Raw genomic sequence first — 72,089 nt, 5'->3', positions numbered from 1 at the left:
ATAAGAGCTTGTAAGGCAAACCCACATACTCAATCATCTCTTTTGTTTTCCACAATTGTTACAACTCACGTGGTACTCATGGTGTCAAAGTTTCAGCTGGACACAGAGGAAGATAGGGGCTTATAGTTTTGCCTCCCAATGATTTACCTCAAGGGTAAAGTCAACAACAATAAAGCATAAGTACTCAACTCCAAGTTGATATATGAATATAGATCTTTCCCAAGCATGTGATGGTAGCCAAGACAAAGGAAAAATAGGGAATTGGTGAAGATCACCATGACTCTTACAAGGGTAAAAAGTAAAGGTACAAGAAAGGCCCTTCACAGAGGGAAGCAGAGGTTGTCATGCGCTTTTGAGGTTTGAATGCGTGTCCTCTTAGTGCGGAGGAACGGCACTTTATATTGCCTCCTGTGATAAAGAACTTTATTATGTAGTCTGTCGCTTTTATGTCTTCCTCATCACAGGTTAGTATAAAGCTTATTTTCCACACACTAATAGATCATACATATTAGAGAGAAATTTTTATTGCTTGCACCGATGACAACTTACTTGAAGGATCTTATTCAATCCATAGGTAGGTATGGTGGACTCTCATGGAAAAATTGGGTTGGAGGTTTATGGATGCACAAGTAGTATCTCTACTTGGTGCGGGAGTTTTGGCTAACATGAGGTGGAAGCAATCGTCACATGCTAAGGGATCTCTAATCGTATAACATTGTTTGGAGACAAGCAAACACAATTCATTATGTTGTTTTCCTTGTCCAACATCTACTCCTAAGCATGTAATAGTTTGGTGAGTGCACACAATTATAAAAAGTGTCTAAGATGGTATATTTATATGTGAACTTCTCTTTCCTTATTACTTCTTATTAATTGAAACAATGACTGAGGTCTATATTGTTTTATTCTCAACAAGTTTCAATCATCATACGTGTCATATGTGGAGTTATCACTTTCCATAAGATCGTCTCATGATCTTTCATGCTATCGTTCTTTTCATACTTTTGATCATGGCACAAAGCAAAGCCCTTGACTAAGATACTCTTTATTATATAGCTCGCGAGCTCGAATACATCAGGGGAGAGACAAAGAAAAAGACTCAAACTAAACACTAAAGACTTATTCCTCTAAAAGAAGAAATAAAAACTGAAAAGGAAGGAACTAAAACAAAGATAAAAGCAAAAGATATAAAGGTGATACGATACCAGGGCAACTCCCCCATGCTTGGAAGAAGCCAAGGGGATTGCCCATACCAATGCTTAGTTGTCTTCCTTTGGTGGTGATGGTGGTGGAGTTGTTGGAGTAGTCTGATCCTCCGTTTTCCAAGGCATATGTGCTCCATCATGGCAGGATGAACGAGTCGCCGGAATCCTCAAATCTGCAGCCAACCTTATTGATTTAAATCTGTACTCATACTCACAGTTTTGGTTCTGCAGGTCATAGATCTGTCCCTGAAGTTGATCAACCGAGTCATAGAGCCTGGAGAGGTGTTTCCCAATGTCAATGGCATCCATCTTGTGATTGCTAGTGAACTTCGTGATCATCATGTGGTTGGCGTTGAGTCCACGCTCCACCATCCCTTGGCACTTGAAGACTTGTTGCTCCATTGCTTCGAGCCTGGTCTCCATGCTTCCAGTCTTCTTAGGCCCCTCAACATCACGGATGTGCAAAATCCCCTCGCTCATCTTCATAGATTGAGGGTGTTTCAGCACTTCCGTGAGGTAGGGATTGATTACCTTCTCGAAGATCTTGTCCTTAGGAGCGTTTGGGGAAGTCATGATGATCTAGATCTGCCACAGAAACAGGCTCGAAACGAAAACAGAGGAAGACTGCGCGATACGGAGATCAAAACCTTCGGGCGAATATATACTGATTTTTTTCTGGACCAGAAGGAGTGCTCCGCAAGAAAACAGAGTCCAGGAGGCACACGAGGTGCCCACAAGCCCTCTCTCCGCCACCAGGGGGTGGCGGTGGCCAAGCTTGTGGCCGCCTCGTGCGCTCTGCAGACTGCTTTTTATTTTTCTAATTTTCCAAAAATTCCGAAACGGAGGAAATTTCCTATTGGAAAAGCATCGGAGTCCAATTTCTTGCCGAAACAGATACTTCTTCGTTTTCAGGGTGTGAAACAGGCTGATAAACATCCCTTATGTACTCCTCTGGAGTTATGACATTGATGAAATTGGTCTCAACATTAATGGGAGTACCAGAGATGTAATGCTTGATTCTTTGCCCATTTACCATTCTAGGGAAATTTCCTTCTGTGTTATTGATTTTGATGGCACCGGAATGATATACTTCCTCGATAACGTAAGGACCTTCCCATTTAGAGACAAACTTCCCTGCAAAGAATCTCAAACGAGAAATGTATAGCAGGACATAATCACCTACATTGAACTCTCGTTTCTGTATTCGTTTATCGTGCCATCTCTTAACCTTTTCCTTGAACAACTTGGCATTCTCATATGTCTGGGCCCTCCATTCATCTAACGAGCTGATATCAAACAACCGCTTCTCATCGGCAAGTTTGAAATCAAAGTTGAGCTCTTTGATTGCCCAGTAAGCTTTGTGTTCCAGCTCAAGAGGTAAATGACAGGCCTTACCGTAAACCATTTTATACGGTGACATGCCCATGGGATTCTTATAGGCAGTCCTATAAGCCCATAGTACATCGTCAAGTTTGCTAGACCAATTCTTTCGAGATCTATTGACGGTCTTTTGCAAGATCGATTTGATCTCCCTATTACTCAACCCCACTTGACCACTAGAGTGAGGATGATAAGGAGATGCAAATCTATGGTTGACATAATACTTAGCGAGCATCTTGCGGAAAACACCATGAATGAAGTGTGAACCGCCATCAGTCATCAAATATCTAGGGACTCCAAATCTTGGGAAAATGACTTCTTTAAGCATCTTAATGGAGGTGTGGTGATCAACATTTTTAGTGGGGATAGCTTCTACCCACTTAGTGACGTAATCCACAACAACTAAGATGTGAGTGTACCCATTGGAACTAAGGAAGGGTCCCATATAATCAAAGCCCCACACATCAAATGGTTCAATGACAAGTGAATAGTTCATAGGCATTTCCTGACGCTTACTAATGTTCCCTATTCTTTGGCATTCGTCATAAGACAAGACAAACTTACGGGCATCCTTGAAGAGAGTGGGCCAATATAAACCTGATTGCAATACCTCGTGGGCAGTTCTATCTCCAGCGTGGTGTCCTCCGTAGGCTTCGGAATGACACTTCTGCAAGATCTGTCCCTGTTCATGTTCAGGCAGACAACGTCTAATAACACCATCTACTCCTTCCTTATAAAGGTGAGGATCATCCCAAAAGTAGTCTCTCAAATCAACGAAGAATTTCTTCTTTTGCTGATAGGTGAAACTGGGTGGTATGTATTTGGCTACGATATAATTTGCATAATCGGCATACCACGGTGCACTATGTGAAGTGCGGATGACATTTAGTTGCTCATCAGGAAAGTTGTCATCAATAGGTAGTGGGTCATCAAGGACATTCTCTAGCCTAGACAAGTTATCTGCTACAGGGTTATCTCGGTCAACGACGTGCAAATCAAATTCCTGTAGCAGGAGAACCCATCTGATCAGTCTAGGCTTAGCGTCCTTCTTCTCCATAAGGTACTTAATAGCAGCATGATCAGAGTGAATAGTGACTTTGGAGTCAACTATATAAGATCTGAACTTTTCACATGCAAACACGACTGCTAAAAATTCCTTCCCCGTAGTGGCATAGTTTCTTTGGGTACTGTCTAGAGTTTTACTAGCGTAGTGAATGACATTCAACTTCTTATCAAATCTTTGTCCTAGAAGAGCACGAACAGCATAATCACTAGCATCGCACAAGATTTCAAAGGGAAAGTTCCAGTCAGGTGATTGAACAATAGGTGCGGTTATCAAAGCCTTCTTAAGTATTTCGAAAGCTTCCTCACAATGCTCATCAAAAACAAAAGGAACATCCTTCTGCAAGAGGTTGGTAAGAGGCCTAGAAATCTTAGAGAAGTCTTTAATGAACCTTCTGTAAAAACCAGCATGACCTAGGAAACTTCGTATACCTCTGATATTTGTGGGGCAAGGCATTTTCTCAATTGCATCAACCTTAGCCTTATCAACTTCGATGACTCTTTCAGAAATTTTGTGTCTGAAGACGATACCTTCGTTAACCATAAAGTGGCACTTCTCCCAATTCAAGACGAGGTTGTATCTTCGCATTTCTGTAAGACTCGATCAAGGTTGCTGAGGCAATCATCAAAGGAAGACCCGTAAATGGAGAAGTCATCCATAAAAACCTCGACAATCTTTTCACAAAAGTCAGAGAAGATAGCCATCATACATCTTTGAAAGGTGGCAGGTACATTGCATAAGCCAAAAGGCATACGTCTATAAGCAAAGGTACTGAAGGGGCACGTGAAAGTGGTTTTCTCCTGATCAGTTTGTGCAACAGGTATTTGCGTGAAACCTGAATAACTGTCTAGAAAGCAGAAGTGTGTGTTTTGATAGCGTTTCTAGCATTTGGTCGATAAACGGCAAAGGATAATGGTCTTTCCTGGTTGCCTTGTTCGGTTTCCAGAAGTCTATCACCATTCTATAGCCGGTAATAATCCTTTGTGGGATTAGTTCATCCTTATCATTAGGAACGACGGTGATACCTCCCTTCTTAGGTACGCAATGTACTGGACATACGCAATCACTGTGAGCAACATGATAAATGATTCCTGCTTCCAGAAGCTTTAATATTTCTTTTCTAACGACCTCTTTCATCTTAGGATTTAATCTCCTTTGATGATCAGCAACTGGTTTGAAGTCAGGATCAGTTTTAATCTTGTGCTGACATAGAGTGGGACTAATACCCTTAAGATCATCAAGAGTATATCCAATAGGAGCACGGTGCTTCCTCAGAGTTCTTAGTAACTTCTTCTCTCCGTGCTCTGAGAGGAGAGCACTAATAATAACAGGATATATCTCCTTCTCATGAAGATAGGCATACTTAAGAGTATCTGGCAACTGTTTAAGCTCAAACAGAGGATCACCCTTTGGTGGGGGAGGATCCCCAAGCAGTTCAACAGGCAGATTATTCTTGAGAATAGGATATTGTTCTAAGACAATTTTATCTGTCTCATCTCTCTCCTCCATATGCATATCATTTTCATGCTCAAGCAGATATTGCTCTAAAGGATCCGTAGGAGGTACGACAATAGAGCCAAGAGCAATGATTTCATCCCTACCAGACGACTCTCTTTCATGGGGTTGTCTTCCAAACTTGGAGAAGTTAAATTCATGAGACACACCCTCGAAACTAACTGTGACAGTCTGATTAATGCAATCAATGTGAGCATTGACGCTGTTGAGAAAGGGTCTACCAAATATGATGGGACAAAAGCTATCTTGTGCAGTACCAAGGACGAGGAAATCAGTAGGATACTTCGTCTTACTACACAGGACTTCTACGTCTCTCACAATTCCCAGAGGGCAGATAGTGTCTCTATTAGCTAGCGTAATAGTGACATCAATGGGTTCTAACTCAGCAGGTGCAATGTCATCTTTGATTTCATCAGATAGAGAATGGGGTATTGCACTAACACTAGATCCCATATCACATAAACCATGGTAACAGTGATCACCTATCTTGACAGAAACAATGGGCAGGCCAACTACAGGTCCGTGTTTGTCTTTCGCGTGAGGTTTAGCAATTCTAGCTGAGTCCTCACAGAATTTGATAACATGCCCATCTACGTCTTCGGCTAACACATCTTTGATAATAGCAACACTAGGTTCAACTCTAATCTCCTCAGGGGGTGCAAGTGGTCTAATGTAACCACTACGTATCACAGTTGGAGCTTTAGAATAATCCTTTATCCTAGCAGGGTATGGTGGTTTCTCAGTGTAAGCACAAGGAACAACGGGATCACTAAAAGCAATGACTTTCTCCTCAACTAGATTGGTTTTGGCTATGTTGCTTTCTACAGGAGGATGATATTTAAACCACTTCTCTTTGGGAAGATCAACGTGAGCAGCAAAAGATTCACATAGAGAAGCTACTATATCAGAGTCAAGTCCATACTTAGTGCTAAAATCTCAGAAGTGTTTGTCTCAACAAAAGATTTAACGCAATAAAACTGGAAATTCATACCTGACTCCTCACCTTCCTCCAGCTCCCAACCTTCGGAGGTGCGTTTGATTCTTTCCAATAAATTCCACTTGTGAGCAATATCCTTCTTCATAAAAGAACAGGTACAAGAAGTGTCAAGCATGGTACGATCTTCATGAAAAAGCCGAGCATAAAAGTTTTGAGTGTTAATTTCTCTCGAGAGCTCATGATTGGGGCATGAATATAGCATTGATTTAAGCCTCCCCCAAGCTTGAGCTATGCTTTCCCTGTCACGAGGCCAAAAGTTATGAATAAAGTTCCGATCACGATGTACTAAATGCATAGGATAGAACTTTTGATGAAATTCCAATTTCAACCGATTGTAGTCCCATGCTCCAGTATCATCACGTAGCCTATACCATGTCAATGCCTTATCCTTCGAAGATAAAGGAAAGACTTTCTTATTTACCTCATCCTCGGGCAAACCTGCAAGCTTAAATAAACCACAAACTTCGTCTACATAGATTAGATGCATGTCTGGATGTGAAGATCCATCTCCTGTGAAAGGATTAGCCAGCAGTTTCTCAAGCATACCCGAAGGAATTTCATAAAAGATATTTTCAGTAGGTACCTTAGGTTGAGGAACAACTCCTCGTGCTTCCGTTCGTGGTGAAGATACCCCGAACAAACTCCTCCAAGGAACAGTTTCCATAGTGACAAGTGACAATAAATTTCAGCACAGTATAAAAATGTTTCCTTACCAATTTCCACTTACCAAACACGCTTCACTCCCCGGCAACGGTGCCAGAAAAGAGTATTGATGACCCACAAGTATAGGGGATCAATCGTAGACCTTTCGATAAGTAAGAGTGTCGAACCCAACGAGGAGCAGAAGGCTCTGATAAACGGTTTTCAGCAAGGTAATAACTGCAAGCACTGAAAGTAGCGGTAACAAGTGATGGTGTAGTGAGGTGAAACGTAGCAAGCGAAAAGAAACAAGTAATAATTAGTAGCAATGGTGCAGCAAGTGGCCCAATCCCTTTTGTAGCAAGTGACAAGCCTGAACAAAGTCTTTTAGGACGAAAAACGCTCCCGAGGTCACACGGGAATTTCTGTCATGCTAGTTTCATGATGTTCATATGATTCTCGTTCGTTACTTTGATAGTTTGATATGTGGGTGGACCGGCGCTTGGGTACTGCCCTTACTTGGACAAGAATCCGACTTATGATTAACCTCTCCCGCAAGCATCCGCAACTACAAAAGAAGAATTAAGACAACGTCTAACCATAGCATTAAACAAGTGGATCCAAATCAGCCTCTTACGAAGCAACGCATAGACTGGGGTTTAAGCTTCTGTCACTCCAGCAACCCATCATCTACTTACTACTGCCCAATGCCTTCCTCTAGGCCCAAAGATGGTGAAGTGTTATGTAGTCGACGTTCACATAACACCACTAGAGGAAAAACAACATACATCATGTCAAAATACCGAACGAATATCAAACTCACATGACTATTATCAGCATGACTTATCCCATGTCCTCAGGAACAAAATTAACTACTCACAAATCATAATCATAAACATGATCAGAGGTGTAATGAATAGCATCAAGGATCTTAACATAAACTGTTCCACCAAGGAATCCAACTAGCATCAACTACAAAGAGTAATCAACACTACTAGTAACCTTACAAGTACCAATCGGAGTCGTGAGACAGAGATTGGTTACAAGAGATGAACTAGGGATTGGAGAGGAGATGGTGCTGATGAAGATGTTGATGAAGATGCCTCCCCTCCGACGAGAGGAGTGTTGGTGATGACGATGGTGACGATTTCCCCCTCCGGGAGGGAAGTTTCCCCGGCAGGATCGTCCTGCCGGAGCTCTAGATTGGATCTGCTCAAGTTCTGCTTCGTGGCGGCGGCGAAACCAAGAAAAAGGTCCCGAATGATTTTCTTTGGAACGAAACCCTTCATATAGCAAAAGAGGGGGCTAGTGGGCCGTTAGGGAGCCCACAAGCTTGCCCTCCGCCACCAGGGGGTGGCGGTGGCAGGGCTCGTGGCGCCCTGGTAGCCCCCCTCTAGTACTTCTTTTTCCCAGTATTTTTTATAATATCCCAAAAAATTCCATGTAACTTTTCACGGCACTTGGAGATGTGCAGAATGGTGGACTAAGATTTGCTCCTTTTCGAGTCTAGAATTCCAGCTGCCTGAATTCTCCCTCTTCAAATAAACCTTGCAAAATAAGAGAGAAAAGGCATAAATATGGTACCACAAAGTAATATAACAGCTCATAAAGCAATAAATATCAACATGAAAGCATGATGCAAAATGGACGTATCAATGACATGTTTAATACTTTCTTCTGATGCATTTAGTCGGGATTAATCGATACACCCCTATATGGTGATACCGATGGCTCCACTGGAGCATTTGCATTTGAGCATCACCTTACCATCTATGAGGGTCATGCTGATAAAATGTTGACAAGTAGACAGTAGTGCTACTCATAAGATGAGCATATGCATGGTGATGGTAACAACGAGGTGATATCAAAGGTTTTACTTGTGTTGGTGTTGGTGTTGAGTTAGATGACCACTTGAGAAAGAAGAGGTGTGCCAGGAAATGTTTTGTGTGAGTAGTTTTGGAAATGGGATTAGATTTTTGATTTGTCGACCGTCCCAACCTTACATGTGCGATCACGATACCCCTTTATGGTACGGGACTGTGTTGATTTATCTCGTCATGCTAGTAAGTATCCCGCATCACTAGTGGTGGGAGTGATATGTTCACTCTCGTGACGGGGTCGTGCTAGGTAGGACGACTATGTCATTTTTAATGTTCTGCGAACACTGTTGGTCCCTCCATGGATGATACGGTCCAGAGTTGGTGCTCGTAAGACGTACATCATGTGGGATGGGTACTAATTGAGTGGACTCTTTGTCTAGTGTCATCAGGGGAAAGGCATTGATCGGGTACTTACCTCGGGTATGTTATACATCGTGAGTCATGGTTGACACGGAAGTTTCCCGGATCTCGTGGGTACAGCGTACAACCTCTGCAGAGTTTAAAACTATTCTAGTAGCCGTGTCCACGGTCAACGACGGTTGGGTGTTGCTGCTTAAACTACGCCTAGTGTTTCTGCATAAACCAAGTGTGCGTTTGTGTAAAGGTGTTACATGAGAAAGTGATTACTTGGTCAAGTTTGGTGACTTGACATGGACGATGAACATGAGGTGTTCATTCCTTGGAATATTTATGTTAATATCTGTAACCTGTTCTTATGGTTGGTTTTTTACTTATTGATGCATGACCATCTAAATACTTGACCATGTTTATGCAATAGTAAAACAAGCTTTGCGCAAAGGCTGCATTATACTTCGTTTTGCGCTAAATTACATAATCCGCATCATGGGATATTTGCGAGTACATTCAAATTACTCATTAGCCTGGCACTGGTTATTTCATTGACCAGGTAATAGAGAATAGGAGATGATGAAGAGTACCATGGTGACGTTCCTGCGAGATAGGACGCTTCCCACTCAGAATGCCTGTAGGTTAAGGCCGATGGCCTGGGTTCACGCTTTCAACCAATATTTCCTCTATTGGTCAAGTTTGGTGTGTTGGCCTTCAAGGCTCTATCTATGTAATACTTGACCCCAAGGTCATTACTGGTATCAGATGGTATGTATGAATGTAAGACTTGTTATTCAGTTTTTGTGTGTTCGGTGAGCATTGACCTCTGGGATCACTAAGCACGTTCGTTCGGCAATCTCGACTCCTAAGTAGGGGTCCCCATAGGGCTGGTATCAGAGCCATCCTGACTGTAGGAAGCCCTTAGTTAGAACAGACGTTTTTAGCACAAAGTTGATTTTCAAACCTTCAGAAGTACTTGCAAAACGCATGTCTTTCTCACCCCTCCCAAATTTTCCAAGGAAGCAAGGATTTGCCTTAGCACTTCCACTCCTATTCTCTTGACACTCCTCGTCCGCTTCTTCAAAATTTGCAATTGGCCGCTAGCACCTTTATGCCTGACCACGGGATTACTAAAATCCTTGTGGGTAACTTGGAAAGAAGAAACCTTTCCAAGCGACCAACCACGTACTTGGAGGACAAGGATAGCAATGCTACGACTAGACAACACGAACAGAAGTACCTCCATGAGGAATAAGGACATCGAGACCCAGAAGATGGCGACACCCTCGACACTGTTCCGAAGTGATGCTACCTTCACCTATGATGATCAGGATGTAATATGTGCAAGTCCATGATCTGCATTGCTAATAGAGCGATCGTGTCAATATCAAGGTTGTGTCGACCACCACCGTTGGATGAGAACCTCGCCATTTAGTCCGCCTCACCTTAGTGAGAACAAAACCGGTTCTCCTCCTCCCCCGCTCTACTTGTCGATATTGTGATCAACGTGACTAAGAGGTCGAAACTCTATCATGACTTGCTGATGTCGTTGCATAAAAGTTGCCCACTTGGAACTCTTGACCCCTTGGAAGAAAAGAAGACAATGACAAGATTGCAAAGATAATAGAAGACCCTGTCAATGAGAGCCATGAAGAACCACCCTCGTTGGTTGCTCACCAGGCGAGAAATCGTCAAGAATTATTTTCAACTCAACCCGACTCGTTTTGGCAAACAACAACAAGAGACATGGCAACACCATGAGAAGACCGAGAAGGCTGAGCGAACCCTCTTCGGAGCACGAAGCAAGCATGACTATTGAGTCCGAGAAACCCTAGGGGAGGAAGAGACGTACATCCCCTATACGAAATCGAGTCCGTGAAATGGTTCTGATGGGACCATGTTGTGTGTTGTCTGTTTTTGTGCTTTGATATAAGTCGCACTTTTGCCTCAGGCAGCGAGTATGTGATTATATCACCTATCTTATCTTGATGTTTGAATTGACTTTCGACACTGTTTGATTGCACTTGCACTATAGCACCCCTTAGACAGTCCCCTATGTGCTACAATCCTCTCTCTCACATTTCTCGCCAACTGGAGGCCAGCAAGACACGATGCACCAAGGATCCACATCGAAGAGCAGCTGATACTGAAGACGGTGAGTATGACATGCTCAACAAGGTGCGACGTGTAGAAGTTATGCTATCCCTCAAAATTGGGAACCCATCCCTAGACCAACCTAAACCTCACAAGCTTCCCCAGCTCAATTTAAGCTCACGTGTCTAATACACAAATTTGCAGAGCACCCGTTGAGCATCCGTAACCCCTACTTAGCACTGGGTTCTTTATGGAACAAGTGATTACAATGAACAAGTATCCTTCATTCTTAAAGCTTGGATTCAGTAGGACAATTATGATCACAATCTAAAATTCTTGGTGGTATAAAAATATTTACTTTACCAAGTAGTTGACATGGTTTGATGATATTACCATGATGACTTGGAGTAACGAGTAAGTGTTCTTATTGGACTTGAGTTTCGGGTTTAAATGGGTAACCTTAATGGAGTATCAAGGGTGTATGAAGCCACATGGTTTGGAGCAAATTGGATTTAGCCCGATGATCTCGATCATGATACCATGTTTCTCGGTGGATAATGAGTAGAATTATTTGGAGTCGTCGAAATGATTTACGAACCTATATAAGCTTAGCCTTGGAGATTAGTTGGCCATGATATTGGAAGTTGGTGGATACAGTTTGGCGTAGTCCTTGCAACAATATGTGAATTATGAGGACTCTAAGTGATCAGGTAGAACCCCATCGATATCAGATTGTAGGAGTGATGGGTCTAATGCTGATCAATAGGATTGGTGGACCACGTGATTGGATTCGTAGGAAGGAAACCAGACCTTGGATTGGTATACTACGTGTTTCTCAATATAGGAATGCAATACCCTGTCCATCGGGTGATCTAGCTGAGCACTTGGATTTGTGGTGTCTTAATTCAAGCGTAGAAGCTTGTATGCTCTATCGAGGATTTTTACATAGGGTTGCATGTGTAACTTAGTTATAGTATACCTATGAGATCTACGTTAAGGTCTTCCATCAAACCCCGGAGTTGACTAACATCAATGATGTGGAGTTAACTTGTGTGAGATGATATTTTCGATGATATAGCTAGAGTGATATTGCCCGGAGATAGAGGTTAGACTATTGGATTCTGAGGAATTTTCTTAGGGATTAGATGATAGATGTTCACTCACATGCTAAGTTCCTTCAAACCTCAAAGCTTCACCGAGCCATAAGATGGTCGGATTATGACCATAGGAAACGACTCTAAGTCATTGGAATATGGCCAGTACTCCGCCCTGACCGCCACCCATCATCTCTATGGCAAACATGGTCATGAGGTACCAACTCATGTTGGACCACAAACCCTCGGCCAATGACCGTCCATAGCGAGTTCCCGCTCTCCTCACCTGTCTCATGAGCATTGTGCTTATGCGATGCTTGGGGAAGTATGTTGTTATCCTTAGGGACAACATACTTATTCACCCAACACGAGGAAGAGCAGCTTAGTCATGTTTGGATGAGCCCCAGGAACGTCGATCACTATGCCCCCCAAGAGTAAGGTGTTATCTCCAGAAGGTGACTACTCGAAGCAATCTCCAAACAGCAGAAGTCAATCCTATCCGAGCGACGCGAAGAACGGTAATGGTTGGGAGACCACGAAGAAGAATAAGAAGCAGTAGAAGTCAACCACTGCTCCTGCACAGGCTACGTAAACTAAGTCAAGAAGCATCGACGACCAAGCCGATGAAGCCTTTGGACACCGAGAAAAATCAGAAAGCCTATTCTTGGTCCAAACCAAGGACGAGAGTCCTAGTTAGATCATGGTGAAAACCTGCTAAAGGTGATTCACCCGCTTGCCGAGACCCAGAAACCCTCACGAACCTTCGGAGAGGGTAGAACCCGTTCTGAACAGTGAGTCTCCGAGCTTAGGCTCATGGGCGAGACCCAACCCAGACCCTTTCACGAGAAGCCTTCGAAGATCCGCTGCAACACCCTCGAGGATGAAGACCACCTGCAATCATAGCTCGCCTGCCTTAAGGGAGTCAAGGACTTCCCTATCAGCAGGGAGCTACACGAAGACCTTGACCCTTATGGTCTAACACGAGACATCTAGGTGTCACTAACCGACATGAGCAGCCCCAAGACGAGCACCCAGACACACTACCCTGCCACGTATTCCGGCCTCGGAATACACGTGCAAGTCAGAACCTTGCACAAACTTACTCCACCAAGCCCTTGACCCTCGGTCAATTCTAACTTATTGCCACAACCCCACTCATGGTCAGACAAGGACGTGCGGAGCATTCGAAGCTGTATCAATCAGCACCTCAAGAACCACAACAGCAACATGGGGACGTGAAGACTGCCTCCAACGTAATATTCAGTGTCTCTCCAACGCCTAGCCTAGAAATCTCGAGGACGAGATTTTCTTAAGGTGGTAAGGTCTGTCACACCCTGTGTTTGACTCTCGTGACTAAACTAGCTTAACTCAAAAATTAGGTCCAATTAAAATTGTTGTGAATGCTCATGATGATTGATGTGATTGTTGCTTGCTTGCTTGTTGCTTATATATCAATCAATGTTCCTTCTACTCGCTAGCTTCACCTACTTGACCCAAACCCTTGCCAATGATCATGCCATGTGTAAGGTCCAGAAACTATGTCTACCAAACAATATTTTGACCAAAAAGCATTTCCTTGATTTAAGCTTTTAAAACCCGTGAGTTGGGATTTGTACTACAAGTCCTCAAATTAGGGAGGTCATTATGAACCAAATATTTTATTTAAATCCAATTATCAAAATGGCTTCACAAAATGACAACATTTTTTTTGAAATTTATTTCACTATTTTATTTAAATACCTTTCTCTGAGGCCAAAAATGGTCCCTTATGAAGGAAAATTATTTTTATTGGTATAAAAAATTGAGAAAATTTAGATAGACTCACTCGACATATATATTCCATTTATAGGAGTTTCAACACATGGTGATGTTCAAAATATTGGGCAAAACCCTTCAAAACCCTTCATGCTTATTTCAAGCTTTTGAAATATTTCTATAAGAAATATTCTCAATAAATCCGAGTAAAATTCTAGCATGTCACACGTGTTATATTTGATGATCTTGCCAAGTTTCATCTCAATCCAAGTTGATTTGATTCAGCTAAATATTCCAAAACCCTATCTATCCAGATCCAAATTTAAGTAACTCCACATTGCCAAGTGTATCCAATTGCGCTCAAATTTGGTGGACATGTTGTGATATTCCAATAATGCATCCACACCAAGTGGTGCATCTACGAGAATAGAAGAACTTGTCCCAAACCCCTAAAAACCTTCTCTGTTGATATCTAACTTTGGGAAACTCTACATTATAAAGTTTCTCCACTTGATCCCAAAATTTTTGGGCATGCTCTAATGCTCAACTAATGACACCACACCAAGTTTTGGATTTGTGGAAATTGATTTGCATGATTTTTTATGCAGAAAGCTATGTCTACCCATTTCATGGGTTTTCAAGTCTACATGGGAAACTTTGTCCACCAAATCCCAAATTTGGTGTCCAACCTTATCTTCACCTATTATGTGATCCTATTAAGTTTCATAGCAAATGGAGTCCATTTGCTAGCCCTAGCATCCATCAAACACCTTTTGTCCAATTACCAAAATTGTTGCTTTGTTCCTTTCCACTAATCTCCTTGATCTTAGAACTTCACCACAACTCTCTCTAGTCCCCTTTTACCTCCAGTAACCTTGCCATGGCCACTATTCAATTATTGGAGGGTGACACCATGCATCTAACTCTCATTTGTACCTTGGCAACACTATTTTACCCATCTTGCTATACTTCTGCTTAAGCACATCCCCCACCTCTTTCCAGAGAGCCTCTAGCATGCTAATGCATCATTCGAAACCAAAATATGGCATGCTCATGTGGGAAATATGAGCAGCCCATCAAAAACTTGATTTCTGGCAGAAATGTAGGATTGGACTACAACTGCTAGCTAATTTTATTCCCGTGAGCTAAAAATTGGCAGTCTTGTAGTCCTTCCATAAACAAAACGGCTAGACAAGGTCTTATCTCAAATTCCTCTGGGTGCAAAGACTCTTTGTTAGCCCCAAGTTTGTTGTTGCAAACTTAAGCAGAGCTGAAACCTTGCCTAATCTGCTCCATTCAAGATCAAACTTCACCAATGCTCTCTACCACGCATGCCTTGCATGCTTGACACCTTGGTCTGGCCAAGGGGTGGCCATCAACACGTAGTGGGGTGGTGACCACCTCCCTGGCATGCAATAATGGTGCACTGCACAATGCCTTCACCCTGCAGGTCATGTTTAGCCGTGGCAGTCTGTCCTAGAGCACCACAGAGCATCCCTTGACCAGTCAAGCCCCTCCCCAATGCCAACTCGCCTCCAAAACTTCTATGGAACGCGTGCTCTCCCATTCTAGAGCGCATCCGAGGTGCAGCCGAGCTCCCGCTTGTCGCCCCCTCTTATATCCCTCCCCGAGCTCACCCTCGCTTCCAACAACACTCCCCTAACTCCTAGAGGCCACTCCGGTCAAGCCATTCGGGGTCCAAAGCTTGTCTCCTCATCCCATGGTCGGCATAGCGTTGCCCCAGCCTCACAAAATGCAAGCTTCCCCGAGCTCCCTCCCCTCTCTTTGAGCATCCCCGATGCACTACGGCCTCTCAAGGGTCCTCTCCACTCTCCCTTCCCCCCTCTAGTTGTCACCAATCTATGCCTCCACCAGCCTTGCACTCTCCGGCGCTCCCCGACGGCCATGAGCTAGCTAGGCGAGTGCGCCTCGCCCTGCTGATCGCGTCCATCACCACAGCTTCACCGAAGTCGGTACGTAGCTCCAGCACTCGCCGGCAGAAGCCGTTCCTTGCCCCTCGGTCGGGCGTGAGGAGCAGGAAGAAGAAGGTACCCCGTCAGCAGGCGGGTCCCGCCTGTTGCTCGGCCGGCGAGGCGAACCCGTGGGGTACGCTGTTTAAGTGGAGGCGGAGTCGGCCGGTAGGAGCCTTCACCCAGGGGAGGTGCATTGCCGTGAATACGCCTTTGGTGTGGCCTGCTACCCTCGCGGCCTGAGCAGCTGGGCCGGCCCGCCTCCTCCCCTCCGCCACTTGGCGCATGTTGGATCATCTGGTGAAAACCGCTTTGATTCTTCTTCTTTTTTCAGAAACTTCAAAAGTCCATAAACAATTCATATGGATTCCAAATCTGATGTTTCAAATTCCTATAGGTTCCTAAAATCAAGATGTATCTGAATATGTGCTTTGCACATCTTTTTTCCAAAGATATTTTTTGTAGAGATCTAATGCAATCATGGATCTGGTTATTTCAAACTCCACCTTTGTAAATTCTTGCAGCATTCAAATCAGCTCGAAATGGAGTGATTCCAATTTCTAGAGACATATTAAATCATTCTCTAATTTCATACCCTAGGTGAACATTTTTATCTGCAATGTTTCTGTTGCATCAAATGAATGGCCCTTTTTGCCGTTTATTCCATATTAGAAAATCCATAGGAAAATCATACCAACTCCAATTCAAGTGAAATCACTTCCTAGATGTTTCTAAATTCATGCTCTTTTAAGGGAGTGCCTCCACCCATTCTTAGCCAAATGTTTTCTATAGACTTATTATAGGATCACGTACTCCTCCTTTTCTACATTAAAAAATCTCTGATGATCAAGATCTCCTAGAACAAGCTTCATGTAATTTTCTTATGACTAGAGACGTCCAAGAAAAATAAAATTTCTATTTTTAGAGTACTTTTGTTTCTGCTTCCTGTGTGGCTTACTGTGGTTCTTTCCAACAATAGTTGGCGAAATAGACGGAGTACTCGGAGTTGGACCGAAAGACCTCGAAGACCCCGAAGACTTATTAGAGCAAGGCAAGCAGCCCTTTGACCATGTCTGAGAAAAACGTCTATGGATGACAAGCTGAATACTTTATTCCAATGCATGTAGTCAGGATTAATCAATACACCCCTATATGGTGATACCGATGGCTCCACTAGAGCATTTGCATTCGAGAATGACCTTACTATCTATGAGGGCCACACTGATAAAATTTTGACAAGTAGACAGTAGTGCTACACATAGGATGAGCATATGCATGGTGATGGTAATACAGAGGTGATATCAAAGGTTTTATGAAAACCCCGTCGGGTGCCACTAATACCCGAGGGTGATGGTTTTGAGATGGATGACCACTTGAGAAAGAAGTGGTGTGCCAGGAAATGTTTTGTGTGAGTGGTTTAGGAAATGGGATTAGATTTAAGATTTGTTGACCATCCAAACCTTACATGTGCGACCATGATACCCCTTTATGGGACGGGGATGTGTTGATTACTCTCGTCGTGCTGGCAAGGAGCTCGCATTACTCATGGCGGGAGTGATATGTTCACTCTCGTGACGAGCTCGTGTCAGGTAGGACGACTATGCCGTTTTTACGTGTTCCGGGCACGCCGTTGGTCCCTGCATTGATGATACGGTCCACAGTTGTTGCTCGTAAGACGTACATCATGTGGGATGGGTACCAATCGAGTGGACTCTTTGTCTAGTGTCGTCAGGGGAAAGGAAGTGATCGGGTAATTACCTTGGGTATGTTATATACCGTGACTCGTGGTTGACACGGAAGTTTCCCGGATCTCGTGGGTACAACGTACAAACTTTGCAGAGTGTAAAATTATTCTAATAGCCGTGTCCATGGTCAAGGACAGTTGGGTGGTTCTACTTAAAATATCTCTAGTGTTTCCGCATAAACCAGGTGTGCGTGTGTGTAAAGGTGTTAAATGAGAAAGTGATTACTTGGTCAAGTTAGGTGAGTTCACATGGAGGATGAACATGAGGTGTTCAGTCCTCAGAATATTTATGTTGATATCTGTAACCTGTTCTTATGGTAGCTTTTTACTTATTAATGCATGACCATCTAAATCCTTGACCATGTATATGCAATAGTAAAACCCGCTTTCCGCAAAGGCTGCATTGTACTTTGTATTGCGATCAATTACATAATCCGCATCATGGGTTGTTTGCGAGTACATTCAAAGTAATCATTGGCTGGCCACCGGTTATTTCACTGACCAGGTAGGAGAGAACATGAGATGGTGAATAGTACTATGGTGACGTTCTTGCGAGATAGGATGCTTCCCAGTCAGAATGCCTGTAGGTTAAGGCTGATGGCATGGGTTCACGCTTTCGACCAATATTTCCACTATTGGTCAAGTTTGGCGTGTTGGCCTTCAACGCCCTATCTATGTAAGACATGACCGCAAGGTCATTATTTGTATCAGAAAGTATGTATGGATGTAAGACTCTTGGTATTCAGTTTTTGTGTGTTCGGTGAGCGTTGACCTGCGGAATCACATAGCACGTTCATTCGGTGATCTCGAATCATAAGTAGGGTTCCCCACAGAGATGTAACATCTCTTGAGATGATACTCAAAACACACACTAGGGAAATAGAAAGAAGAAGTAGATGAAGGTTCAATTTGGTAGGCAACATTTCCCTCCTTGAAAATTGTGAATAAGTTTCAGATTAGCAAGGAGCTAATTTCCCTTAGTACCATAACAGGGCACCTTAGGGGAGGTGACTTGTATAGTTATTACCTTAAGTGGCAAAATAATTACTTTTGATACAGTGATCATTGGAACTTTTCATGCAAGGATAAGGCAATTCACAACACATCAGTTGAGGGAATTGGAAAGAATGGTATACCTAGTTTGGAAAGGAAACTAGAGTTATAGGGCAACTCAGCAACCGAAGGCACATTCCAATTTGTACCGAGGATATAACCTAGTGTCTAATCGTGCTCTCAATAACTAGAGAATTTACATATTCATCAAGATTTTAACAAAAACTATGCCAAAGATCTTGGTAACTCTCATACTACCATGACAAATAATGATGGAGGATGCAGATGCAACGGAACACAACACTTTATCGGATTTTACCTTAGTGGTGCCAGTGAAATAACATCTGGATGATCCACCGAGAGACATTTAGCACTTCACTTCTCACATTCTCCATCATGTTCTAAATACCATGGTCATGCTTTAGGGAAGTATTGATATGGTCATCAAGCCAAGGTCAGACTTTGAGAACACAACAAATCCATATGGAATAACTCTTGGAATAAGTCGTATGAAATCCTTATGGGGAAGTGGTCAAATTTTTTGAATGAAGATACTACAATAATAGATCTTTCGGCTAGGTGTGTCGGTCAAAACATCAAATTTGCGGGAACCTACGTCATAGATCTTGGAAAAAATCCAACCATCATATCTACCCGAGATTCATATATGGTTGGTGACAGGGTACTTCAGACTCAACGTGTGTGAAAAGAAAGTTTGCAACACAAATCGACAAGACGATGTTGCAAGATTCTCGGGAAATGAAGTATGGTTGCAATATCCAAACATGAGATAGAAAGCAAGGAACATGTGAACACACTATCCAAGAAAATCATGCCCGTATGGGAGTGTTACACCAAAGACTATCGAGTTCTCGTGGGGAACCATCAATGCGAATAACGAAGCCCTATGCAAGTTCGTTCTGTTCCTTCAATATTATCACTTAACTCCTTTTCCTTAACAAAACAATCATTCGCTTGGTCTGCTAGGGTTACATATGGACTGAAGATGACTAGTCTATCAACCCATAGAATAATTTGCACATACATGCTTGGCTCGGGATGATTTTGGAGGGAACAAAGTAACTATAGGATTAGGGGGTGATTCGACTACTTACCCAAATTAAAACCTGAACTTTTCCCAATTTTATAGGTGGAAAAGTTTTATCGATTTACCAAGTGTAGCACACCCTACACATGCAAGTCTATGAGTAGTGCAACGTAAAGTAATGACATTGCAAGTGTAAGTAAACGTAGGGATAGGAAGACCAAGCGCAATGAAGAAACAATGGTTTTTGGGGTTGTTTTGACAGGTGGTGTTATCGTACGTCCATGTTTATGGAGACTTCAATCCATTCAGGGTAACGGTTGCACGAGTCCACACAAGGCTCCACACATGAGGGGTCCATGAAGAAGCAACCTTGTCTATTCCACCATGGCTTACGTCCACTAAGGACTAGCCTCACTCGGGTAGACCTTTACAAAGTAGGTGACCTCCTTGCCCTTAAAAACATGTTGGTTCAAGTCCACATGATTTGGAGGCTCCCAAGCAACACGTAACCATCTAGGAGACACTACTCTCCAAAAGGTAATAAATTGTGTACATATGATGAACTCCTTCCTCTTGTGCTTCAAAAGATAGTCACTCAATCACTATCTTACAAATTTTGGGTTGCTAGAAGAGGATGACTCGGTGGAAAACAACTTGGGAGGCTAGAAATCAAGAATAATATGGTAGGAATGGAATATCTTGATCTCAACACATGAGTTGGTGGTTTTATCTCAGAAAATTTATGGTGAGAGTATTGGTTCGTTCAGAGTGCTCTCTCTTTGAAAGAGAGGGCGCTGGAAGGGTATATAGCCATCTCTAAAAATCCAACTATTACAACATTGTTGCCCAACTCGGTGACACTAGTGTTAAAACTAGGTTCTTCCAACTAGTGCAAACTGTCCTAACTTTTGTCTCTTTGGTGAAACTGAATGAAACATTTAGGTGCGACCGATATGGCTTTACCTAAGAAGATCCAGTACTTTGGAGGTTCCAAAAATGATATCTAAAAATTGCAAAACTCAAAATCTTGACCATAGAAGGTTGGTCACTTCTTTTGGGTTCTACCTAATGCAGTTTCGGTTCTACCGAGGTGCTAGGGTTTGACGTAGATTTTGTCTAGGGCTAACTCGGTGAGTCCAAAGTGAAACTTCACTACTGAGAAAAACCATATAGGTAGAAGGTTAGCAGTAGCATGGGTTTGCTGATGTGTTGCTGCTAGTTACTAGTAGCGTAGGGTATATACCCCACGCTGCTACTAAGTTGATAGTAGTAGCATTGGGTATCAAACCGGCACTGCTACTAACTGCTCCTGACGGTGCACACAGGGACAAGCCATAGTAGTATTGTGGGTTATAAGCCCCATGCCAGCTACTAAGTTGATAGTATGACCACGGTGTACAAATGCCACACAAATAATAAGTGCATCGCAGTGTGCCCCCGGGTGAAACCTTAATAGTAGCACGGGGGTATAAACCCCTTGCTACTACTATCTATCCACCAACACATTTTAATTACCAGAACCACCTAGGGAGAAGTTGTGCTTTCAATCTCCCCCTTTTTGGTTATTGATGACACCATATAGATCAAAGGATATAATCAATGCACAATATCATCGCTTTGAGAAGTATTTGATAAGCAAGAGCCCCCCTAAATTTGTGAACTATTTTGAATTTGCATTTGTATGCAAATGCACAACCAATTAGGACCGTGGGTCACTCTTCCATGCCACATACATCTTGTGGAGCGCGTAAATGATATGAATGAAATGCAATTCACACATTACCAAGCATATAAGTCAATGATCATGACATATATCACAATGATAGGAAATATTAGCATCAACCATAAAGCATATGATCAAATGCGACATAGCTTAAGTCACTAGGCAATACAATGTTTAAACCAAATGTATCAAGGAATGAGAGAAGCAACTCAAAATGCAACACGCTCACTCTCCAAGCCCTATGATCGATACAAATAATCTGCCTTTGGCAACAAGTTATAAAAATATCGAATCATAAAGAGCTAAGCGTCACACTGGGATGGATCTCCTCAACGGGGCAATGAAGTCCTTTCTGTGATGGTTGTTGATGGAGTAGAGAGAAGAGCGTTGGTGAATGCTTCTATGGACGTTTGTTTAGCTGGAGGAGTAGAAACTGGAGGAACTGACGGTGGAACGATAGAAGTCGCCGCTGGTACACACATTGAAGGTCTCACCTCTTGTGCTGGGAGTGCGGTGTATGTGGGCATAGTTGTGAATTTGGTAGTCATGGGAACCGTGGTGCCATCGCCATTGGAACTCAACCCAACTGCATCTACCTCCTGCTTCAGACTCTCAATAGTATTAGTAAGCTCAGTCACCCTGACTTCTAGGGTATGAAACTAGGTTTCCATGATCCGTTCTAGGCTCTCTTGGTTCTTGACAAGGTTGGCTATGCTCTTATCAGTCCTCTGTGTGTCAGTAACAAGATAGGTCAACTGATCATTCTTTTTCTTGAGCATGGGAGCACTAGCGGCTCTAACTACCTCTACCTCGGCCTCAGCCTCTATCTCTACATTAGTTGTATATGAGGTGGGATGGGAGGGGTCCATCTTCAAGATGTTTTCCTCAAACACTGGCTGAAGCGGCATGTGTGTGCAATCAAGTACATATACCTTACTCCCAACCTTGGAGTTTAAGAGCACCTCGATGTATGGTTGATACTTGCAATCTACATTTGGTTTTTGTGTGAAGAGGAGAGGATTGTGCAACATAGAATAGATAAGTATTTCCGTCAATGAAAACCAAGGTTATAAAACCAATACGAAGACCACACAGCTCCCTTCTGTAGCCCCTATGCACAAAAGAACAAACACTTGCACCAAACACGGGCAAGAGGGTTGTCAATCCCTTTGAAATCGTTACTTGCAAGCAAATAATTAGTGTATATGATAGTTGGATAAACATAAATTGGAAAGTAAATAAAAAGTAAATACAGGCGGTGAGGAAATATTAGTGTTTCTAAATTTAGATGTGAATAGACCCGGGGGCCATAGTGTTCTCTAGTGGAATCTCTCTCGAATAAAGTATACGGTGGGTAGACAAATTACTATCGGGCAAGTGATAGAAAATCACATAGTTATGCAATATTTATTTACGACAATGATTATGTGTATATAGGCATCACGTCCATAAGCAAGTAGACTGAATTCTGCCTGCAGCTATAACTATTACTCCACCCATGGAACGCTATCCATCATGCATCTAGAGTATTAAGTAAAACAAAGTAATGCTTGGAGAACAATGGCATGATATAGACAAATTAAACTCAATTAATACGTATCAACCACATCGTTTTATCCATAGTGTCAGCAATACAAATACGTGCCGTGTCCCTTTCTGTATGGGGATTGAGAACCGCAAGATTAAACCCACTACAATGCACCCCTCTCACTAAAGATAGATCAATCTAGTTGGCCAAACCAAATCAGTAGATCGGAGAGGTTTACGAAGCTATAATAATCATCTAAATAAGAATCAAAATAATAATTTAGAGAAAACTCAAATCTTTATCATGAATAATCTAAATACAAACCCACAATTCATCGGATCCCAACAAACGCACCACACAAAGTGATTACATCGAATAGATTATCGTCAAGATGAGATGAACTTTGTATTGAAGAACATACACACATAGACAAATAACCATCTAGATACTAGCTATGGACATGTAGGTCCATGATAGACTACTCACACATCACCATGGGAGTAGCAAGGTTGATGTTGAGGCCATCCGTGATCGATCCCCCTTCGACAGGGTACCAGAACGAGGCTCCAGATGGGCACATGGTGGAAAAAAGACTTCTCGCGGCGGAAAAGTGTTTTGGAACCTCTACTAGGGTTTTTGGACTGTATGAGAATTTATAAGCCAAAGAATGTGGTTAGGAGAGCCGAGGGGGGGGCACAAGCTAAAAGGATGCAGCCACCCCCCTGGGTGCGCCTTGTTAGCTTGTGGGGCCTTGGTTTTCCCCCCGGCCTTTTCCCGAAGCCTCGGGTTCTTCGTTTGGTCTAGAACAAAAATCATGAAAAAGTTCCGTGGTATTTGGACTTTGTTAAGTACTCTAAACCTAAAAAAGACAAAAACATGCAGAAGACAACAAGTGACACTTGGCAATATGTCAATAGGTTAGTGCTCAAACATATTATGAATCATCAAATAAATGCCCAAAAAGTATCCTAGAATGATAATATTACAACATGGAACAAAAAAATTATAGATACGCTTCAGCATCCCCAAGCTTAATTCCTTCTCGTCTTCGAGTAGGTAAATGATAAAAACAAAACTTTTGATGTGATATGCTACCCAACTTGTAACCTATTGCAGGTGTGATCAATGAAAAACGATGAATTAACAAACATCAACATAGTAATATCAGTGAACATAAGTAAGATTATCAAAAAGGTTCAAAATATACGATACTTAAATAATGCTTACCCCTGATTCATTTTCTCATATTAGGATTCCATGGCTCCCTCTTCACCACATAAATAGAAATGTCAAGCACCACAATGTTAAGACAAATAATTGGATTGTACTTTTTAACGTGCTTCAACATTTTATTACTCACTCAATACATGAGCGTGAACCATGGACATAGCATATAGGTGGAACTAGGAAAAGAGCCCGTGCGTTGCAACGGGAGAAAACAAATACCACACTCTTCTAGCCCAATAATCATGAGTCAAATCCCAATAGGACTATGCTACCTCGTGAGCGTGCATTGGTTTTCCCTTGAAGAGGATGTGATCCCTTCACAGTTATTTGCAAGGATGAGATATGATAGAGATAGATATAAAATATTGATATATCTAAAAGTAAAAATAAAGTAAATAAATTGGAGAAAATTATTTTTTGGTATTTTTGGTGATATGGAAAATAGACCCAGGGGCCATAGGTTTCAATACGGGCTTCTCTCATAAAGGAAAATCATACGATGTGTGAACAAATTACTGTCGAACAATTGATAGAAAAGCAAATAATTATGAAGATATCCATGGCAATGATTATGCATATAGGCATGACGTCCGTATCAAGTAGACCGAAATGATTCTGCATCTACTACTATTACCCCACACATCGACTAACTCATGCATGCATCTAGAGTATTAAGTTCATGAAGAACAGAGTAACGCATTAAGTAAGATGCCATGATGTAGAGCGATAAAGTTAAGCAATATGATGAAAACCCCATATTTTTACCCTTGATGGCAGCAATACAATATGTGCCTCGCTACCCTACTGTCACTGGGTGACGACACCGCAAGATTGAACCCAAAACTAAGCACTTCTCCCATTGCAGGAATACCAATCTAGTCGGCCAAACCAAACAAATAATTCGAAGAGACTTGCAAAGATATGAAATCATGCATATAAGAATTAAGAAGAGACTCAAATAATATTCATGGTTAATCTGAACATAAATTCACAACTCATCGGATCTCGACAAACACACCGCAAAAGAGTATTACATCGGATAGATCCCCATGAAGATCATGAGGAACATGGTATTGAAGATCAAAGAGAGAGAAGAAGCCATCTAGATACTAGCTATGGACCCGTAGGTCTGTGGTGAACTACTCACACATCATTGGGGGGCATGGAGTTGATGTAGATGCCCTTCGTGATCAATTCCCTCTCCGACAGATTACTGGAAAAAGGATCCCAGATTGGATCTCTCGGGAACAGATGCTCTCGGCAGTGTAAAAGTATTTTCGTGTCTCTTTTGTGTGTTTCTGGAATATTTGGTATTTTATAGGCCAAGAATTAGTGTTAGGAGACCTAAAGGGGGTCCACAAGCTAGGGGCGCAGCCACCCCCGGGGCGCGCCCTGCAAGCTTGTGGCCTCCCGAGAACTGCCTTGCCCCCTACTCCAAGTCTGTTGCGTGTCTTCTAGTCCAAGAAAAATATTTCCGAAGATTTTATTCCATTTGGACTCCGTTTAATATTACTTATCTGTAATAGTCAAAAACGTGGAAAAAATATAAACTGGCACTAGGCTCTAGATTAATAGGCCAGTCCTAAAAATAATATAAATAGACTATATATGCATATAAAACATCCAAACCATATAATATGATAGCATGGAACAATAAAAAATTATAAATAGATTGGAGACGTATCAGCATCCCCAAGCTTAATTCCTGCTCGTCCTCAAGTAGGTAAATGATAAAAATAGAATTCTCATGTGGAATGCTACCTAACATATTTATCCATGTAATATTCTCTAATGTGGCATGAATATTCAGATCTATAAGACTCAAAACAAAATTCTATATTGACATAAAAAATAATACTTCAAGCATACTAATAAGGTAATTGCTTCCTTTTGAAATAGAATGGTCTTAGAAAGTTATCCCTACAAAATCATATGGTCTGGCCATGCTCCATCTTCACCACACAAAGTATCTAAATCATGCACCCCGCCAGTGAAAATCAAGCAATTGTTTCACACTTTTTATGTTCTAAAACATTTTCAACTCTCATGCAATACATGAGCGTGAGCCATGGATATAGAAATATAGGTGGAATAGAATATGATGGAGGTTGCAAAAAGAAAGGAAGAAGATAGTCTCACATCAACTAGGCATATCAACGGGCTATGGAGATGCCCATCAATAGATGTTAATGTGAGTGAGTAGGGATTGCCATGCAACAAATGCACTAGAGCTATAGGTGTATGAAAGCTCAAAAGAAAACTAAGTGGTTGTGCAAAAGATTTGTACCACTAGTTATATGAAAGTGACAACATAGGAGACTCTCTATGAAGAACATGGTGCTACTTTCAAGCACAAGTGTGGAAAAAGATAGTAGCTTTGTCCATTCTCTCTTTCTCTCATCATTTTTCCGTTTTTTGGATGGGCTTCTATGGCCTCTTTTATATTTTTGTGGGCTTCTCTATCCTCTTTCATTTTTTGTAAAGTCCAGAGACTCATCCCAACTTGTGAGGGTATCACAGCTTCCATCATCCTTTTTTCTCACAAGGGATAATGCTCTAATAATGCAAAATCATCAGATTTTTATTTACTTACAACCCAAACGATTGTGGGACGGTGGCGTTGCATGGCAATATACCTCGGAATGGCTATGAAATGCCATAATAGGCAGGTATGGTGGTTGTTTTGAGGAAAATATATGGTGGTTGTTTTGAGGAAGGTGGGTTTAACGTACCGACGAAAGTTGCCCGGTACTAGGGAGGCTAGTAAAGGTGGAAGGGTTAGAGTGCATATAATCAATGAAGTCAACATTAGTCATAAGGAACTAACATACTTATTGCAAAATCCTATTAGTTATCAAAGCAAAGTATTAGACGCATGCTCCTAGGAGAAGGGTTGGTAGGAGTTAACCATCGCGTGATCCCGACCTCCACAGAAAGGTTGACAAACATTAAACAAGTCATGCTCCGACTTCATCACACAACTGTTCAACATACGTGCATGCTACGGGAATCACAAGCTTCAACACAAGTATTTTTTTCTAATTCAAAATTACTTACTAGCATGACTCTCATATCACCATCCTCACATCTCAAAACTACATGCAAGGAATCAAACTTCTCATCATATTCAATGCACTTAATATGAAAGTTTTTATTATATCCCTCTTAGATGCCTATTATATTAGGACTAAATTCACAACCTAAACCAATTACCATGCTGTTTAAAGAACTCTCAAAATAATATAAGTGAATTACGAGAGTTTAATAATTCCACAACACCATCGTGCTCTAAAATATATAAGTGAAGTACTAGAGCAACATTGCCTTGCTCAAAACATATAAGTGAAGCATACAGAGTATAATAAATTGACGATTCAGTGTGTATCTCTCTCTCTCAAAATATGTGTGTAGAAAGGTTGATTGTGGCAAACTAAAAAGTAAATACTCATATCATACAAGACGCTCCAAGCAAAACACATATCATTTGGGGAATAAAAATATAGCCTCAAGTAAATTTGCCGATGGATTGAAGACGAAACAGGGGATGCCCTCCCGGGTATCCCCAGGCTTAGGCTCTTAGGTATCCTTGAATATGTCTTGGGGTGCCTTGGGCATCCCCAAGCTTAGGCTCTTGCCACTCCTTATTCCATAGTCCATCAAATCTTTACCCAAAACATGAAAACTTCACAACACAAACTCAAGAGAAAACTCATGAGATCCGTTAGTATAAGAAAGATAAATCACCACTTAGCTACTGTTGTGAACACATTCTTAATTTATATTGATGCAATATTTACCGTATTCTAACTTCTCCATGGTTCATACCCCCCGATACAACCATGGATTCATAAGTATGGAACACAAAGAAAACAAAATCTGTCAAAAATAGAATAGTCTGTAGCAATCTATTTACTTTGAATACTTCTATAACTCGAAAAATTACGAAATATTAGGAAGACCTGGTAAATTTGTACAACCATCTTTTGTAAAAAAGTCAGATCAAAATAAAGTTTCAACGAATTTATACAATTCCTGGACTGAGAGCGAAAGTTTTTGTTTTTTAACAAAATCAACTTCCAGCACCATAGATCATCCCAAAGGTCTTACTTGGCTCAAACACTAATTGAAACAAGAAACACAATTATTACACAGGTAATAATATGTGCAGCACACAAAAACAAAAGAAAAACAAATAAAATCGGGTTGCCTCCCAACAAGCGCTATTGTTTAACGCCCCTAGCTAGGTATAATGTAATATATCTAGGTACTATCATCTTTGGTATGCAATCCATAGGTACCTCTCATTATAGATTCATATGGTAATATATTTTCTTTCCAGGAAAGTGCTCCATGCCTTTCCTTAATGGGAATTGGAATCTAATATTACCTTCCTTCATGTCAATAATTTCCCCAATCGTTCTAAGGAAGGGTCTACCAAGAATAATAAGACATGTAGGATTGCACTCTATATCAAGAACAATGAAATCTACGGGCACATAATTCCAATTAGCAACAATAAGAACATCATTAATCCTTCCCACAGATTTCTTAATTATGGAATCCGCTAGATGCAAATTTAGAGAACACTCTTCAAATTCATGGAATCCTAACACATCACATAAAGATTTTGGAATTGTTGAAACGATAGCACCCAAATCACACAAAGCATTGCACTCATAATGTTTAATTTTAAATTTAATGGTAGGTTGCCACTCATCATAAAGTTACATAGGTATAGAGACCTCCAACTCAAGTTTCTCTTCAAAAGATTTCATCATGGCATCCACAATATGTTTAGTAAAAGCCTTATTCTGACTATAAGTATGTGGAGAATTTAACATATATTGCAACAAGGAAACACAATCAATTAAAGAGCAACTATCATAATTAAAATCCTTGAAGTCCAAAAGAGTGGGCTCATTACTATTTAAAGTTTTGACCTCTTCCATCCCACTTTTATCAATCTAATCACTAAGATCTATGAACTCCAAATCATTGGCACGCTTCTTAGCTAAAGTTGACTCATCTCTAGTCCCATATTTTTCAGGATTTATGCTAGAAAACAAATATTCAATATGTGTCACACCAATCACTTTTAGATCTTCATCAATATCATCATGAGAAAACACCTTTCCAAGCCATTCACGCTTAGCACGTATTCTAGCGGTTCTTCCTTTACACTCATCAATATAAATTCTCATAGCTTTTAAAGACTCATTAATATCATGCTTGAGTGGAATAGATCTAATTTTTAAATAATTAATCTCAAGATAAATTCTATCAACGTTCCTAGCCAAATCATTAATCTTGAGCAATTTTTCTTCAATCATAGCATTGAAACCTTTTTGAGAGCTAATGAATTCGTTAATATTATTCTCAAGATCAGAGGGCATCTTATTATAATTTACATAAGAATTATTGTAGAAATTACCATAATTATTAGGGGAATTACTAGGGAACGGCATAGGATTAAAATTACCTCCATACGCGTTATTGCCAAAATTGTTCCTACCAACAAAATTCACATCCATATAATCATTATTATTTCCAATCAAAGAAGACAAATGCATATCATTGGGATTAATAGGAGCACTATTACTAGCAAACAATTTCCTTAATTCATCCATCTTTCCACTCAAAGTATTTATTTCGTCCATAACATGCCCTTTTTTACTAGTAGGAGATATTTCAATATGCCATAATATTATCTAGGTGTTTAGTAGATTCTCCTAATATTATTTCCATAAAAGTACCAGCTTAGGATGAATCCAAAAATATCTAGAAGGAAAATTCAATTCCGCATATTTTTTTGTATAATCATCCATAAGCTCAAACCATGTGTGGGGCAATTCCTAATCATTAATTTCATCCTCTCCCAAGATAGCGCAACATGATCATGATCAAGTTGCCTAAAATTCATTATATCATTCCTAAGGGAGATAATCTTAGCGGGTAATAAGTACTTGGAAATAAAAGCATCTTCACACTTATTCCATTAATCAATACTATTTTTAGGTAAAGATGAAAACCAAGTTTTGGCACGATCACGTAATGAGAAAGGAAATAGATTTATATTAAAAAAAATATTTTCCACATATTTATTATTTTGCATATCACACAACTCAACGAAAGTATTTAGATGGGATGAGACATCTTCACTAGGAAGGCCAGAAAATTGTTCTTTCATAAAAAGATTGAGCAAAGTGACATTAATTTCACAAGATTCCGCACTAGTGGCAGGAGCAATCGGAGTACTAATAAAATCATTATTATTAGTAGTGCAAAAATCACATAACTTGGTATTCTCTTGAGCCATTATGACAAAGCAATTAATCTAGCACACAAGAAAGCAAACAAAAAGACGAAAGGAAAAAAAGGTCAAATAAAAAGGCAAATCTTTTTGGTATTTTCTGAAAATCTTTTTAGAAGTGGGAGAGAGGAAAACGAGAGGCAAATGGCAAATAAAGTAAATGCAAGAGATGAGTTTGTGATGGGTACTTGGTGATATTGCTAAGTATCCTCACTGGAAACGGCGCCAGAAATCCTTCTTGCTACCTCTTGAGCGTGCGTTGGTTTTCCCCTGAAGAGGAAAGGGTGATCCAGCAAAGTAGACAAGTATTTCAATCAGTTTGTTGAGAACCAAGTTATCAATCCTGTAGGAGGAACAAGCAAGACTCCAATAGTAGTACCTACACAAGTAATCAAACACTTGCACCCAACGCTATAAAGGGGTTGTCAATCCCTTCAGAGTTATTTGCAAGGATGATATCTGATAGAGATAGATATAAAATATTGATAGATCCCAAAGTAAAACTAAATTAAATAAACCGCAGCAAAGTATTTTTGATATTTTTGGTTTATAGATCTGAAAATATGATATGGAAAATAGATCCGGGGGTCATAGGTTTCACTAGAGGCTTCTCGCATAAAGAAAATAATATGGTGGGTGAACAAATTATTGTCGAGCAATTCATAGAAAAGCAAATAATTATGAAGATATCTAAGGCAATCATTATCCATGTAGGCATCACGTTTGTATCAAGTAGACCGAAACAATTCTACATCTACTACTATTACTCCACACATAGAGAAGAAGTCATCTAGCTACTAGCAAATGGACCCATAGGTCTATGGTGACCTAGTCACATATCACCGGAGGGGTAATGGAGTTGATGTAGATGCCCTCCGTGATCAATTCCCTCTCCGGCAGAATATCAGAAAAGGCTCCCAGATTGGATCTCTTAGGAACAGAGGCTCTCGGCGGTGTAAAAGTATTTTCGTGGCTATTTTCTGTGTTTCTGGAATATTTGGGATTTTATAGGCCAAGAATTAGGGTTGGGAGACCTGTAGGGGCCCACAAGCCAGGGGGCGCCCCCCCAGGACGCGCCCTCCAGGCTTGTGGCTTGCTGGCAGTTGCCTTGGCCCCGACTCCAAGTCTATTGTGTGTGTTCTGGTCCAAGAAAAATCTTTCCACATATTTTATTACATTTGGACTCCGTTTAATATTCCTTATCTGCAATATTCAAAAACATGGAAAAACAGAAACTGGCACTAGTCTCTAGATTAATAGCTTAGTCCCAAAAATAATATAAAACAACATATAAATGCATATAAAACATCGAAAACATATAATATAATAGTACGGAACAATCAAAAATTATAGATACGTTGGAGACGTATCAGTCTACATCCTTTCTTTTTTATTTGGACCATGGGAAATTACATTTTCATTGCCATGAACTTTTTTATTTAACATACATACAAAAATTACCTTTTGTCACTCATGCCAAATTTACTTCTATGGAAAATGGCATGTTAACATTTATTTTGCTATGACAAAAAGACTTTGCATCCATGGAAAAATTTGACTTCCCATCGTTCATGGGAATTTTTTTCTTCTATAGACTATGGTACATTTGCTTTTACAAAACATGGCAACTAATACTATGCAATAGATGGTGCACTTTGTTTGTGCTTGACATGATGGCAATTTTAATCTACTTTTTTTGTTTCATCATGTAAATAGTAAAAATAGCATACATATTTTTAATCCACATTTCTTGCCATCGTGTTCACAGATTCAAATTACCATGAACCTTTTTCTTTTGTGACACTTCATTAAAAAACATCTTTTTGGACCATGGCAAAATTGGCTTATAAACACAATGGATTTTTTTAATTTGAACCATTGGATTTTTTTAGTAGTATGTTGTTTTTCATTTTCTATCTATACCGACAAAATTATTTTTCATTTTATTTTGGACCATTTTAATTCATTCAGAGCATGGAAAAATCTTGGATTCATTAGTCGCAGCCGAAAGTGGGATTTTTAAGTCATAATAAATTTGGGCCAAAGTAGGCTTTATTTTCTCTTTTCTTCTTGTATCGAATGAAGAATAGATCGACGTGGGTTCCTTAATTTATTATATATACAAGCATTGCTATATGTAATAACAGATTCAAAATTTAATTTCATGAAGAAAATTAATGTGAATACGTGTGTTTAATACTAAGACATCAAACTATGAAGTGTCATCTCACCCAGTGCACCGGACAAAATCTAGAATCGGATGCTACAAGCTAAATACAGATGCTGCTTTTCATGATAATGGTACAGGTGCAGCAGGATAGTCATGCGAAGTAGCATTGGTGAAGCGATTGCTGGTGCAGCTTGTCTACTTGGCTCTACTCCTGATGCCACCTCGGCAGATGCTTTGGCAATGTCGAAGGGGCTGGAGCTACATGAGAGGTTGGGGTGCACAAATATTATCGTTAAATATGACTCGCTGGAGTTGATAAATGCATGCAAGGGAAGCGTTGATATGTTCAGTCCATATGTTGCAACCTTGGTGTGATGCTTTGCAAAAGTCCAGACGATTGATGGTATCTCTCTTGAGTTTGGTCCCAGGGAAGCTAATCAGGTGGTCCATCAGCTGGCATAACATTCTTATGATAATCAGGTAGAGTTTAGCTGGAAGGGTGATCCACCATCCTTGTTATTGCCTTATGTTTGGCACGATGTAACCGTGTTGAAAAAGCAATAAATCATTGAGAGGATTCAAAAAACATGCATACAAATATGCTTACTCATTGGGAGTTCCCTCAAGTAAGCCGCCGACCTCCATTCGCATCATAGATGTGCCACCGTTCCCGAACAACTAGAACGTACGCTCCCTGCCGTGGACTCTTTGTTGGTCGCGTACGCTATCGTGCTTTGACTCTGCAGATAGCCGTGCTCGCTCGCGCTATCGTTAGTTTTGACCTCGTGGCCTGACGCCACTGCTCACGGAGATGTCGGTTGCCGCTCGTGTGTTGTGCCCCAACACCGGCCTCTGCACGTCGTAGACCCTCGCACTCTCGCCAGCTGATATCGGTCGCGTGTGCAATGTCTTGAGCCTCACGCCCACCCGCAGCCCGAAGGAGTCTTGCACCACTCCTAATACATGACGACCTTGTCCTGCCGACAACCACGAACCCAAGCCACCATGACAACTTGGCCCAGCTGGCCGCCAGCATCGCGTGCTATAGCCACGACTTGTCGCACGAGCCACCACGAGCCGTACTGTTGCGCACGTGCCTCTGCCGTGCCGGATGCATGATATCCACCCACGTTGGTGAGACATCGTGAGCCTCGCTCTACTGAGTGCGGTGAGAAGCCGTCGTGTCAGAAGCGCGAGCGCCGCCGTGCGTGTCAGACCCACATTGCATCGCGTGGCTCATCATCTTGGAATTTTGTGTCGCGTTGTTTGCTGAACAGGTCCAGCTCTATCAAAGCAGATCTTCGCACCATCGTTATTATAGTCGGTGGAGGACGTGGGCATGGTGATCTCAAGAGGACAAGTGCCATGACATTGAGACCCAGCTAGTGCTAGTTCTTGTTGTCGCTATTCCCATAGTTCCGGCCATCGCCGATCGGCACCTCATGTTTGTTGCTGCCTCCATATCTCGGTGCTCCTTGGTGACTCAGTCGGGACAAGCAAAATGGTTCCCGACCACGGAACCTAGCGGGGCCCTGTGCTTTTTTTCAATGCATAATCGTGCAAGAGGGGAGGTGGAAATCGTATGGTGTGGCGGTTTTTATGGTGGGAACGAAGGAGAGTTCGTATAAGGTTTTGTTTTTGATTGGTGATGTGTAATACGTAAGGATAATGAGGTGGAAGCCACGGGAAAAAAACTAGCAGCTGGTATAATGGATTGCGGGTTGATATGCTACTTTTAAGGGGGTTAAACACAAAATAGTATGACGGACTAAGAACACCTATTTATTTTATTAGTAGGTATAGATAGAATATGGTGGTAGGTTTGAAAGGGGTAAAAGTGGATAAGTAAGTCTGGTGTCAAATCAGCGTATCAACGGGCTATCGAGATGCCCGTGAAGGTATCAATGCAAGGAGTAGGGATTTCCATGCAACAAATGCACTAGATCTATAAGTGTATGAAAGCTCGAGTGAAACTAACTGGGTGCGCATCCAACTTTCTTTCTCATGAAGACCTCTGGCATTTGAGGAAGCCCGTCATCAGAATATACAAGCCAAGTTCAATAATAAAAAATTCCCACTAGCATGTGAAAGTGATAAAACATGAGACACTCTATATAAAGAACATGGTGCTCCTTTGAAGCACATCTGTGGAAAATGAGGTAGTAGCACTATCCCTTCTCTCTTTTCTCACATTTATTTTTTCCTTTTTTCTTTCTCTTCTAATTTTTCTTTTTTGGTTTTTTTAATTTTCTGTTTTATTTATTTATGTTTTTTTTTCGTCCTATGTCTCATTCCAAATTGTGCGGAAATCATTGCCAACATTATCCTCTCCTCACTGAGAGAGTGCCCTAAATAATGAATATCATCACACTTCTATTTACATACAACTCGATATGAAAAACTACTAAACAATATGACTCTATATGAATGTATCTAGCACTGTACCAGGATGTGAAGTGATCTTGTGTAACATGTATGATAATGATGAACGGTGGCTTTGCTACAAATAGTATGTCGGCTACATGATCATGCAAAGCAATATGACAATGTGTGTACTATTCATATGATGTGACGGTGGAATTGCATGGAAATATATCTAGGAATGGCTATGAAAATGACATGATATGTAGGTATGTTGTATGTTTTGAGGAGTATATAAGGTGGCTTATGTGCAACAGGGCATATCATGTCATAGGGTTTGGATGCACCAACGAAGTTCGCACCGATCCTTGAGGTGAGAACGGGCAATGTGTGGTACCGAAGAGGCTAGCAAATATGAGATGGTTGGAGTGCGTACATCCATGGATTCACATTAGTCATAAAGAACTCACATACTTATCACAAGGTTTTATTAGCTCTCTCACAGCAAAGTACTACTCGCATGCCCCTAGGGGGGAGGTTGGTAGGAGTTAACCATCGCTGGTCCCCGACCTAAGCAGCACATGATTTCAATGATGAGTAAGAATGCTCACACATTATAATCATGCCATAACCAATATTTAGATGAACAACAAATTAACATCCTTTAACTATTGATATTTTTACTAACCAACAATCATGCCCTCATACCCTTTCATATTACCACATCAATATCATTAGCCCAGAATTTCTCTTTTATGTGCTACATGTGGTTTCGCTTTATGCACTCCTTGAATACCTATTATTTTTGAACTAGTCTTATAACCCGTGAAAGTTACCATCTATGTTTATTAACTCTCAAAAAAATAAGTGAAGAACGAGAGTGCTATTATTTCTATAAAATCTATACGACATACTTCTCCAAAAGATATAAGTGAAGTAGTAGAGCAACTGTTTAGCTCAAAAGGTATAAGTCAAGTACAAATAGAATTCAAACAAATCATGGTGGACATGTGTCTATATGAAGTGGGTGTGTCCAGAACAATTATGTGGAAACGAAAACGAGAACGAGCTAAAGCAAGAAATTCTCCAAGAAAAACTCCTGGGCATCCCCAAGCTTAAATGCTCGAGTGCTCCAAGAATATTACCTTAGGGTTCCTTGGGCATCCCCAATCTTAGGCTCTTGCCGCTCCTTTGATAATATGCTTATCCAAGTATATTTCAGAAAAGTTCAAAAGATGCTATGGCTAAAGGCTGTTGTGGAGATGTCCATTGATGGAAGAAACGGATAAGATTGGCTCAAGCTTCAAGCTAGAACACTCTTCATTTTATATTTGTGAGAAATCACTTTTGAGTCCATAGGAAAGCCAATACTATTAAAAGGGGGTGAGGTAGTAAAATGAACTGATTGCTCAAAGTTCTCAAAGTTAGCCACCAAAATACTCAGTCATCTTTCCCACATAACCATTCTGTCAAATTCCACATACTCAAATACGGTGTCACCAACTTTCACACTTTGGACTCTCCGAGTTTGACCTCAGACAGAAACAGTACCCATTCCCACCAAATCGGTGCAACCAAATCCATATTGGTGCTACCGAGTTCAGTGTGACCAACATTCTGTTGCCTAGGTACACAAAATCGGGATTTCCGAGTTTGAATATCGGTACCTGATACGTCTCCAACATATCTATAATTTTTGATTGTTCAATGCTATTATATTATCCGTTTTGGATGTTTTATATGCATTAATATGTTGTTTTATATTATTTTTGGGACTAACCTATTAATCTAGAGCCTAGTGCCACTTTCTGTTTTTTCTACATTTTTGAATATTGCAGATAGGAAAATATTAAATGGAGTACAAAGGAATCAAAATCTCCGGAAAGATTTTTCTTGGACCAGAAGACACCCACGAGACTTGGAGCAGTGGGCAAGGCACTTGTCGGGAGGCCACAAGCCTGCAGGGCGCGCCTTCGGTGGGGGGTGGCCGCGCCCCTGCCTTGTGGGCCCCCTACAGGTCTCCTAACCCTATTTCTTGGCCTATAAATTATAACGTATTCCCGTATCGCCAAAAAGAGCCACGAAAATACTTTTACGCCGCCGAGAGCCTCTATTCCCGAGAGATCCCATCTGGGAGCCTTTTCCGGTAATCTGCCAGAGAGGGAATCGATCACGGAGGACATCTACATGAACTCAGTGCCCCACCGATGATGTGTGAGTAGTTCACAGAGACCTATGGGTCCATAGCTAGTAGCCAGATGGTTTCTTCTCTCTCTTTGATCTTCAATACCATGTTCTTCATGATCTTCATGGAGATCTATCCGATGTAATACACTTTTGCGGTGTGTTTGTCGAGATCCGATGAATTGTGAGTTTATGTTTAAATTATCTATGAATATTATTTATGTCTCTTCTGAGTTCTTATATGCATGATTTCGTATCTTTGCAAGTCTCTTCGAATTATTGGTTTGGTTTGGCTAACTAGATAGGTAATTCTTGCTTAAATTTGTGTTCAATCTTGTGATCTCCTCACAAAGTGACACTAGGGGTAGCGAGGAACGTATTGTATTGTTTCCATCAAGGATAAAAGGATGGGATTTTCATCATATTTCTTGAGTTTATCCCTCTACATCATGCCATCTTACTTAATGTCTTACTCTGTTCTTCATGAACTTAATACTCTAGATGCAGGCAGGAGTCGGTCGATGTGTGGAGTAATAGTACTAGATGCATAATATTTCGGTCTACTTGATACAGACATGATGGCTGTATGCATAATCATTGCCTTAGATATCTTCATAATAATTTGCTTTCCTATCAATTGCTCGATAGTAATTTGTTCACCCACCGTATTATTTTCCTTTATGAGAGAAGCCTCTAGAGAAACCTATGGCCCACGGGTCTATTTTCCATATTATATTTTCAGATCTATAAACCAAAAATACCAAAAATATTTTCCTACAATTTATTTACTTTTGTTTCTGCAATATTTTAAATCTATCTCTATCAGATCCCATATTGCAAATAACTCTAAAGGGATTGACAACCCCTTTATAGCGTTGGGTGCAAGTGTTTGATTCTTTGTGTAGGTACTACCATTGGGGCCTTACTTGTTCCTCCTACTGGGTAGATACCTTGGTTCTCAACAAACTAAGGGAAATACTTATCTATTTCGCTGCATCACCCTTTCCTCTTCAAGGGAAAACCAACGCAAGCTCAAGAGGTAGCAAGAAGGATTTCTCGCGCCGTTGCCGGGGAGGATACATAGCAAGATCACGCCTACAAAGTACCCATCACAAACTCATGTCTTGCATTTACTTTATTTTCCATTTGCCTCTCGTTTTCCTCTCCCCCACTTCTAAAAAGATTTTCAGAAAATACCAAATTTTTTTGCCTTTTTATTCGCCATTTTTCCATTCTCCGTTTTGTTTCCTTGCTTTGTCACAATGGCTCAAGACAATACCAAGTTATGTGAAATCTTGTGAAATTAATCCCACTACTAATAATAATGATTTTATTAGTACTCTGATTGCTCACACCACTAGTGCGAAATCTTGTGAAATTAATCCCACTTTGCTCAATCATGTTATGAAAGAGCAATTTTCTGGCCTTCCTAGTGAAGATGCCACATCCCATCTAAATACTTTCGTCGAGTTGTGTGATGTGCAAAAGAAGAAAGATTTGGATAATGAAATTGGTAAATTGAAGCTTTTTCCTTTCTCACTACGAGATCCTACTAAAACTTGGTTTTCATCTTTACCTAAAAATAGTATTGATTCATGGAATAAGTGTAAAGATGCTTTTATTTCCAAGTACTTTCCGCGTGCTAAAATTATCTCCCTTTGGAATGATATAATGAATTTTAAGCAACTTGATCATGAGCATTTTCCACAATCTTGGGAGAGGAGGAACCTTAAGATTAGGAATTGCCCCATGTATGGTTTGTGTTTATGGATGATTATACAATTTTTTTATGCGGGATTGCATTTTCCTTCTAGAAATCTTTTAGATTCCTCTACGGGACGTTCTTTTATGGAAATCACATTGGGAGAAGCTACTAAACTCCTAGATAATATTATGGATAACTACTCTCAATGGCATACCGAAAGATCTGATACTAATAAAAAAAGCGCATGATATGGAAGAAATAAATACTTTTAGTGGAAAGATGGATGAATTAATGAAATTGTTTGTTAGTAAGAGTGCTCCTATTAAACCCAATGATATTTCTTTTGTCTTTTTTGATTGGAATAATAATGAATCTATGGATGTGAATTTTGTTGCTAATTATAATTTTCACAATAATGGTATAGAGGTAATTTTAATCCTAGGCCGTTTCCTAGTAATTCCTCTAATAATTATGGTAATTCCTACAACAATTCTTATGGAAATTATAATAAGATGCCCTCTGATCTTGAGAATAATATCGAAGAATTCATTAGCTCTCAAAAAGGTTTCAATGCTATGATTGAAGAAAAATGCTCAAGATTGATGATTTGGCTAGGAACGTTGATAGAATTTCTCTTGAGATTTATTCTTCAAAAATTATATCTATTCCACCCAAGCATAATATTAGTGAGTCTTTAAAATCTATGATAATTTCTATTGATGAGTGTAAGAAAAGAACCGCTAGAATACGTGCTAAGCGTGAATGGCTTGAAAAGGTGTTTTCTCGTGGTAATAATGATGAAGATCTTAAAGTGTTTCGTGTGACACCTATTGAATCTTTGTTTTCTAGTATAAATCTTGAAAAATATGGGACTGGAGATGAGTTAACTTTAGTTAAAAGGTGTCCAAATGATTCAAAGTTTTTAGAACTTAATGATAAGATTGATAAAAGTGGGATGGAAGAGGTCAAAACTTTAAATAGCAGTGAGCCCACTCCTTTGGATTTCAAGGACTTTAATTATGATAATTGCTCTTTGATTGATTGTGTTTCCTTGTTTAAATCCATGTTAAATTATTTGTGTGCTTATAGTCAAAATAAAGCTTTTACTAAACATATTGTGGATGCCATTATGAAATATTTTGAAGAAAAACTTGAGTTGGAAGTTTCTCTACCTAGAAAGCTTTATGATGAGTGGGAACCTAATATTAAAACTAACATTAAGGATTATGTGATGTGCTAGCATTTCGTTAATTTGATGATTGCTCTTTATATTTGCACCTAGCGGATTATACAATTAGGAAAACTGTGGGAAGGATTAATCATGTTCTTATTGTTGCAAATAGGAATTATTTTCCCGTAGATTTCATTGTTCTTGATATATATTGCAATCCTACATGTCCTATTATTCTTGGTAGACCTTTCCATAGAACAATTGGTGCAATTATTGATATGAAGGAAGGTAATATTAGATTCCAATTTCCATTAAGGAAAGGCTTGGAGCACTTTCCTAGACAGAAAATAAGATTACCTTATGAATCTATTATGAGAGCTACCTATGGATTGCATACAAAAGATGATAATACCTAGATCTTTTGCATTATGCCTAGCTAGGGGCGTTAAACAATAGCGCTTGTTGGGAGGCAACCAATTTTATTTGTTTTGCTTTACTTTTGTTTCCGTTTTCGAGTGTTGTACACATTATTACCTTTGTAATAATTGTGTTTTCTTGTTTTTAATTTGTATTGGATCCTAAGACCTTTGGGATGGTCTATGGTGTTTGCAACTTGATTTTGCTTAAAAACATAAATTTTCACTCTCAGTACAGGAATTTTATAAATTCGCTGGAACGTGCTTTTGATCTGTATTTTTACACAATGTCGGTTTACAAATTTCCCCAGATTTTCCTAATGTTTCATAATTTTTGGAGTTATAGAAGTATTCGAAGTAAACAGATTGCTACAGCCTGTTCTATTTTTGACAGAATCTGTTTTCTTTGTGTTGTTTGCTTATTTTGATTAATCTATGGGTTGTATCCGGGTGTATGAACCATGGAGAAGTTGCAATACAGTAAATATTACATCAATACAAATAAATAATGAGTTGAAAACATCATGGTGATTTAAATAAAGAATGAGTTCAAAACAGATCCCGTGAGTTTTCTGTTGAGTTTTGTGTTCTGGAGTTTTCATGTTTTGGGTAAAGATTTGATGGACTACGGAATAAGGAGTGGCAAGAGCCTAAGCTTTGGGAGGCCCAAAGAACCCCAATCCATACTCAAGGATACCAAAGAGCCTACGCTTTGGGATGCCCCGGAAGGCATCCCCTCTTTCGTCTTCAATCCATCGGTAAATTTACTTGAGGCTATATTTTGATACACCACATGATATGTGTTTTGCTTCGAGCATCTTGTATAATAGGAGTCTTTACTTTTTAGTGTGCCACAATCATCATTGCTGCACACATCTTTTGAGACAGAGACACGCTGAATCAAGAATTTATTAGAATACTCTTTGTGCTTCACTTATATCTTTTGAGCTAGGCAATGTTGCTCTAAGTGCTTCACTTATATCTTTTAGAGCACGACGGTGTTGTGTTTTATAGAAATTATTAAACTCCCATACTTCAATTATATTACTTTGAGAGTTCTTTAAACAGCTTGGTAATTTTTTTAGGTTGTGAATTTAGTCCTAATATAATAGGCATCCAAGAGGGATATAATAAAAACTTCCATATTAAGTGCATTGAATATGATGAGAAGTTTCATTCCTTGCATATAGTTTTGAGATATGAAGATGGTAATATGAGAGTCATGCTAGTAAGTAATTGTGAATTAGAAGAACAATTTTGTTAAAGCTTGTGATTCTCGTAGCATGCACGTATGGTGAACCGTTATGTGATGAAGTCGGAGCATGATTTGTTCAGTGATAGTCAACCTTTGTGTGGAGCTAGGGATCGCGTGATGGTTAACTCCTACCAACCCTTCCCCTAGGAGCATGTGTCTAATATTTTGCTTCAATGACTAATAGGCTTTTTAATAAGCATGTTAGTTCTTTATGACTAATGTTGAGTTCATGGTTTATATGCACTCTCACCCTTCCACCTTTGCTAGCCTCTCTAGTACCGCGCAACTTCCGCTGGTACATTAAACCCACCTCCCTCAAAACAGCCACCATATATTTCCGTGAAACAGCCACCATACCTACGTACTATGGCTTTTTCATAGCCATTCCGAGATATATTTCCATGCAACACCACCGCCTCGTTTTTACGACACGCACCATCATTTCCATATTGCTTATACAATCATACTTTGTTCTAGATATCGAGTTGTAATATTTTGAGTTGTAAACAAATAAAAGTGTGATGGTTTGCATTATTAGAGCATTGTCCCGTGTGATAAAAAGGATGATGGAAGCTATGATTCCCTCACAAGTTGGGATGAGTCAGTGGACTTTACAAAAAATAAAAGAGGTCAGCAAAGCCCATAAAAAATAAAATAGGCCATAGAAGCCCATCCAAAAAAAGAAAAAAGGGGAAAAATGATGAGAGAAAGAGACAACGGACAATGCTACTATCTTTTTCCACACTTGTGCTTCAAAGTAGCACCATGTTCTTCATAGAGAGTCTCCTACGTTATCACTTTCATATAACTAGTGGTACATATCTTTTGCACAACCACTTAGTTTTCTTTTTGAGATTTCATACGCTTATAGTTCTTGTGCATTTGTTGCATGGCAATCCCTACAAACTCACATTAATATCTATTGATGGGCATATCCATAACCCGTTTATATGCTTAGTTGATGTCAGACTATCTTCTTCCTTTCTTTTTGCATCCTCCACCGCATTCATTTCCACCTATAGTGCTATATCCATGGCTCATGCTCATGTATTGCATGAGAGTTGAAAAGGTTTGAGAACATAAAAGGTATGAAACAATTGCTTGATTTTCACCAGGGTTGTGCATGATTTACATACTTTCTGTGGTGAAGATGGAGCATAGCTAGACCATATGATTTTGTAGGGATAACTTTTTAAGACCATGTTATTTTGAAAGGAAGCAATTACCTTATTAGTATGCTTGAAGTATTATTGTTTTTGTGTCAATTTGAGACTTTTGTTTTGAGTCTTATGGATCTGAATATTCATGCCACGTCAGAGAATATTACATGGATAAATATGTTAGGTAGCATTCGACATCAGAAATTCTGTTTTTATCGTTTACCTACTCGAGGACGAGCAGGAATTAAGCTTGGGGATGCTTGATACGTCTCCAACGTACCTATAATTTTTGATTGTTCCATGTTATTATATTATCTATTTTTGATGTTTTATATGCATTAATATGTTGTTTTATATTAATTTGGGGCCAACCTACTAATCTAGAGCCTAGTGCCAGTTTTTGAATACTACAGATAAGGAATATTAAACAGAATCCAAACGCAACAAAATCTTTGGAAAGATTTTTCTTGGACCAAAAGACACCCAGAAGAATTGGAGTAGGGGGCAAGGCACTTGCCGGGAGGCCACAAGCATGTAGGGCGCGCCCTAGGGGGGGTGGTCGCGCCCCCTGTCTTGTGGGCCCCTGCAGGTCTCCTAACCCTATTTCTTGGCCTATAAATTCCCAAATATTCCGTATCACTAAAAAGAGCCACAAAAATACTTTTAAGCCGCCGAGAGCCTATGTTCTCGAGATATCCAATCTAGGAGCCTTTTTTGGTAATCTACCAAAGAGGGAATCGATCACGGAGGGCATCTACATCTACTCCATTGCCCCTCCGATGATGTGTGAGTAGTTGACCACAAACCTAGGGTCCATAACTAGTAGCTAGATTGTTTATTCTTTCTCTTTTGTCTTCAATACCATGTTCTTCATGATCTTCATGGAGACCTACCGATGGAATACACTTTAGCGGTGTGTTTGTCGAGATCCGATGAATTGCGAGTTTATGTTCAGATTATTTATGAATATTATTTGAGTCTCTTCTGAATTTTTATATGCATGATTTCATATCTTTGCAAGTCTCTTCTAATTATTGGTTTGGTTTGGCAACTAGTTAGGTAATTCTTGCAATGGGAGAAGTGCTTAATTTTGGGTTCAATCTTGTGGGGTCCTCACCCAGTGACAGTAGGGGTAGAGAGGCACATATTGTATTGTTGCCATCTAGGGTAAAAAGATGGGCTTTTCATCATATTGCTTGAGTTTATCCATCTACATCATGTCATCTTACTTAATGTGTCACTGTGTTCTTCATGAACTTAATACTCTAGATGCAGGGAGGATTCAGTCACTGTGTGGAGTAATAGTAGTAGACGTAGAATTGTTTTGGTCTACTTGATACAGACGTGATGCCTATATGCATAATCATTGACTTAGATATCTTCATAATTATTTGCTTTTCTATCAATTGCTCGACAATAATTTGGTCACCCACCGTATTATTTTCCTTTGTGAGAGAAGCCTCTAGTGAAATCTATGGCCACCGGGTCTATTTTCCATATTATATTTTGAAATCTATAAACCAAAAATACTAAAAATACTTTCAAGCAGTTTATTTACTTTTGTTTCCGCAATATTTTATATCTATCTCTATCAGATCTCATCCTTGCAAATAACTTTGAAGGGATTGACAACCCCTTTATAGCGTTGGGTGCAAATTTTGATTATTTGTGTAGGTACTACCATTGGAGCCTTGCTTGTTCCTCCTACTGGATTGATACCTTGGTTCTCAACAAACTGAGGAAAATACTTATCTACTTCGCTACATCACCCTTTCCTCTTCAAGGGAAAACCAACGCAAGCTCAAGAGGTAGTTGTGCCACTCAGTTTTTCCATCTGAATGTTAGCCACATTTTCGGTGCCACCGAGTTGTGTATATCGGTCACACCGAGATTTGAAAGTTCGGCCCTTTGTGCTAACCGGTAGCATTGAGTTTGTAACTTCGGTGACACCAAGTTTGCCAATTTAGGTTTAATGGTTGGATTTTGTGTGGTGCATATATATACCCCTTCACCCACCTCTCACTCGTAGGAGAAGTTGTCAGAGCACACACTTCATTGCTAGATCCATTTTCTGAGAGAGAACCACCTACTCATGCGTTGAGACAAAGGTACTCCAATCCAACCATTTGAAACTTAATCTCTAGCCTCCCCAAACTGCTTTCCACCAAATCAATCTCTCCTACCCAAGCATATTATGTGAGAGAGAGATTTTGTGTTGAGCAGACTATCTTTAGAAACACAAGAGCAAAGAGTTCATTGATCTACCACATCTATTACCTTTTGGAGGGCGGTGCCCCCTAGATTGGTTAGGTGTCGGTTGGGAGCCTCCTACTTCATGTTGTAGAGTTGAACCAAGATGTTTGTAAGGGCAAGGCGATCGTCTACTTCATGAAGATCTACCTTGAGTAAGCCTAGTCCTTAGTGGGCGGAAGCCGTGGTGGAATATACAAGGCCGATTCTTCGTGGACCCCTTGAGGGTGGAGCCCTGTGTGGACTTTCGCAGTCGTTACCCTCTGTGGGTTGAAGTCTCCACTATCATGGACATACATTAGCGCCACCTATCGGAACCATGACAAAAATCGTCATTTCTACCTCATGTGTTTGATCGCCCTACCTTACTCCTTTACTTTACACTTGCATGTTTTACATTCCGCTGCTATACTCTTAGAACAACATGTGTAGGGTGTACTTGACTTGCTATAACTGCCAAAGTTGTCTCTCAACTAAAATTGGGAAAAGGAAAAATATTTATCTTGTCAAGTAGCCTAATCACCCCCCTCTAGACATACTTTCGATCCTACAAGTGGTATCAGACATGTGGGCTCCATTGCATTGGTTTCACAACCTAGGAGAGTATGGCGTCTAGTGAGGGAAATTATCACCGTAGAGATCCATATTTCGATTGCACTAATTTTGCTAGTTGGAAGCATAAGATCAAAATGCATATTTTTTCCTTTAATCCTCTTGTTTGGGATGTTATAAGTGTTGGTGTGCGAGGTAAATTCTTTGGAGAAGGGCATGAACCTGATCATGATGCGACAATAGATGAACCAAAGATGTTGCAACTCAATGCTCAGCCTGCGGCATCATCTTCAACTATCTATGCCCCGAAGAATTCAATAAAATTAGTCGTCTGGAGAATGCAAAAGAAATTTCGGATACTTTGATCGATATGCGTGAAGGTACTGATTCTGTTAGAGAATCTTAGTTGGATGTTCTTCAAAGTCAACTTGAAAAGTTCAAGATGAAGGATGGTGAAGGTGTCGCTGAAATGTACTCTAGGATAGCTCTCATCACCAATGAGATTGCCAACTTAGGAAGCGAAGAGATGACTGGAAAATTTATCATCAAGAAGATACTTAGAGCTCTTGATGGAAAGTATGACACAGTGTGCACATCGATCCAAATGATGCCACACTACAAAGATATCAAGCCAACTGAAGTCATTGGTAGGATTGTTTCTCATGAGATGTCACTCAAGGATAAAGATGAGCTACACAACAAGTCAAGCGATGCTTACAAATCATCATGTGATGCTCCTGTTACATCAAAGGACAATCTTGTCACTGATGAAGAGATAATCATCATGGTCAGAAATTTCAACAAGTTCTACAATAGTAGAGGCAAAGAGAGAAGCTCAAGCTCAAGACATGATGAGAAGCGTTCATCTAGTCGTGACCGAAACTGCAACAATTGTGGGAAGTTCGGACACTACTCCAATGAGTGCTCAGCTCCCTACAAACAAAGAGAAGAGTCACATGGAAGACAAAACTCATGAGATGAGTCACCTTGCGGAGAGGCAAGGAATCGGAGAAGAATGACAAATACACCAAGACCAGCTCAAGAAGGAGGCATCGAGCTCATGTTGGTGAATGAGTTTCTGGCTCTGAGTCTCACCACCATTCCGAGAGAAGCTATCACTCCAACTCCGACTATAGTCAAGATGAAGGTGTTGCCAGCATTGCACTTGTTTCCTCCAACTCCCACGACCTATTTGATTCAGCAAATGAGGGGTTCGGAAACTGCTTCATGGCTAAAGGCCCCAAGGTATCACACCCTCAGTATCTTGGTTTTAATAGTGATGTGGATGACTTGTTAGGAGAATATGACTTGCTCTTTGACAAAACTAGTGATTGCAATGAAAATGAACTTTTTAATTATCATGCTAGTCAAGAGAAATCGAGTGATGATGATAAGATAGAAACTGAATGACTAACTCAAGAATTAAAAACTCTTAAGTTAGCTCATGAGACTACTTTAGAAGATAACAGAGAGCTTGCAAGAACCCATGAGAAGCTACGCTTCGACAAGATCAATTTGGAGCAAGAGCATGAGTTCCTAAAAGCGATCAATGATGATCTTCGAAAGAAGATTTCTTCTTATCTAGACAAGAGAATACACTTGTCTAATTTTGTTTCACAAGTTAAACCTAGGAACACTAGTAACAAAGGCAAGAAAGTTTCTTCATCTAGTAACAACAATGCTAGAGCTAAATCCAATAATGTTTTTGCTAGTAGCTCTCTTGATTCCACTAATGATTTTCTTAGCCAAGTTACACTTGAGCAAGAAAACGGTTTATTGAAAGGGATTATAGAGAGAGGTGTCTAGAAGAATCTTGCCGGAGGTAAGCAATTTGAGGAAATTGTGCGCAAGCAAGGAGAACAACGAAAAAACAAGGTGTTGGCTACTTCAACGTCAACAGAGATGGTTGCGAAGAAGGTCCATACCCCATTCCTAAATTTGTTCCCCAAGAGTATAACTATGATCCTACTCCTCCCTAAGGAACAAGATCACAAGATGGCCTTCTACCACAAGACCACAAGGGCAAGGGAAAGCTTCGAGATGACATTGACCTATTTGAAGAAGAACCCCAAGTCAAGGTCAAGTGGATTCCCAAGGACACTACTAGCTCTACCGCAACTATTGCTACCATAACTCCAAGGATTCCGACCAATTTAATGTGGATCCCCAAGAGGAAGAACTAGAAGGTTCTTGAGGGCTGACTCCGCCCATGAAATTGACTCTTATTCATTTTGGCAAGAACTATATGCAATCAACCTCAACCATATGCATTAGCTGAAGGAGTCACACATTCCCTCAAGGTTAAGCAAGGAACAAGGTAATTAATACATCTTTGGACATCATCCCATGTGTGTTTCGCTCCATGTCCATAGATATTCTTGCATATATTCCTTTTTCTTTGGGACTAACCCATGTAGGTGAGAAGAGTAAGAAACAACAAGGATTGCTCCCAACTCAAGATGATCTTCATCAACATTGAGCATCCACCACTACTTCACCTACTTGAAGTCTTCTATGACAAAACCCAAGGTTAGTTTATCCCTCATAGGGGGGATGTCATATCAAGGGGGGGCTTTACTCTAAATCTTGAGTAAAATCATCTCCTAAAGATATGAACACATTAATGCTTATGTAGAAGTGGTAACCTCACTTGTGCTTAACGATGAGTATGACTTATGATCAAGTATTCTTACTTGGATCCAAGTTCAGTATACTCATATATAGATTACTTTGTCATCACCCAAGTGTTTGATAGCTGCTAGGATGTGTGTGCATGTTCACCATGTTTTATCTATCATTCTTATTGTGTGAGGATGTTGTTTTGCATGTATTTGGTCATTTGAGGACATCCAATTTTGTTATTTGGCTCTTGTTTTATCTTTTGCCAATCGGATGGACAGGAATTCCCACGACCCTTCTCTAGCTATCTATGTTATCTCATCTCAAGTTCTATTCATGCTTCATCACAAAACTTGAACAATCACTTATCGATCGCTCTATGTGAAGGTGCACTCGGAGTTCCGTATCGTCAAAGGCTGAGTTTAAGTCAGAGAATAGTGGTTGCTCTATTTTTATATGAGAAATATCTTTTATGGTCATGCACCCAATGTGAGGAGTTTGTTCATATTGAATCTCGATTGTAATGACACTCATGTCCATAACATTGAGACCAAAAGATGTAGAGTTAATAATGATAGCGACACTTTCTTGTGGCACTGCCGATTAGGTCATATTGGTGTAAAGCGCATGAAGAAACTCCATGTTGATGGACTTTTGGAGTCACTTGATTTTGAATCACTTGACACATGCGAACCATGTCTCATTGGAAAGATGGCTAAGACTCCATTCTCCAAAACAATGGAGTGTGCAAGTGACTTGTTGGAGATCATACATCCCGATGTGTGCGGAACGATGAGCATAGAGGTGCGTGATGGATATCGTTATTTTCTCACCTTGACTGACGATTTGAGTAGGTATGGTTGTATCTACTTGATGAAGCACAAGTCTGAAACGTTTGAAAAGATCAAGCAATTTCAGAGTGAAGTTAAAAATCATTGTAGCAAGAAGATCAAGTTCCTACGATCTGACCGAGGAGGTGAATATCTAAGTTACGAGTTTGGTACTCACTTAAGACACTGTGGAATTGTTTCATAGTTGACACCGCCTGGAACACCACATCGCAATGGTGTGAACAAACGTTGTAATCGTACTTTATTAGATATGGTGCGTTCTATGATGTCTCTTACCGATTTGTCATTATCATTTTGGGGCTATGCATTGGAGACAGCTGCATTCACTTTAAATAGGGCACCATCAAAATCCGTTGAGATGACACCATATGAGCTGTGGTATGGCAAGAAGCCAAAGTTGTCGTTTCTTAAAGTTTGGGATGTGATGCTTATGTCAAAAAGTTTCAACATGAAAAGCTGGAACCCAAAGCGGGAAAATACGTCTTCATATGTTACCCAAAAGAGACAGTTAGGCATACCTTCTATCTTAGATCCAAGGCAAAGTGTTTGTCGCTAAGAACAGAGTTTTTCTTGAGAAAGAGTTTCTCTCAAAAGAATTGAGTGGGAGGAAGACAGAACTTGATGAAGTTGTGAAACCTCTACTTCAACAAGATGGTGGCGCAGGGCAGAAAGAAATTTCGTTCGAGGCAACACCAGTTGAAGTGGAAGCTAATGATGGTGACCATGAAGTTTCAGATCAAGTTTTTGTCTAACCTTGCAGGTTGACAAGAGCACGTGCTGCTCCTGAGTGGTATGGGAATCATGTCTTGTCAATGATATTGTTGGACAACAATGAGCCTGCAAATTATGGAGAAGCAATAGTGGGCCCAGATTCCAACAGATAGTTAGAAGCCATGAAATCTGAGATAGGATCTATGTATGAAAACAAAGTGTGGACTTTGGAAGTATTACCTAAAGGTAGAAAGGTTATTCAGAACAAATGGGTCTTTAAGAAGAAGATGGACGGAGATGCTAATGTGACCATTTATAAAGCTCGACTTGAGGCAAAGGGTTTTTCACAAGTTCAAGGAGTTGACTACGATGATACATTCTCACCTGTAGCGATGCTTAAGTTCGTCCGAATCATGTCAGCAATAAATGCATTTTTCGATTATGAAATCTGGCAGAATGATGTCAAAACGGCGTCACTAAATGGGTTTCTTAAGGAAGAGTTGTGTATGATGCAACCCGAAGGTTTTATCGATCCATAGAATGTTGACAAAGTGTGCAAGCTCCAGCGATCCATTTATGGACTGGTGCAAGCATCTCAGAGTTGGAATGAGCTCCTTGATGAGCTCATCAAGGCGTTTGGGTTTATACAAGTATTTGGAGAAGCTTGTATTTACAAGAAAGTGAGTGGGAGCTCTGTAGCGTTTCTAATATTATATGTGGATGACATATTGTTGATTGGATACAACGTAGAGTTTTTGGAAAGTGTAAAGGATTACTTGAAAAAATGTTTTTCAATGAAGGACATAGGAGAAGCTTCTTACATATTGGGCATAAAGATATATAGAGATAGATCAAGGCGCGTGTTAGCTCTTTCACAAAGCACATACCTTGATAAAGTTTTGAAGAAGTTCATAATGGAACAATCCAAGAAGGGGTTCTTGCTTGTGTTACAAGGTATAAAGTTGATAAGACTCAATGTCCAGTAACTACATAAGATAGAGAAAAGATGAGTGTCGCCCCCTATGCTTCAGCCATAGGGTCTATCATGTATGCAATGCTGTCCAAAAGACCAGATGTCAGCCTAGCCATATGTATGGCAGGCAGGTTTCAGAGTGATCCAGGAGTGGAGCAGTGGGCAGCTGTTAAGAATATTCTGAAGTACATGAAAAGGACTAAGGAAATGGTTCTTGTTTATGGAGGTGACGATGAGCTCGTCGTAAAAGGTTACGTCGATGCAAGCTTCGACATTGATCCGAATGACTCTAAGTCTCAAACCGGATATGGACTTATTCTTAACGGGGGTGCGGTAAGTTGGTGCAGTTCGAAGCAAAGCGTCGTAGCGCATTCTACATGCGAAGCGGAGTACATAGCTGCCTTAGAGGTGGCTAAGGAGGGTATCTAGATGAAGCACTTCATGTCATATCTTGGAGTAGTGCCAAGCGCAATGGACCCATTCAATCTGTTTTGTGACAACACTGGTGCCATTGCTCTAGCCATGGAACCTAGGTTTCACAAGAGGACCAGACACATACAACGATGCTTCAATGCCATCCGCGATTACATCAAGGAGGAGGACATCAATATTTGCATAGTGCACACGGATCTGAATGTTGCAGATCCACTGACTAAGGCTCTTCCACGAGCAAAGCATGATCAACACCAGAACTGTATGGGTGTTAAATTCGTTACATTGTAAATCACATAGAGATGTCAAGCTAGGTTACTGACTCTAGTGCAAGTGGTATACTGTTGGAAATATTCCCTAGAGGCAATAATAAAATAGTTATATTTATATTTCCTGTTTCAAGATAATCGTTTATTATCCATGCTATAATTGTATTGAATGGAAACATACCGGGAGGGTCCACCTACCCGGGAGAGGACCTAATAGGCCCATGGGTGGCGCACCAGTCATTAGTGGGCTGGTGAGGCCAGCCCAATAAGCCTATTTTAGTCAAGGCAAAAATAAAGAAGGAAAATAAAAAAATAGAAGGAAGGAGGTGGATAAGATGGGAAGGAGTCCTCCACCAAACCGAATTGGAGGACTCCCCCCTCCTTGGCTCGGCCGATTCCTCCTCCTTGGAGTAGGAGGCAATCCACCCTCCCCTTGGATCCTCCTATATATAGTGGACGTTTGAGAGGGTTTTTGCACCTCAAGCCTTTGTGCAGCCCTCTCTCCCTCCACTACTTTGTGACACCTCGTAGCTAGTTTGGTACGGCACATCATAGCCCTGCCGGAGTAGCTCCACCATCATCATTGCAACGCTGTCATGCTGTTGGAGAATTCAGCTACCTCTTCTGCTCTCTTGCTGGATCAAGAAGGCGGAGATCGTCATCGAGTTGTACGTGTGCTGAACGTGGAGGTGTCGTCCGTTCGTTGCTAGATCGGTACGGATCGTGGGACGACGGCGATTTGGATCGCGAAGACGTCCCACTACATCAATCGCGTTTCTTAACGCTTCCCGCCTAGCGATCTACAAGGGTATGTGCATCCGATCTCCCTCTCATAGATGATCATCACCATGATAGGTCTTCGTGTGTGTAGGGAATTTTTAGTTTTCCGTGCAACGTTCCCCGACACCCTCCGTGGACTCTCGCAGTCGTTACCCTCCGTGGGTTGAAGTCTCCACTAACATGGACGTACGATAGCGCCACCTTTCAGAACCATGCCAAAAATCGCCGTGTCAACCTCATGCGTTTGATCTCCCTACCTTACTCCTTTACTTTACACTTGCATGTTTTACATTCCGCTGCTATACTCTTAGAACTTCATGTGGAGGGTGTACTTGACTTGCTATAACTTCCAAAGCTACCTCTCAACTAAAATTGGGAGAAAGCCAAATGTTAATCTCGTCAAATAGTCTAATCACCCCCTCTAGACATACTTCCGATCCTACATCCTTATTTCTTCATCCATCGGGATAACACCTAAAACTTGAAAATTTCACCACAGAAAACTCAACAGAAAACTCGTGAGATCCGTTAGTAGGCTAGGCGAACGATAAACATTAGGTACTATTATAAATTGATTCATATTTTATTATTTAATAAGCTACTGTATTCTAAATTCTCCATGACTTATACCCCCGATATAATCCATAGCATCATGAAAACAAGTAAACTATGCAAGCAAAAACAGAACAACTTGTAGTAATCACCAAGTACACCCTACTTCTATACCTCGAACAAATATGAAAATTTAGGAAAACCTGAGAAATTTGTATAGATATACTGTGGAAATGATTCAGATTACAAAAATGTTGCACTAAAATCATAGTAATTATGCACTAGATGTCAAAGTTTCTCTTTTTGCATTGTATAATTTCTACTTATGATTCAAATCATCTCGATGGATTTACCTGGAACAAACAATTAGTTAAACATAAAATACAATCACTACAGTAAAAATAATCATTTTATCTCACATAAAAATAAAGGAAAACAAGGAAAATAAGATCACTATTGGGTTGCGTCGCAACTAGCGCTATTGTTTTACGCCCCTAGCTAGGCATAATGCATATGATCAAGTGTTGTATTAGTCATGAGAAAAATTCATCAGATTATAATCGTATTACCTTCTCTCGGCAGCAATTTTTCTAATATATAAGAAAAAGTAATTGATGGTACTAAACTTCAAAAGACAAGGATCCGTCACATCTATCTTAGGAGGAGGAGGCTCCTCTTTAGGCTTTTCATAAGTAATAGTTAACTTCGTGGTATAGATTTTAATAAAGGAAATTCCTTAATTATTTATCAAGAACACGACCCAATCCAATGTTTGGTATAAAAAATTCATCATTACGTTTAGAGACTTTATCAACTAGGACATCAGGTGGGACCTTTTTTCTAAGGTTCTCATCATAAGAAACATAGTTTGTTGATCTCATTTTTCTTATTTCTTCCAAATCATTAGTAATTCCTTCTATAGGTGGGCACTCCCCATTAACCCTATAATGAGCAAATATTTCTCTAGCTTTCTACATAATGTGATTGAACTCATGAATGAGAAATATTTTTACTAAACGTTTAGTAGGAGCATCCGGAATATTAGAGAATTCTAGAAACAACCATTGTATGAAGGGATGGATATGAACAAATTGTCTTTCCATTTCAACCATGAGCAAAGATATAGCATCAACATAACTAGTAGTTCTAGCAAGAATAGATCCTCCTATCAAGGGTAATGAGCTAGCACAAGCGAAAAAGTCTTGAATTACACATTTCCAATAATATTGCCACTACCTATGTGGAATTTCTTTGTTTGCATAATAGGTTCTATTTTAGAAGGATCGTTGTTTGTAAGGTTATTAAGTTTTTCTTTGGCAAATTCGTCAGAATTTCTCTTAGCATTATCATTTCAAGTTTAATTGGATATTAAAGAGCTTCTACACTAGAGGCACAAGCATAACTAATTTCAAACTCACACATGATAATGACTTCAAGAAAGCAGCTAGCAAACCAAACAAGCAAACAAGCAAACTAGCAAAGGTGAATATTTTTGTGTTTTTCATTTTTATAGCAAATAAAATATAATAGCAAGTAAAAAAGTAAAACTAGTGACTGATAATTTGTGAGAATATACTTGATAGTAAGTTTGTGGTACTCCCCGACAACGACACTAAAAATCCTTCCGGATACTTTTGATTTGCGTTCACTTCTTTCGCAAAGAGGAGCGGATGATGAAGCAAAATTTAGATAAATATTTCCCACAGTGAGAGCCAAGGTTATCGAAAAATAGGAGGACCACACAACTCCTTTCTTCACTGCCTACGTGCAAAAGAGGAAACACTTGCACCCAATGCGGGCAAGAGGGTTGTCAATCCCCTTGAACTCGTTACTTGAAAGTGGATATGTAGTGTGAATGACAGTTAGATAAATATAAAATAAATTGCAAAGTAAAAAAGGTAGCATGGAAATATTAGTGTTTGTAAATATATATGTGAATAGATCTTGGGTCCATAGTTTTCTCTAGTGGCATCTCTCTTGAAGAAGGCATATGGTGGGTAAACAAATTACTATTGGGGATTGATAGAAAAGCACAAAGTTATGTAATACTGTTCACAAAAATTGGGTATATAGGCATCGCGTCCATAAACAAGTAGACCAACTCTTGTCTGTATCTACTACTATTACTCCACCCATCGACCGCTATCCAGCATGCATCTGGAGTATTAAGTAAAACAGAGGAATGCTTAGAGATTAATAACTGTGATGTAGACAAAGTAAAATCAATTAATATGAATCAACCCCATTGTTTTATCCTTAGTTTTATCTATACAAATATGTACCATGTCCCTTTCTTTCACCATGATTGAGCACCGCAAGACTGAACCCACCACAACACACCCCTCTCACTGAAGATGGATCAGTCTAGTTGGCCAAACCAAATCAATAGATCAGAGAGATTTACAAAGCTATACTAATCATGCAAATAAGAATAAAAAATATAATTCGGTGAAGACTCAAATCTTTATCTTGAATAATCTGAACAAAAAACCCGCAATTCAACGTATCCCAACAAACGCATCGCACGAAGTGGTTACATCGAATAGATCATCACGAAGATGCGATGAACTTTGTATTGAAGAACACAGAGAGAGAGAGATAGCCATCTAGATTACCCATAGGTCTGTAGTAGACTACAGACACATCACCATGGGAGTAGTAAGGTTGATGTAGAGGCCCTCTATGATCGATCCCCCCTCCGACGAGGCACCAGAATAGGGATCCAAATGGGCACATGACGGAACAGAGACTTGTGGCGGAGGCAATGGTGTTTCGGGATCTCTCCTGGGGTTTTTGGATTATATGAAAATTTATAAGCCACAAAACAAGGTTAGGAGAGCCGAGGGGGCCCAGAAACTAACAGACACGACCACCCCCCTACGCGCGCCCTATTGGCTTGTGGGGCCCTCGTGTTGCCCCATGCCTTCACCCGAAGCTTCTAGGTCTTCTTTTGGTCCAAAAAAATAGTCAAAAAGTTTTGTGGTATTTAGACTCCGTTTGGTATTGTAAACCTGAAAAGCCAACAACATGCAGAAAACTTTGACCGGTACATGGCACTAGGTTAATAGGTTAGGGCTAAAAAATATGAATCAACAAATAAATGCCCTAAAAGTATCCTAGAATGATAATATTATAGCATGGAACAACAACAAAAATATATATACATTAAAGACGTATCAATGGTGCATATCTGCAAGACCTCTTGTGGTTAGCAACAATTCTCTTGATGGTCTCGAAAATGAGATCCATCACTTCGTTCCTTCTATTCTCATCGACATGGTGAATCATACTGATAGAGTAGACTCGTGTCATCTTATCATCTCCTAACTTAGGCATCAACGTGTACCTCATAATGGTGTTCGAGGTGGGAAGTCCAGCAAGCAATAAATACACATAGTGAATCTTGTGGGACTTCAAGTATTCCTTCAGAATGGTAGCCTACATCTTTGCCATATAGTTCTGGCCCTTCTTGGACTCTAAATAGACATCCACATCCCTACCATCAACCTTGCGGGTCCTGTGAGTGCTTCCCACTCATCAACCTTGTACTTGTATCAAACTCTCTCAGACATCAAAATAGAAGTGCATGGCGGAGTAAAACTGCATGATTAACTCATCACTCCAGCATCTCATATGCTTTCGAACAAACTTGTCGATGCCCATCTATCTGAAACTCTCACGAATGTGGGGCAAGTAGTCAACATTGTCATCAATGTACTTCCAGTCAACATACCACCTATCACTGACTGCTAGGCTCTTATCAAGGAGCACTATCTAGTAGAAGTCTTGTTGCTCCTTGTTGTGGAACCGAAAGTCCATGACAGTTCTATTCCTAAAGGCGTAGGGATACACTACTCCTCACTTCCTCAATCCTTGATCCTTTCTATCCTTCGTGTACTTAGCTATAGGATGTGAAGCATCATTCTGTGAATTCTGGGCCTAAGCTTCTTGAGCATTGTGGCATCATCATCATCATCATTATTTATCTCAGGCACTTATAATCCCCAAGTGCAAGGAAGTGTCGTAGCACTTTCCAAAGATATAAATGGTAAGTATGGAGTGTCGAACCCACAAGGAGCTAAAGGTAAGATCAATATTCTCTCAAGTACTATCTGCCATCGATATGACTCTACGTACACCAAGTGACTGCTTCTATCTAGTAATGAGAAATAAAATTACATTGTGGGTATAAAGAGGATAGATATGCATGATATTGGGGAACTAAAATATGAAAATAATTGCTGCCTTAAATAGGGTTAGAACGTATTATAATATATTACAAATAGCAAGTGTGGAATAATTATGGTATGGATTGTGGAATCAGCCTAGGAAATTGATGACAAGATCGATAATTATTGTTGCAATTCTATATGAGGGAGAGGCGTGAGCTAACATACTTTCCGTACTTGGATCATATGAACTTATGAGTGGACCTCTAGCAAGCATCCGCAACTACCAGAAATCATTAAGGTAAAACCCTACCATAGCCTTAAGTATATGGTCCTCTTTACTCCAATACGCGCACAACTCCCTTACTCAGGTGTAAGTTTCTGTCACTCTCGCCACCCACTATAAGAGAATCGTGAACATATGGCAACACCCTCCTATGTGGATCTTTCACATGTATGACTCACAGAAAGAACCTTAGGACAACACCAAAATAAAACATAGACTCAAACCAATCAAGATCATAAATCAACCCAAAGGAAAACATAGATCTACTCAAACATCATAGGATGGAAATCAATCATTGATTAATAATATATGGCATGAAACACCATGTTCAAGTAGGGTACTACATCGGGGTGCGGGAGAGTGGACCGCTGAAAAGACATGAGGAAGGAGATGAATATGGCAATGTTGATGAAGACGATCACCGCGGTGATGATTCCACCAGTGGCAATCCGGCGCCACCGGAAGAGAGGGGGTAGAGTATCCGCCCTTAGGCCTCCTCCTCCATGGCCTCTCCCAAGATAGGAAGAGGTTCTCCCCTCTAGTCCTTGGCCTCCATGACTCACGGAGGGGCGAGAGCCCCTCCGGGATTGGATCTCTCTCTCTCCGTTTATTTATAGGATTTTTATATTTGTAGGATTTTTGAGCGTTTCTATATTTATAGGATTTTTGAGCATTGGAATCACGCCAAGATAGGCCTTGAGTGTCCCACTAGGTACCGTGACGAGCCAGGGGGGCCGGCGCTCCTTGGTGCCTAGTGGGGACCAGGGGCCCCCCTCTGGTGGTTCTTTTCTCTTGTATTTCTCTTTTCTTCCAAAGAATATCTTAGTATGTTCTGTACAACTCCGAGAACTTTTAAGCAACACCATGGTAGTTCTACTAAAAATAACTTCTGTCCGGGTCAGTTCTAAATAAATCATATATAGCACAGGGAAAGAATATATAAGTATTGTATACATAGGCAAACGTGGCATGAATACTTCATAAATTATTGATACATTGGAGACGTATCAGGCACTGGGGCCTTGTTCTCGTGAGCTGCAGATACATCTCTAGTGGTCCTCTCTTGGCCTTGGGGGCAACAACAGACTTTGTCTTGGGGACAACCTTCTTAGGCATAACATCTGCCACCAACTTATATTGCTTGGTAGGAGGAGGGTTATTAGCAGGTTCTTCCTCCTCTTCTTCCAATGGATCCACATGCATGCAAGTGGGTCTGCCTACTACATGGATAGTCCTCTTAATTTCCCTCTTCTTCTCTGGCTTCCTAGCCAAAATGTTTGTCCTGCTTGATCCTCTAGGGTTTTATAAAGTGAGAGAGACCCTTCTTTGCAGCAGCTGACTCAGGCGTCTTCCTTGTGAAACCTCTTTGTTTCCTTTATGACTCCTCCTTGGAGGTCACCTCTTGCACCTCAAAATACTCCTCATTATCATCCGAGATTCTCTTCCTTATGGCCCTAGTTGCAGCCTTGGGATGACTGGAGAACTCCTCTCTCGCTCATGATAGCTTGTACCACTTCTCATGTCATCACTTGGATTCTCTGACGTGTTCTCACTATCTGAAGTAGACATCTTGAGTACTTCCCCTATGAATTATATATATGTGGGGACCCCGACTCATAAGTCATGATCACCAAATGTATGTGCATAGTGATCCCACAGATCAATTCTCACTGAACAAACATAAACTAAATAACAAGAGTCGTAAGTCTATTACGTACCATTTTACTTGAATATGGCCTTTATGGCCAAGTCTTAGTATATTTGCAGTAGAAATCGTCATGGATAGCATGAACCCATGCCATCTTCCTTAACCCTACAGGCATTCTGTCTGGGAAGCGTCCTAGCTCGCACGTATGTCAGCAAGGTAATCTTCATCATATCATGTTCTCTCATGCGTAGCCAATAAAATAACCAGTGGCACGCTAATGAGTACTTTGAATGTACTCGCAAGCAACCAATGTTTGGAATGAGGTAACAACAATGCATGATATCGCAATATGTAGGTAAGTTGCAGAAAGCTAGTTTTGAGTGCAATGATATGATCAATTGACTTGTAAAAGCATGCACCAACAGGTTGTAGATATCCGTATGAATAAGTTACATATACCAATGTAAGCAGGGCTTGAACATCTCATGTTGAATCATCATGTCAAGTCATCTAACTTATCTCAAGTATCATCTTTCTCATGCACACACTCCAAGTTTGTGAAAAAAAATCTGACATAGTGTAAGCAGGACCTCCAACTGTCCATGACCTTGAACACGGCTATTCGAATAGTTTTACACTCTGCACAGGTTTGCGCCTTGTCCACAACTCGCAGTATATTACATACCCGAGGTAAGCACATGAACAATGCCTTTTCCTTGGCAATACTAAAAAAAGAGGTCACTCATTGGCCCACGTCCTCATGATGTTCATCATACGAGCCTCGCTCGAGGTCTTACAATCCCTGAGGGTACCCAACGGTGTGACCGGTGTGTGTGAAAACAGCCCATGGTCTCCCTACCTGGTGGGACCTCATATCAAGAGGGTAAGTCTGGCCCTCTCGCCACTATTAATGCGGGCTCCGTGCTAGCATCAACCAATGTAATCAAGAAAGCCCCGTCCCATAAAGGGGTATCGTGGTTGCACATGAAAGGTTGGGACAGTCAGCACATCTTAAATCTCACGTATTTTCGAGAACAGACCCACAACTTGCTCCGGTACACCATTTCTTTCTCAAGTGGTTACCTAGCTCAACATCATCTCCCTCAGGCATTAGTGGCACCCGATGGGGTTTTCGAAAAGTCTTTGAAACCATTTCCTTTTTTGTCACCATGCACATTCCCATCCCATTTTCCTAGTAACCACTAGAATCCTAAGTACTTCCCACCCGGACAACCCTCATAGGAAGGTAGGGTCATGCTCGATACAAGTATCAACAAGGAGTTATTGGAGACAACCCACCAAGGTGGTCACCGATTCAACATGATTCAAATGCAACGGAGTAAAGTGCCATATGACATGCATAAAAATGGTTTCAAGTCATGGTCAAGGGGCTGCTTGCCTGGTTCCGCAAAGTCCTCGAGGTCTTCACGAGCTCCTATTCCAACTTCGAGCACTTCGTCTACTTCATCAACTATCACCGGAAAAGTGCTCTAAAAATATGACTTATTTTTCTTGCACATCTCTGGTCATAATAAAAATTCATAATGTTCTTTCTTATGGATTTGGATCACACGAGCATTTTGAATGGTAGAAATGGAGGCATCACTAACCCCACAAGAAGTCTATAGAGAATATTTTCCTAAAAATGAGTGGAGGTCCCCATTAAGTAGGGAATGATTTTAGAAGACTTTAGGAAGTGGTTTCTTTGGATTTGGAGTTGGGACAAATATTCTAAGGATTTTCTAATATGGAATAAATGATAAAGGCAGTTATTTATTTGACCCAACAAAAATATAGCATGAGAAAAATGTTAACCATGGCTAAAAAATAGTGCATGATTTGTATAGCTTCTCAAAATTTGAATCACTACATTTGGAGTTGATTTGGACTCTCTAGGGATTTTCCAATGTGGAGTTTGAATAATTCGAATTTGAGTTTGAATTTGATCACTACAAAAAAGCTCTTTGGAAAAATGCGCAATGCGCATATTTGGATAGGTCATGATTTTAGGAGCACCTAGGATTTTGAATCACCAAATTTGGATTTGAAATGATCCTTGTGGAAATTTTTTGGTCTGTTAATAAAAAGAAAAAGGGAAAAATAAATATACCTAAGAAGCTAAACAGCGCACTAGGCACCGAATAGGAGTTAGGCCGGCCCAGCGGCTCGTCCTGGAAGCTATGGCAACGCCGAAAGCGTCCTTCGCCCGGTGCGCTTTCCCCGCAAGGAGGTGGAGCCCATGAGAGGAGTCTCCACTTAATAAGGAGCTCGGGGCCTCAGCCACTTATAGGCGAGCCCCGCCGGCAGGACCTTTCCCTACCTCCAGTCCAAAACATGGGAGGGGCAGAGGAGGTTGGTCGAGCCCAGCCGACTCCTCGTCCAGGTGGCATGTTCCATCCCCGGCGAGGTTATGCCAACCGACGAGCTCGGGAGAGCGAACTATACTCCCGTGGAGGGGTTTAGGTGCTCGGGAAGGATGATCCTGTCCGCGGCATCGGCCTTGGTGGAACACATCAACGGTGTCGTCGGGCACGACATAATGGCCATGGGGAGGGGATAAATGGAGCATGGGGTAGCTTGCATAGCGATGGAGGTTCTCCGGTGACGCTTGGAGAGGGAGGGAGCGACTGGGAAGCTCGAATTTGAGCTCGACCTGAGGCGGCAATGCCGACGATAAGAAGAGTAAGAACGACATAGGACAAGACGTGGCTGGCCCCCGGAGGTCCACATGGGAGGGGGTGAAGGGAGGTAGCAGGGTGCTCAGGTGCACGCTTAAGTAGCCCAGCCGAGGTGCATAGTGGACGGGGTCCCCGAGCGACTCTCGGGTGTGCCTGAGTAGGGAGATAGGAGGGCCAGGGACGTTGACGCAATCACGGGGGACACGATCCCACTACCCAAAGTCGGCTCATGGCTCGGAATGGGAGCCGCTACAGTGTGGGGGCGTACTGTACCATGCTCCAGAGCGCATGCCACTCCATGCCAGCATGTCTGGGCATGTCCCATCTTGTCCACTAGACCTAGGAGGGGGTAAACAGAGGGGAGACGCCTTTGGATGCCCTCGAGAGTTCCTTAGGAGAGCAGAAAAGGTGAGAGGGAGAGAAAAGGGTGTTGTCCATAGGTGTAAAAGTGGGTTTCACCCCACTTCATGATTGAGCTGGGGCTTGGTTGTTTCCTCTCACTACTGGAATTCCTATATTTGCCGTCCGCCAAATCTTTGCCGTCAGCGAGCGGACGGCGAAGAACCTCTTTACTGTGTGTTGGCAAAAAACAGACGGTAAAGAGGAGGCTGATGGCAAAATAAATATTTGCCATCAGCCACCTCTTTGCCGTCTGCTGACAGACGGCAAAGGTAGGGATGGCCGACGGCAAAGCTGTCCCACCCCACCCCTCCTCTCTCCCCATCCCAGCCCGGCCCCACCCACCCCTTTGTCGTCTGCCTGAGTAGCTTTGCCGTCCGTGGCTGACGGCAAAGGGGATCAGTGGCAGACGGCAAAGGAGATGGACCCCCGAAAAGTTAACGGTCGCCGCGCGCCTACCTCTCTCCCACGCACTCTCTCTCTCTCCCACGTGCTCTCTCTCTCCCACGCACGCCCTGCGCCCCCCCCCCCCTGCGGGCCTCCTCCTCCTCCCTGCGCCCCCAGCGCCGCCGCCGCCCCACCGCCGCCGCCGCCCCACCGCCGCCGCCTCCCCCCCACCTCCCCACCGCCGCCCTGTGACCCCCCCCTGCGGGCCTCCTCCTCCTCCCTGCGCCCCCACCGCCGCCGCCTCCCCCCCACCTCGCCACCTACACACCCCACCGCCGCCCTGCGCCCCCCCTCCACCGCCCTCTCCTCCACCGCCGGAGCTCGGTGAGTCCTTTTTTTCCTTTTTTCGTTTAATTCATTAATTAGGTTAGTTAGGTTAGTTGTTAATTACCTATTGTTAGTTAGGTTAGTTAGGTTAGTTGTTAGTGGTTACGTACTGGTAATTAGGTTAGTTAGGTTACTTGTTAGTTGTTAGTGGTAATTAGGTTAGTTGTTAGTGGTATTACCCCTCGAGCTAGGTTAGTTGTTAGGTTAGTTGTTAATTACCTACTGTGTGTTAGGTTAGTTGTTAGGTTTGTAGTTGACCATGTAGAGCCCTCCGGTCGCCGCCTATGCTTGCACTAGCCACAACGTTGGGGAACGTCGGTGAGCTTGTCACGCACCTGCCATGGCTACTATGCCATCGAGCTCACGTGCTGCAACAACGATGCTGCTGCAACCACCCCCATGCAGGTCGGTGCAGAAACATTACTGTTGGGACCACCCCCTTCAGGCACCCGTGATATTCGACTTCAACACCGAGGATATTACAACAGCTCGCAATAGTAGTTGTCGCACCGACACGACATCTCGACGACACCCCTGACACCCGTCACGATGCCCCGAAACCCCGACACGACGCCCCGACACGACATCTCGACGACACCCCTGACACCCGACACGATGCCTCGAAACCCCGACACGACGCCCCGACACGACATCTCTACGACACCCCGACATGAAATATTTTTTTATGGAACCTGGAAAGTTTTATAAAGTAGTATAGGTAACCTGGAAAGTTTTATAGGTAACCTAGAAAGTTTTATAGGTAACCTAGAATGTTTTATAGGTAACCTAGAAAGTTTTATAGGTAACCTCGACCCCCGACCCCCGACCCCGACAACACTCACCCTCGACCCCCGACCCCTACCCCGACCCCCGACGCCTGCGCCGTGGTGGCCGGTAGCAACTGTTGGGGCAGCCCCCCCAGCGGCGCGGTGGTGGCCGGCCACACCGGCCAGGGAGTGCCCGCGGCGTGGTAGTGCTCCAGCAGCAGCTGCGGCGGCAGTGGCGGCGCCCCTCCGTGGAGTGGCTGGAAGGCCGGGGTGGCCCACGGCAGCGACGGCGGCCCATAGGTAGTGGGGACGACGCTCGGCAGCGGGGGTTGGGTCCCAGCGGGGCGGTGGTGGTGGTTTGCGGCAGTGGGGCGGTGGTGGTGTTGAGCGGCGGCGGTGGTGGAGGGAGCGACATGATCAGCCTGGAATCTCTGGATACCAAATTGGTAGGACTAGGGTTCCTATCGGGCCTGCGGCGTAGGTTGTAAGGGCAGGGAGGAGGGGAGCGAGGGCTGGAGCGGACGCGCCGGTGAGATGGCGCCGTCGCGGCTAGGGTTAGGTGCGGCGGAGGCTAGGGTTCCGGCTCCTTGGAGAGCCGGGCAACAGAAGATCATATCTATATATTTTAATATTTATTATTCATGTACATATTATTATTCATGTCAGTCATTCAATTTTTTTATGTTGTACTAATTTCTTTTAATCTTTATCATGGCAGGTGTTGAAAGATGGTGGGCGCGGGTCCAGAGCGCTCGACGGGTTCTTCCCAGGCGCCCTGCACGAGGGGTGGTACTTCCCTTCCACCCCTATCTCTCCGTAGAGCCTTGGCAGACAGTCTTTCGACACCAGCCGGGGGTTCTTCTTCGTCGGCGGCATTGCCCGTTGGTAGAGGTGCTGGTCGGGTAGGGAAGAAGGGGAAGGGTACAGGGAGAGGTGGTGGCCGCGGAAGATCCAGGAGGATTGTTGAGCCGTCCTCGCCACCACCACCTGCTCATTCACCCGAGCATAGGACTAGTATGGTCGACCCGTTTGCGGAGGAGGCTACGGGGACTCCGGTCCAGGAGCCTGGTGTTCACGGGCATTCGTCCCATGAGACTCGGGTCCAGGAGCAGCCTCGGGTGGAGGTGCATTCGTCCCAGGAGCAGCCGGAGGAGACTACGGTTCCGGGGGCTTCACCCGACGTGGAGAGGTCCGGATGGGAGCCTTGACCGGATCGTACCGAGTTGCCGGATTGGACCGAGGGTCCGGGTGGCTCAGGGTGCGGGGATGGCGGGGATGAGCTTACGGATAGCGAGGGCGATGTGCAGGTGGACGGGGCCCCGGCTACCGTGTACAAGCGTGGTAGTACACGTCTCCCGGTCGCCCCGGCTACCCGCGAGCAGAGGCCGGTGATAAAACCTGAAGGAGATAGGTAAGTACATTTACCCTTTTTTTAGCTTTTGCCTTCAAGTTTGTTCAAATATCTAATGCGCTGACCTTATCATACTGCAGGGGATGGGTACACCCTCTTGGAGTCCGCAGGCCGAACTCCGTCCTTGGTGTGCTTTGCCAGACAAATTTCCCGGGGTTTGTCACGTTGCCTGGTGAGGGTCAGGTTCCCACACTAGGATTTACCTGGGAGCACTACCAGGCTGCGCAGGCCCCTCCAGAGGAGATTATAGATGGTGTCTTGTGCCACACTCGGGCCGAGATGGTGATCAGGAGCTTTTGGGTAAATTATCCTTTTACAGAATCTAAAATTAAGCATATACCTCATTATTGTACTAATCGGTGTTTTCACGTTTGATTGCAGACCTTCTATAGGTGTGAGGATGGATATGAGGAGGCGGCGGCCAGGGTTCTCGAGGTCGAGTGTAGGCGGTTACTACAGAACTTGCGCCACGAGGCTCGGCCGCAGGCTATTCGAGATTACTACGCCACGCGTGGTATTAAGAAGGAGAAGAAGGATTGCCGCGGAAAGTTTCTGAAGAAGGAGCAATACATGAAGGTAATTACCTATTCTTAAGTCCTTCTACGTAGTTTTCTTGATTTCATTCATAGGCGTAGCGCTGAAAATTCTTTCTAATAACTTACAGGTGCCCCCGAGATGGTGTGCGGATAAGATGGATTGTTGGGAGGCGTTGGTTGATGAGTGGTGCACAGGCAGCTGGCGAGCCGTCCACGATAATGCGAAGGATCGGCGTAACCAAATGGTTGGTGTGCCACACCATCAAGGCAGCGCCAACTTACTTCAGTTTGGATGAAACTGGGTATGTGATTTGCTTCATGATTCATGCAATTCATTCTTATGCTAATATTTTGTTCCTCTCTTTTAGGCGCATCACAATAAGACTGAGATGCCACACTTGTACGACGTTTATGGCATGGCCCATACTGCCTCGTACAAGAAGACGAAGGCATTCTCTGAGTCTGACCTGGATGATCCCAGTAACTTCACCAACATATCATCCCACCAGAAGCTCGTGACATACAGGGACGCGGGGAAGGCTACGAAAGGGGATGACTTTAACCCTAGCCAGGAACCTTTGGATCCAGAGCTGGTGATGATATCTGGTGGCGGGAGGCCCCATGGCTCGATAGCCATTGGAGATGGGACAATACGTTGTCCACTCACTCTTCCGGAGATCAAGGCGCGCCAGTCGAGCAACTGTCCTGAGATAACGCGTCGTCCACGGCCAGTCGAACTTGCCATCGAGGTTAGTTGTACGGACTAAGAACACTTTCATCCATTTCATTATGTGTGTCACCATAGATGATTACTGTGGTAACGAGGAATGGTTTTTCAGGCTGCTCTTCAGAAAGACAGAGCGGCAAACCAGGCTGCTCTTGAGAAAGAGAGATTGGCAAGCCAGGCTGCTCTTCAGGCTGCTCTTGATGAGAGGGACCAGAGCACGGCACGATTGCTTGAGGAGGAGACGGCCCGGAATGAGGCGGGTCAACGGGCCCTGTACGAGCTTTTTGTGGTATGTTGTTTTTACATTAGCCAAATCATGTGTGTAATGTCTGTTTCAATACTAACTAATACGACCCACTCTTCAGGGTCTGTGCGAGAAGAGCGGTCAAGTCCCTCCGCCGATGCCCGTCTTCTCTTCGATTGGCACGGTGAGTTTCATTATAAACTACTATTAATAATTGAGTGTCATCATGCTAACTGAGACATTGCAAAATATCTTTTCTGCAGAATAACTCCCGAGCGGCATCGCACGACCCTTCTCCAGGGCAACCGTCTCCAAACGAAGCCGGCGCGAGCAACCGTGGTGTTTCTCCTCCTTGATCACCACTACGGTAAGTTTCTCCTCCAAACTTAGCTTGTTTTCCTCTAAAATGAGATAATTAGCCAATTTAGCTCCAAGAAGACATAATTAGGTAATTTAGCTCAAAAAAGACATAATTAGGTAATTTAGCTCAAAAAAGACATAAAGAGGAGGAGGAGGAGGCGAAGGCCAATTTGGCATCCCAGCCGCCAGAATGTCATCGTGAGGGCGTCGAAGTCCCGGATATGCCTGGCTCGTGGCATGCCAGGGCTTGGAATCGGTCGGCGTAGTCCTGGACCATTGAGGTAAACGGTAAGCGGCCGAGGGCTGCCAGTCGGCTGCCACGGATGGGGGGGCCAAACCGGAGAAGGCAGAGCTCGCGAAAGCGGTCCCACGGTGGCATGGTGAAAAATTGGAAGCGGGTAATATGGTGAAAAATTGCGGTTGCTCCAAACCTTCTAAAAGCGGCTTCTTGCGACCTGCCCAGAATGCTCAGACATACCTTCTGTTCCAAGAGCTTGTTTATCTTTCGGCTTTTTAAATAAGATAGACCATTACAAAAACAAGGTATAACAATCGACGTTCCTATGAGGATTTTACAACCTGAATACCAAGGGACCACTATTAGAAGAGACCATAATAAGTAAATGCCGGCGCCATCTTTGACTTTTTGGATGGTCGGCGGCGCCATAAACTCGATAACCAGCACCGCGGAGTCAAGAAATTCAACTAAATCGAATCCTAAAATAATATTATTCGAGCACACACGGGACCCACAACAATGAAATTCACACAAGCGGCAATCATCCGATCAGAGACTGGAAAAAGGGAAATATATTGATTGGACTACCTATATTGATGCTTTAAATCTGTATTGAGAGCTTTTTTCCAACTACCAGGACTAGTAATTTCAAGTAAAAAATCTCTCCTATGAATATGCTACTGCTCTTACTTTCTACCTGAATCCGAGAATTGGAGCAAGATCTTTACCACACCATAACCGAGTCTCTCCTTGCATCTCTAACCAATACACCAGTCACTACAAATAACTGCTCTCTTTGATTGTATGTACATTTTTGCTTGATGTCTAGATCACGGATCTGGTACATGAAAAAGCCATTCCTTTTCTCTTTCCTTCAACCACTTATTATACTTTTCTCCTGGAAGGGTCAAGCGAAAGCAATTAGTTTAGAAGGAAGAGGAAGACCTAGGGGGCTTACGTCCTCATTTCACTATTATTGCTCCTGCAAGACACGAATCAACTACTTTTTACAATTGACATGGTAGCCCGGAGGTCACTATTATCACAATATCCCTCCTTGTAGGCTTAATGCTATCAATGGTGAATCGATCATTCGCTATCCTTTTTTTGTGAAGAGCTTTTTTGAATGGAAGAAAAGTAATGAAACCCGCGATGGCTACTGAATAACCTCCTTTGATTTTTTTATACTAAACCCTTTGACATTTTTCTTCGTTCGCCAAATCTTCTTTAGTTCTATCCAAGCTCGGTTTTGTCTGAATCTTTGTGGAAGAAGACGCGGTTCACCAGCCGCTACATCCAGGGTCCACAAAATCATTAAACCTGGCGGCTGCTAGCTCTTTGATAAGTGATTCATTGGCCACTAGATCGATAAAGAACCTCTCAGAAATCCGCTTTTTGATGAGTCATTCACCAGCCACTAATTCTTTGATACCACCTTATTCTCAAGCCTGGTGGCTCCCTTGATTGGCACTCATGTAAGCTCATCTTGCATGCAAATTTTTGTAGTACTAGGTCCTGCATCCACCAAGAACATTTCATCCCTTAAGCGTAAGCGTAAAACTGAAGATTGTGAGGTGTTTCAACTACATAATAAGAAACTAGAATTAGATCTTGGAAATGATCGACTCCAATAGATGCTCATCAATAGCTTTTTTTCCTCCTATTCCTATTGAACAGAAGTATCCAGCAGCGCCACGCCAAAGTGACTTCTGAAGTGCTATGGACGGGACGAAATCAAGCCTTACTCACCAAGTGGTGGTATAAGCTTCATTGCGGATGAAAAGAAGTCCTTTTGTGCGGAGCTACAAAAGGAAGTTCAAGCTCAAGAAATCCTCTCAATAGGGATTGGGCAAGCAAGTTGTTTGTTTATTAGATCTTACACGGTTGTGAGACGGGACGTCAAGTCAACCAAGTAAGTGTGTGTTCATAGTGTCCCCGGCACCTTCCTCATAGCTGAGTATGGATGCTGAAGTTAGCTGGAGTGTGGGTCGAGTGCGTGGTAGATGGAACTCCTATTTACCGCATTTCTTCTTACACTTCCAACTTGAAGAGGAAGAAGCATCTCTCTATGCATTTTCAATAGATAGGAAAAAGGATCTTGACCTGAGGCCTTCGACCAAAGAAAGGGAGACTTGGCGAAGTCATAGGTGGTTTTCCGTCCCTAGATTCATGGAAGGAATTTTTGAAGTTTGAGTGAACAAGGAAAGTAAGGAAATCGGGAAAGGTCTGATACAAAAGAAAGGGTTGCCAGGCTTAACGATTTAGAATACAACTGTTGAGGTGGCACTTGTTCCCCCAGGGCAGGGGTATATGCATGTAGCTTTCTTCTGTCACTTCTTTCAGATCAATGAAGTGGAAAAGTAATAAAGTAAGGGACCCTTGTGTACAAAGAAAGTTGTCACTCCAAGAACTCGAAGTCAAGCATGTTAGGGAATATCCAGATTAGTCTTCAACTAGAGAAAGGATAGGAATATCCTTTGCTGAGTTTTCTTCTCCAGCGGATGTAGCGGTAAAAGATTATATTATTTTCACGGTCTAGTTACGTCTTTCCTCTCCCTATCTAAAGAGCACTATTAACATAGACCCTCTCCTGACTCTCTATCATTTTCAGAAAGTAGAAGATCCTTCTCTCTATTCTACTATCCGATCTCGTCTGTTGAATTGATCAGAAATATGGTCATATCTTCGTTATCCCAATAGTAAACCTTCTTACTTCTCTTCGCATATCGAAAGACGCAAAAGATCTATTATTAGCTTATATATAAGTTGTCGAAGGTCCGTAAAAGCCTTGATGAGGAGAAGATGATATTGGAGTTGGATGTTGCCGAGGTGCGTGACGATCACAAGATCAAGATGAATGCAATGCACTTGAAGATTAGAAACATTAGAAAATATGCCATAATAAGCTCCTCCTCTTTCTTCTTCTTCTCCACCTCCTCCTCCCCCTCCTCCTTCTTCTTGATTTCTTCTTCTTCTCCTCTTCCTCCTCTTTCTTCTTCGTCTCCTCCTCTTTCTTCTTCTTCTTCTACCATAATAAGCTCAAAATGAAAAGAAAGAAGAAGAAGAGATGAAGAAGAAGAGAAGAAGGAGAAGGAGGAGGAGGAGGAGGAGGAGGAGAAGGCCAAGGACCTTCTATCCTTCTCCTCCTCCTCCTTCTCCTCCTCCTCCTCCTTCTTCTTGATTTCTTCTTCTTCTCCTCCTCGTCCTCCTCTTTCTTCTCCTCTTTCATATTATCCTTGCTTTAATTAACCCAACAATGACATAGTTAGCCCATTTACCTCCAAAATACCGTAATAAGCTCAAAATGGCATAAGAACCTTGGTTAGCTCATGAATATTATATACTTAGCTTCTTTTCCTCTAAAAGGACATAATTGGAATATTTAGCTCAAAAAAGACATAATTAGGTAATTTAGCTCCAACAAGAGGAGAAGAGGAGAAGAAATAGGCAAAATGAAAAGAAAGAAGAAGAAGAGATGAAGAAGAAGAGAAGGAGGAGGAGGAGGAGGAGGAGGAGGAGGAGGAGGAGGAGGAGGAGGAGAAGGCCCCTGGCCTTCTCCTCCTCCTCCTCCTCCTCCTCCTTCTTGATTTCTTCTTCTTCTCCTCTTCCTCCTTGTTCTTCTTCTTCTCCTCCTCTTTGTTCTTCTTCTTCTACCATAATAAGCTCAAAATGAAAAGAAAGAAGAAGAAGAGATGAAGAAGAAGAGAAGAAGGAGGAGGAGGAGGAGGAGGAGGAGAAGGGAGGAGGAGGAGGAGGAGGAGGAGGAGAAGGCCATGGACCTTCTATCCTTCTCCTCCTCCTCCTTCTTCTTGATTTCTTCTTCTTCTCCTCCTCCTCCTCCTCTTTCTTCTCCTCTTTCTTCTCCTCCTTCTTCTCCTTCTTCTTCTCTTCTTTTTTCTTCTTCTCCTCCTCCTTCTCCTTCTCCTTCCCCTTCCCCTCCTCCTCCTCCTCCTCCTCCTTCTTGTTTTTCTTCTCCTTGTTCTCTTATTGCTTCTTTTCTTTCTTCTTCAATTTAGCTTATTTGTCATATATGTTGTTGTTCTTCTTCTACTTACTTTCTTATTCCCATTTTGCAGATTGGATGTACTACATGCATGGAAGCTGGCGTTGGAGTGCTTTAGTTTCCTTTTTTATTTGAGTTGATGAACAATGTGTTGGTTCTTTGTATGTGTTGATGAACAATATATGTGGAACTATATGTATATATATATGGATGAAACTTTGTATATGTTGGTTTCTTTCGATATATGGATGTCCATTGATGAACAAATGACATTGGTGAACTTTATATGTATATCATATATGTGTTGTGAACTATATATCATATATGTGCTATGAATTATATATATTATTGCTGTGAAATAACATAAAAAAAACAAAACAGTGACAATATGGGCTCTTTGCCGTGTGCTGGCTGATGGCAAAGGCCTTTGCCATCAGCCAGCAGACGGCAAAGGTGCCACATGGCACCCAGCTGTGCTTCCTCGGCAGTAGCAGCTGGCCATATAGGCTCTTTGCCGTCTGCCTGCTGGGGGGGCAGATGGCAAAGAAGAGGGCACAGAGGAGGGGCAGGAGTGGAGAGAGGGGGAGGGGAGGACACGGCAGACGGCAAAGATATTCAATAGGGCAGACGGCAAAGATTGACCAGCAGGCAGACGGCAAAGAGCCTCCGTTAACCCCTAACGGAGGCAACGCCTCTCGGCTGCCGTCTCAAGCTCTTTGCCTACTGCTCCTCAGGGAAGCTGGCGGCAAAGATCTTTGCCGTCCGCTTTGGGGGGGCAGACGGCAAAGAATGTCCTATGCCGTCGTAGGCTGACGCAGAAAATTTGCCGGCCGTGACAATCTTTGCCGTCTGTGGTACTGTCTTT

The sequence above is a fragment of the Hordeum vulgare genome, chromosome 7H (assembly GCF_904849725.1).
Source record: "Hordeum vulgare subsp. vulgare chromosome 7H, MorexV3_pseudomolecules_assembly, whole genome shotgun sequence".
Taxonomy (NCBI): domain Eukaryota; kingdom Viridiplantae; phylum Streptophyta; class Magnoliopsida; order Poales; family Poaceae; genus Hordeum; species Hordeum vulgare.
The sequence above is the reverse complement of the archived record's forward strand: the minus strand, read 5'-3'. Positions refer to the sequence as shown.